Source organism: Halichoerus grypus, chromosome 2 (genome assembly GCF_964656455.1).
Source record: "Halichoerus grypus chromosome 2, mHalGry1.hap1.1, whole genome shotgun sequence".
In the NCBI taxonomy this organism is placed as follows: Eukaryota; Metazoa; Chordata; class Mammalia; order Carnivora; family Phocidae; genus Halichoerus; species Halichoerus grypus.
Window position 1 is genome coordinate 49,983,284 of NC_135713.1, and position 60,130 is coordinate 50,043,413.

Here is a 60,130-nt window from a genome sequence, read left to right on the forward strand (position 1 = left end):
GCCGTTAATTGGCTGTGGAAGCATCCTTCTGGGCCTCAGTTTAACCACTGGTACAACAGGGGGCCAGGAGGACCAATGAGGGACTGAGGAGAAATGAGAGAGTATTATATGGCAAAGGGGCCATGGGAGTGACAAGAAGGACAAAAAGGGCCTGGGACGTCTTCATTTGGACAGCGATGCCTGGGAGAAACTGTGAGGGGCTTTGGCTGGCTGGGGAAGGTGGTCGGGAGGGTCATTCTGACCTCCTAATGGGTGCCTGGAGCCGAGTCCAGGATCCTGAGGCAGCCTTTGGGTAATCCCTGTGTGATTATTTGTCTCTGCAGGGCATGGGAGTGGGCGGGGGGGGGGGGGGTGGCAGCTTGCTCCCTGGCTAGATAATCCCTAACCCAGAGCACCGAACGGTCCTTTTTTCCATTCTCCTTCCTCCTTGGCAAGGACCCCACCCTGCCTTCTTACCCCATATTTTTCTGTCTGACGATTCACTTATTTTTGCTGCAATGGAAACTTTAGACCACTTCTATATTTCAACATCATTTGCCATAAGTAGATGAAAACTATCAAAAAAGCCAAAGCTGAACAACAGCTAGATCCTATTGCCTGCCCAAAGCCCCGAGCCTGTGGCGTCCCTAAGTGAAGACAGAGATGTAACAGACACAGCAGCATTCAATGGGCCACACTGTCCTTGGCAAAACCAAAATTACTGCAAGGCTACTGAAAAGAGAACGTACTGCTATGAGAGCCGATTATCTAAATTACCTTGAATGCCCAAGTCCCAGATACGGGGCATTAGAAATAAGGTTTGCTCAGTGCCTTGCACAGGGTCTAGCACACAGCAGTGCTACCTGACCCAAGGCCCTTCCAGCCCGTGTAATGAACAACCTTTCACTGTCACAGGCCATCCTCAGCCTGAACAGGTGGCACGGCCCAGCTTACAGGCTGCTCCCTCCTGCCTCCTCCCACATTCTGCCCTGAAACTTGTTTATCTTCCCAAGAACAGCACTCAGCCTCCCCCCAACCCCCCACCAAGCCAGGACCCCGTGCATTCCATCGTTTTGCCAAGACTTATTGCTAATTAAGTGAACTAGGTAAGCATTAAATTAAACTAGCAGTGTTGCTGTTTCCCCTCCAGACTGAATAATTACTCATAATGAGCTTGGATAATAAGTCTCTAAATAACAGAGAGTTAACCATAATTAGGCTGAAAATTGAGAGATTGAGAGAAAGAGGGAGGAGGAGGAAGGGAGAGGAGAGAGAAGAGAGGAAAGGGGGAGGGGAGAGAGGGAGGCGGGGAGAGGGGAAGGAGGAGGAGGGAGAGGAGAGGAGAGGAGAGAGACTGTTTTTACTTTGGCAACTGATTCAAGGACAAATTCAAATTGTTAGCAGGGGAGAAATTCTTAAGCCAGTCTTGTTATAGAGTCACAGACGCATAGAATAGCAGGACCTCGGAGCTCAACTAGTTTGAACTCTCTATTTCACAGATATGGAAACAGCGGCTCAGAGAGGGGAAGACATTTGCCCACGGTCACACGGCAGAGAGGGTCTCTGAGAATAATGTGGGTTTGGGTATTGCCACCTGATGGAGGCCACAGCTTCTCGTCCAGCTTATGGGGGGTGGATGGAGTAAGGGGAGCTGGAGTAAAGCATCCATTTTGCTGGCATCTTGGCAGGGAGGCTTCTTCAGCTGGTAGAAGGGACAGGGGTTAAGAGCTTTGACGCTGAGGACACGTTGTTGCCAGGGTTTGAATCCCTCTTCCACTGCCTAGAAGCTGTGTCCCCTTGGGGTAAGTTCACCCATTCCTCTGAGCCAGTTTCCTCACCTGAAAGTGGGGATAATAATTGTACTTACCTAGAGAGCTGTGATGCTACAAGCTCACTAAATATTAGCAGCTGCCGCCATGACCAGCCACCATCACCTCCACCATCACCACCATCATTCTCAACCAGCGTGACGAAAGGGTTAGCTGCCTCCTTCACTGACTCAAGGCACGTGCCCAAGCTGCTGGCTTTCTGTGAGTCTTACCTTGTCCGTGTGTAAAATGGACCAAGAAGACCTTTCCTTCCTGGGTCACAAGGGAGTTGCAAGGATAAAGGGTAAAAACCCATGTCCACGGCTTCCTAGAAGTTAGAGGAGCTTCACCACTTTGCTGCATTGTTCGAGATGCTATAGTGACTCCCCACTCCACAGGCCTCAGTTCGGGGGCCCTGTCCTCCAGGCTCTTCGTGACTTTCATCCTGACCCTTGCGAGTCATCTCTTTCACTCTGCGGGGCAACTACTTGCCTCCCACCAAGCTCATCTGGCGAAAGCAGCGGCTTACCAAAGCATCTTTAAAGATCACCACTAGGTGGCGCTCCACCTCCCACCTGCCGCCCTGAGAACGCCAAAGTGGGCGTGTCTGCTGGGGGGCGGGGCGAAGGGCGGGCAGTGAGATCCTGAGTGATTGGGCTTTGGTGGCCGAGTGTATGTGTCATCTAGGGGTGACATGGCATTGGAGGCTACATGGGCTCCTCAGTCAGGCAGTTCTAAATTTGAAGCCAATTCCTACCAGTTGCCCATATTGAGACCTTGACGGAACCCCAGTGTCTTTGTCTGGAAAATGATTGAGAGAGCATGAGCAAAGTGTCAAATACGGGCCCTGGAACATCGTTAAGTGCTCATTAAACAGTTATAAGGGCCTTTCTTGGAGGTTCTACTGGGGAGAACGGGCACACACAGGGTCAGAGCATTTAGAGCAGGGAGAAGGGTCCAAACCTGGCTGTGCATGAGCATCTCCTGAGGGTCCTCTTAAAAGAATAGCCCCGGCCCTACCGCAGTCCTCCTGAACTGTACTCTTAGGGATGAAGACCAGCGACCTGTCACTGTGAAGTGCTCCCCGGCTAGCCACACATGACTTTGGAGACTATTTCGGGTCCCAATCCTCCCATTTTTGCAGAAAGCATGACTTCCTATATATCCTGCCCATTGTGTCCCTGGCCAGGGCAGCAGCCTGAAACACTGGTCAGAGCCGGCCCAGCAGAAGCCAGACCACTCGAGTTCTTCCTTAGAAGCTAGAGCTAGGTCAGAAGTGAAGCCCAGAGACTCACCTGTGTCCCACTTATTTACACTCTTTCTCATAGAACTCATTGTTGAATAATGATACTGTACATTCCATGCTTAGTTATCATAAACCCAAGCTGATAGCCTTCCTACCTTATAAATGAGGAGACAGAGGCTGAGAGAGGAGAGCTGGCTTTTTCCAAGGTCATCTAGCTAAGAGCAGACAAACTCAGACCTTCCACCTTTGAAGCCCAATGCTCTTGCCTATATACTAGAAGTTTCACGCTTCCAGCCCAAGAACTATTCTGACTTACAATGTATTTTATTGGTCATCTATTGTGTTAAGAATTTTTTAAATTTAATTTTAAATTAAATGAAGAATTAGTAGGTTTCCTAGGAAAGACAGATTTCCAGTTGTTCTGGAAATCTGAAGGTTCAGCACTGCAGAGCTTACACCCCTGAAAGGTAATAATTGACCAGAGCTGAGGAGAAGCCGTATCCTTTAGGGAGACACTGGTTTCAATGCAGTAGTCACCACGTCACGCTGTCTCAGTCACCCAGCTGGGTCCACTACGTTACCTGCCTGGTCCTGGTGGGCATCTGGACTTGAGACTCCTGTGAAATGCTATGGCCTTTCTGCTGAAATTCAAGTCACAAAGGTCTTCCCTGAGGAACAGAGAATGAGGTGAATGAGGGCTGGTAAGATTCTTTCCGAGGCTCGTGGGGCCAGGGACTGCCAGAGCCAGCCCAGAGGCAGGGTCCCTCCCAGGGGATGCTCTGGGGAAACCCCAAGCCTGGTCCCAGATCTCCACCTTCAGATGGGGTTCAGGGAACCCCTCCCACATCCGAGCCTGCTGGGGGCAGAGAGATGGAGCCGTAAATCACGTTAGCCTGGGGCAGATGTGCAAGAAGCCGTTTCTGTATTTCTGTCTGTTGGCGAGTGCGCTCCGAGAGCACGCCTGCCACGCTGTAAATCAGGAGTATGAATGCCTGGCAACCCTTTTCTTTTATGAACCCGTATCCATTATGCTGTCATGTCTTCCCCACCAGGTGAGCGAGGTGGCCAGCTGGGACCATCACAGAGCCTTTTACCCATTCAAAGCCCTTGACTGAGGTACTACAAAGCGGCGGGGCAGATTCAGACTGCCGGAGTTTGAGTTGTGGCTCCTGAGGTCCCCACTGCAAATAACCTCTCTATGCCCCCGTTCTCTGATCTGTACAAGCTAATAATAGTTCCTACATTATAGGGTTACTAGGATGATTATCAACAATAGGAGCAAATTCCTTAGCATAGCACTTTGTACACAGTAAATGCTCAATAAATGCCAACAGCTATGATTCATGCCACCCTCACCAAGTGGTAATATTCTTCATGTTCTACTGGGGGAAAGTAGCTGAGGGCACAAACATCAAAGCAAGTAAGCAAACTAACAAGATCATTTCAGATGGCTTTAACAGCTATGAAGAAAATAAAAAGAGTAATGTGTGACTAGGGTTCTTACAGAGACCTCTTTGGGAGGTAACACGTGTTGAGGCTTCTTAATCTTGCTATTTCAGTTATTTGGGGCTCGACAGTTCTTTTTGGGGGGGCGTCCTGGGCTGTAGGATGTTCAGCAGCGTCCCCGGCCTCTTCCCGCTCTATGCCTGCCATCCCCCCACCCCAGTGGTGACAGACAAAAATGTCTCCAGACATTACCAAATGTCCTCTAGGGGGCAAGAATGAGCCCGGTTGAGAAACGAAGATAGAAAGGCGGAAGGGAGAGGAGCATACGGGTGACAGAACAGGTGGCTCTGGAGGGGTGGACTTTGAACCCCAAGGGCATGAGGAAGTGGAACCTTGACCCCAACCCTAATCCAGGCACTTATGATGTTAAACCTGAGGAAGCAGGCTGTCCCTGGAAAATGGATCTGCATGTCCCAAGCCTTCACATGGCTTGGCTGAAGAAATACTGCATAGAATAAAAAACAGCTAAGTATGGAACAAGGTCTACGTCTAGAACTCAGGTGGCTCAGAAATTCAGACTGGGATGTGGTTTCCTTACTCTGTCCTTTGGGCCGGAAACCAGGTCCTGCATGAAGTCCTCTGCTGGAACGTCAAAGAAAACACGCATCTGAGTCACCCGGAAGCCAGCTAAAAATGCAGACTCCCAGGCCCCACTCCTTTTGGGGAAGACTCCAGGTCATTGTGCAGCTTGCTCATGTTTGAAAATCTCTGGACTGAAATAGCTGTCAGCCCCGGAGGGCCTTTAAAGCCATCTCTGTGCTTTTTCAAGCTTTCTGAACTACTGCCCAGCATGGGCACGAACAAAATCTAACACAGAACACCCATGTGTGGGAGAAGTATGAGCAGATCCCTTGGGTTGAAGGAAGGCAGAAGCCTAGGGCCTCTGTGGCTGTTTCCCTCTTGAGCTCAAAACCACACAACTCAACCATCTCTACATTAACAGGTGGAGAAACCGAGGCCTAAAGACAGAGGGATAGTGAAGTGGGTGTTCTTGATAAATCCATGACTTGCCTTATCATCAAATCCCCCAAATCTAGAGCCTCCTGGCCTGCACATGGCAGATGGGGAGTACTGCCCCAGCTCCGGGGGCCGGACCTCAGCTTCATGCCCTGAACGTGTTTCTCCCCACACCTCCCTGTCCTCACTAAAGGCATCCATGTTTCGCAAGAACCACTCAGCTCCACACTACACCGTGTCCCCAGCATGGTTCTCCTGAAGGAACCCGGGAGAGTGGAGGGTGGGGCTCCTTTTCCTTTCAGGAAGAGTCTGACACTTTCCGTGATAGCTGACACCATATTCCATCGATTCTATGGTACACATATTTTTACTTTTTAACCCTCCTGAAATATTAATCAGCAGTCTCTCAAACCCTGTGCCCTGGTTTAGTTGGCAGGTTTTTCTTTAATTCTTCTTACTGGTACATAAAATAATGGTGCATCCTGAAGGAGAATTTATGTTTGGTTTTGACGTGCATTATGTCGCTTAATCCTCCTGAGACCCCTACGAGGCGTTATCACCCCCATTTCAACAGGTGAGAAGACTGAGGCCCAGGGCAGTTGAGTCAACTGCCTCCCAACAGCTAGTAAGTGGTTGTGGTGAATCGTATGTGGTAGCTTGGCGAGGCTGTGGCGCACGGTGGTTTAGTCAAACACCAGTCCAGATGTTGCCATGAAGGCATTTTGTAGATGCGATTAACATTGACGATCAGTAAGCCTTAAGCACAGGAGACTACTCTGTGTGTGTGTGTTGGGGGGATGTGGCGGGGGTCCTCATGCAGTCAGGTGAGGGCTCTAAGAGCAAAAACAGGTTCCCTGGAGAAGGAATTCTCCCCAAAGGCTGTCACAGAAGTCCTGAGTTTCTGGCTTGCCCTACAGATTTTGGACTCCATTGAAACATCAACTCTTACCTGCATTTCCAGCCTGCTGGCCTGCCCTCCAAATTCCTGACCTGTCAGCCCCAACTGTGTGAGCCAATTCCTTACAATCAATCTCTCTGGCTATGTATATAATGGGTGCTGTTTCTGTGGAGAGAGAACCTTGACCAACAGTGGGTACCAAGAACTGGATGTTGAGCCTTACTCCTGCCATGGGTGTCCCCAGGGAGGCCCAGCGCCAACTTGGGGGGCAGCACCCAGCTCCACGGGGGCCAGTCTTGTGTTGCCCCCCCCCCCAACCGCAACCTCCCGGCAGGAGTGGAGACATCCCCGGGGTTGGCTGAGAGGACAAGGGCAGGAAGGGAACAGAGACCAAGAGCAGGTGATATGTTATGTTTATTGCAGGACGCCTTTTTCTGGGTGCTGGGCTGGCTGTGAGGTTCTACTGGGGGGCCCCTCACAAGCCCCAGTCCCAGAACAGACACATTAACTTGGAATCCAAACCAGTCTCACATAAATAGAAGGAGGTTGGCAAAGGAAAAAGAGAAAAGCAACAAACAAACATATAGTTTTTCCACACTCGTGGGACAAAGTGGCAGCAGCGCCTTATCCCCATCACCTCCTCTTCTGCTTCTATGCCGAAGCTTCCATTCACTCTGAAAATCACCTTCGGATCCAACTGAGCAGCACACAGCCACCTCCCTGCCAGTCCCCGAGCCAGTCTCCTGGACTGGCACATAAACCAAGAAAACCAAGATGGGTTCTTTTTAAAACGAACAAACAAAAAATGCTTCTGTGGTTCTTTGCACCTCCCAGTTCTGATGGGTGAACAATGTGTCCCCCTGACCCCGAACCAAAAAAAAAAAAAAAAAAATACAATGAGCACAAGCCACGAGTCAGAATAAAAACATATTGCACATGGTTACAAGAGTCTTCCTGAGAGCCCATTCGCTGCGGGGACCCAAATACTGGCTTTCGATCTAACCCATCGCTTGCCTGTCAGTGGTTGTGACATACCCACGTACGTGCCCCGCTCCCCAAATCCAGCTGGCATGAAGCCAATATTCCGCATGTTTAGCCTTCCCTGTGAGCCAAACTCAAAGCCAAGGCTGGGTTTAACCTCGCGCACCGTAAGCCCATGGTGGAGGGAGGTGGGGGTTGTTAGTTGTAAACCTTTGTCTACCCTTCAACCACCTTTTCCTCTGGGTGGTTGCTGAAGTTCTACAGGTGAACACAGCATCTAAGACGCAGAATCTTCTGGAACCGAGAGCCTGGAAAGTGGCTCTCCCCAACCATACGCTTTTGAATACGGAGCTCTGCTGTTATAAGCTGGGTTAGAACCTACAGCCCTTGCGTGGGATGGCAATCAACCTTTTTTTTCTCCTAAGGAATTTTCAAGTATCACAAAATCCCTGATACAGTATGTAAACAAGATATGTTACTGAACAGAAAGCTAGGTCACTTTGGGAAGCAGCAGCATGTGAAATATCTAAAAGGCCAAATAAGGTTTTAGGTCGGACAACAAAGGCATGGCAGCCACCCACCGTGCCTCGGGAGGCGGCGCCCAGGCTTAAACACACGCAGGCTCCTCTGTATGGAGCCGGGGAAGGAGCACCCGAGCCGGCCTCTGCTGGGGGTCCTGAGAAGACACCAGGCAGTCCCTTCTTGTTCAGTGTAGCTGCCACTGGCAAGGAATAAAGAAGTCTTTGATGCCAGACGCCAGACGTGCTCGCGGACTGGCGGCCTGCATCCTGTGTCCAGTCTCCTGGCCTCTCACCAGGTCTCTCTCAATCCACCGGGTCCCTCCTCCGGAGGATGGTGGCCGAGCCGTCCCCCTGAACCCCAGCTGCACATGTGGAAGACGTTTTCCAGAGGAATTCTCTCGGGGGAGGGATGTCATTGACCACTTTGCTCTGGGTCGGCTTTGTTTAAAAAGAACATGAACCCTCTGTGTTCAGAGTCCGCGAGGCTCTGCGGGGACGGCCTCCCCACTGCCTCACTCGGCTGAGCTCCCCTCGTCTGTGTCCTCTTCCTCTGCCCAGGTGAGTTTCCAAGGCCTCCCTCTGTGGCCCGAAGGTGCCCTATCTGTCGAAACAGCCTGTGGGGAACACGTGGCTTCCGCTGAAGTAGCTGCTTCCGTAGGTGGTGGCGAGGCAGTGTGTGGGCTCAGCTGTGATGGCCATCTGCATGCTGAGGGGCGTGGGGAGGGACACGGGGCACACATCCAGGGGCTGGAGGGTGGGGTACAGGGTGTGGAGGGATGAGCCAGAGCCCGCTGAGAGCAGGCTCCCAGCGCGGTGGGCCTGCAGCGAGTCTCGGTAGGCCAAGCAGAGGTCCTGCACGGGGGTCTGGAACTGGGCCAGGCCCGGCGTCGCCGGCTGGCTGAGGGTGGGGTAGGCGGGCGGCTGGAACAGCACTTGGGTGGGGGCGGGGGCTGTGCTGGGCACCATTGCCAAGGCCTGGCTCTTGACCGCGACAGCGTCCTTGAAGACGTTGTCATAAGCTCTGAAAGGAAAGGACCTGGGTGAGACTTGAGGTCAAAGTCCACAGCAGCAGACCCCTGAGTGTGCCCCTGAGTGGGATTCGAGATCTGTGTGCTGTGACCCCAGGGGCGCGCCCAGCCCATGCTCACTGTCTGTAGTGCTGCCCACCTCCCCCCCACCCCCACCGGCTCTCTTCTGACCAAACTCAGACCGCAGACCTTAGCCTGGGTCTGCTTCCTACGGAAACCCCTTCTGGCCCCTCGAGACTAGCCTCGCTGTCCCCCAGGCTGCTACACTGCCCATCTCAGCAGTCAACCCCCCAGCTGATAATTTCTGGGTTACCACCTGCCTCCTGGTGCCGAGTGCAAGCTCCAGGAGGGAGGGGTCCAGCACTTGATGAGCACAACCTCTGCTTTCGAGGCACCCCCAAACAGATCCCAAGCAAGCCGCCCCTGGGGCCTAAGTTTCACCTTCTGAAAAGGGAATCAACATGTTTATTTCCATCTAAAAAAAAAAAAAAAGAAAGCTTCCCATAAAGCTTTTTGAAATAACAAATCCATTAATCCGGTAGAGACTCAGGTTAAGACAGGAGCACAGGGAGGCTGTGGATCTGAGAAGGCGCCATCCCAGAGCCACCACCCTGGTGAAGAGGCAGGGCTGGCGGCTAAGCATCTGGGGTCACCTATCTGCATTCACACCAGACCACATGCTCTGGCTTTGGGCACCTTCAACAAACACAGATTTTAAAACAAGGTCCAGGGAGCAGGGTGGACAGTTCAGAGCAACGAGACAGAGGCAGCTAGCTACCAGCAAAGCTTCCCGCATCAGGAGGCTGAGAGGCCGCTTTCCAGGGTCCGGCCCCGTGGTGAGTAGGGCCAGCATCTAGCAGGTGCTGCCACCTGTTGGGTGGAAGAGGGAAGGGGTGCAGCCAGCCTGGGGTTCTCTGTCCTCTCTGTCTCCTCCCTGCCGTCACCACTGAACACTTCCTCCTTCAATATCAGTTTCATGGTGTTGGGTCTATGTTGCCCTTATGCATCTTCTCTGATACACTCACCATGTCCTCCCCAGTATTCCCAGGGACCCATGCAAGGAGGCTGTGGCCTCTAATGTTAAGCCACTCTGGGCTGGGCTGGCTAAGAGGTCAACTTTGTGGCCATGTCTGAGAAAAGCAGCTTATCATGAGTGTAATCACTCAGTGTAATCATCCATAAGACTGACTGATACACCGGGCTCAGAGCAAACAGCCCAGACACTCAGAAGGGTGTGCACATAGCCTCTTTTCTCCAACCCCTTGACCTTAAAATTGCAAATCCAAAGCTACCCAAAATAGGAAGGACCACCTCTGCAAACCTCAATTCTATCAGGATTCACCATGGCCCACTTTATGGGAGACACTACCTGGGGGAACCACCACAACCCTCTGACTTTGAGAAACTGCCTGGGTGGGTCTCAAGAGCAAGTGCCTCGATATTCTGGAAACACGGAAAGATCAGGGGTGGAACTTACACCAGTAGGATTTCGATGCATGTGCTGAGATGTTCCAGGGTGTAATTTGAGATCCTCTGTAGGTCTCTGGTCCAGTAGGGAGAAAGCTGAAGGCAAATCCTGGAGGCCCCAACGCAGGCTGCAGCAACCACAGAAGGCTGGAATTTGTAGAAAATATGATCTGAAAGAGAATCACAGAAGTCAGCATCATAGAGCCTCGCTCTGGGGTCCCAGTGCCCCTCCTACCTTGTGCCTCCTGAGCAATGGCAGACAAATGATTCGGTTCAAGCCTGTTCATGGCTGCCATACACACACAGGATGAAAAATTAGAAACAGCGTGAAGTTCCGCTCCTGAATCTTAAACACCTTGGCTCTCAGTCTGGGATTTCTGGTGTCAGCCTAGAGTAATGATTTTCAAAATTTCACCCAGAGCTTCCAGGGGGCTGCCAGGGGCTCACTGAACGGCTACGAAGAGCATCACAAAACACGTGTCCTTTCTTTGGCTGTGAGGGGTGAATGACACACCACTGCAAAAGCTTCTGTTTCGGGCGGGACTACAGGCTACTTGCTAATAGTAACAAGGCCTGGCCTACAGTAGGCACTCAATAAAAATCCGCTGAATGAGTGAGTGAGTGGTTATAAGCATTTGATGCTCGTAACTAAAACTAGCACTTGACTTAGGTTTACTGAAGAACCTTCCCCTCCCCCCCACTCAGCTTTACTGACATACGACTGGCAAATAAAAACTACATGTATTTGAGGTGTACATGTGATGTTTTGGTACATGTATACGGTGCGAAATGAATCTTAATGTCCTACTAAGATGTCTGGCACCGTGGGGAAACCAGCACTACTTATGTGCAAAGGCAAACTTCAGATGCCCAGGATTTTCACGAATGACACTGGTGATCAGTGCATCATTGTTCTGTCTTACATTGCTTATCATTCCTGATAACTTCAACGTTTGCCAGTTAAAGTAGGGGTCAAGCAGAGTGGCATTATGGTTACGAGCGCGGGCACAGAACCACGCTCCTCAGATTCAAATTGTAGCAATGACCTTGGGTAAGTTACCTCACCTCTTGAGCATCCGTTGAGGAAACAGATTTGTAAAACAAGAATAACAGAAGTGATTTTCACGTGGAGTCATTGTGAAATTCCAATGACATCTTATAACTCAAAGCACTAAAATAAGGTGCCTGGTACACGGTAAATGCTCAATTAATGCTCGATATAACTGTTGATCTTGTTACTCAGGACCATTTTGGTTTGTGGTGGGTTATCAGGTGGTTGTATCAACAGTACTTCTGACCTGGTAGTCTACCTAATACCTGGATTTTAAGACAATGGGAAGAGTGGGATTCAAACAAAGGCCCCAAAGAGGGTAACTTTATTGCTAAACTTCATTACTGAAACATAACATGAGGACAGCTCTTCCGGATGACCTACTTGCAAATCTATCCTATTAGATCATTTGCAACGTTCCAGGTTACCGTAAGAAAAATTAGCAGGTGATCAGTAAGTTTGTAGGGGGCCAGCTGCCAGGATCTAAGCAGCTATTTGTCATTACATAGTATTGGTAACACGCTGGGAGAATCGCTGCCCCTTCCTTGTGTATCCCCTGCGAAGTGGGGGTGCTCTGGGTGGATAGACCCCGGTCAGGAAGGACTCTGTGGGCGGACATGCATCTGTGTGGGTGGGGAAGGGGTAAGAGGTCCCGCCGTCGGGCCCCACCTTGCAGGGTGACCTCCAGGAAGTAGTGGGCGTACTCCTTGAGGCACTCTTTGGTCTTGCGGGGGCAGGCGGGGGGCCAGCTGTGGCAGTGGTGGTCCTTCTGGCTGACGGAGGCCAAGAGGTAGTAGTCCAGAAAATGGGCGGGCGTGGGCAGGCAGAGGTTCCAGCTGAAGGCCTCCAGGAGCAGCAGTTCTGTGTTGAGCAGCTCCTTCTTGGTGAGGGTGAAGTTCTGGCCACTCAGGATCCTTGTACTGTTTATCTGCTCCAGCTTGGGGACGTGGTCTTCCCTGTCCTCGAACTTACCTGCAGGAGAAGCAGAGGTTATTGGACGATGGCCCTTGCCTATACCCAGGAGGTAAAGGCCCACCTTAAAGTGCCTGGACAGTGCGGGGAGGGAGGAAAGCCAAAAAGGCCCCACTGCCAAGGGACTAACAGCACACACTCTGGGTCTGACACACCAGAGCTTGGGTCCCCCAAGCCACCACTTCCAGCTGTGTGATCGTGCACACGTGTCCTACCCTTTCTGTGCCTCAGTTCCCTCCTCTGTAAAATGGAACCTAAACCTCATCAAGTTTGTCAGAGACAATGAGAACATGCACACCCAATGTTCAGGCCAGCACATGGAACACGGGAGGCGCTCAACGGCACTTCGCCACAGCAGTGAGGGCCTGGGGAATAAGGGAGCCCTCTCTCCACCCCCGTCTGGCCCTCACTAGCTCAATCTCAGGACTGGTCAGGGGTCAGACAGCCAGAGTCAGAATGACCTTGCAAATTTGATCCTGTCCCCCCCTGCAATGGCTCCCCACTGCCCTCAGCATTGGGTTTAAACCCCGGCAATAGGTTTTTAGCTTGGATTCCCTCAGAAACGGTCTGCTTGGGAGGTGAGCCTAGGAAAGACCCGTAAGTGGGAGACGTGGGAGAAGACAGGAAAGGGAGGAAAGGCAAAAAGAGAACATTATCTTGAAGTTATCCGTACCCCTATGTTCACTGCAGTATTAATTACAATAGCCACAACAGGGAAATAACCCAAGTGTCCACTGGGGTATGAATGGGTAAAGAAAATGCGGTTATTTATATACAATAGAATAATATTCAGCCGTACGAAGAAGAAGGAAATCCTGCCATTTGTGACAACATGGATAAACCTTGAGGGTATTATGCTAAGTGAAATAAACCGGAAGAGAAAGACAAATACTGTATGATCTCACTTATATGTGGAATCTAAAAAAGCCAAACACATAGACACAAAGAACAGACTGGTGGTTACCAGAGGCAGGGGTGGGGGAAACTTGTGAAGGTGGTCAAAAAGTAAAAACTTCCAGGCGTGCATTGGTGGCTCAGTCAGCTAAGCGTCTGACTTCAGCTCAGGTCATTATCTCAGGGCCCTGGGATAGAGCCCAGCATCGGGCTCCCTGCTCAGCGGGGAGTCTGCTTCTCCCTCTCCTTCTGCCTCTCCCCCAGCCTGCGCTCTCATGCACACGTTCTCTCAAATAAATAATAAAATCTTTTTTAAAAAAAATTCTCATCACCAGAAAAAAAACTGTAACTATGTGAGGTGATGGATGTTAACTAAACTTACTGTGGTGATCATTTCACAATATGTACATATATCAAATGATTTTTATATACTTGAAACTAATACAATGATGGGCTCGCTTCGGAGGCACATATACTAAACTAATAAAACGTTGCATGTCAATTACATGTCAACGAAACTGGGTGTGTGTGTGGGTGACATTATGGACTTCCATCTTCCTCCCTTGGAGTGCCATGCTGGGACCGCCATGTAAGGAAGCAGGTCTAGCCTGTTGGTGGTGGAGAGGCCACAAGGAGGACAGAGGTACCCAGGCGACAGCCAGCACCAACTCTCAGACATGCGAATGAGACCATCCCGGACCTTCCAGCCCCGTCCCTCCAGCAGCTGGATGAATGAGCGCAGGTGAAACCAGCAGAGGAAACGCCGTGCGACCCACATCACTGCTGTTTACATCACCAAGTGTGGGCATGATTTGTTTGGCAGGAAGAGATAACTGCGATACATTCCTATCAATGGCGGTGGCGAAAAAGATGTGAAACCCCACCAACAGGTAAGTCACACGGCTCAGAAGGTACTGAAGGAACAACGAATACATACTGGAAGGTTCTGGAAATAAACAGCATGAAATAGAGCCGCACGGAGCTAGATAACAAACACAAATTAAACATGAGCCTCGATTATCCCACTCGAGGGTCAAGGGAACTGACTTACACCGCAATCCCTGGCAGTCAGCAATGGGGGAGAGCTCCAGGAGCGGCCTCCACGGTGGGAGGCTCTGCAGGTGCGGCGGCCACGGGCTTCCCAGCCTTAACCCACCTGGCCCTGTGGAAACCACACACACCTGGCTGTGGCCTCTGTCCCTGCAGTTCTCTGAAGGCCCCGCGCCCCCCTCGCCCACGAGCCTTCATCTACACAGCCCTCTGCCTGGGGCACCCTTCCCCTTCCCCTCTTCGCTCCGCCAACCTCTCCCTGTCCTTCACCCTCCAAGTCCCTGCCCCTTGGAAGCCTTCCCCGACCACAGTCCCCGTCCCGCCTGACCTGCACATCACACGGTGAGTCCTGAGGCCTGGCCTCGGCGCCCAAGCTCACTGGGGGCAGAACGCTGCTGAGTGAGTGTCAGAAGAGACAGGGCGGCCAGCCGAGCTCAGAAAGCACGCGTCTGTCTGCGCCGACTGAAAGAACGACAAAGCATCCACACACCTGTGCACAACTGCGAGCTCGTGACCCAGTTCCCATCAGACTTTCACCCTTCTTAGGAGACGGAAGAAGTAACCACTTCAGGCTGCCTTACGGCGGATGCAATGCATTCCCCAGGCAGGCCTCCAAAATTGTCCCTGAGATCTTCTCAGCCAGCCGTAAAGAACCCACTAAGCGGGCAAAGATGGTGTGACATGAAGCTCTGGTCCTTGCCGGGCAGGAGTGAGCAGGTAGAAATGTCCAGAAGAGCGAGGAGCGGAGACTGCTGGCCGAGCGGCCCCCACGCAGCTTACAGCAAGCCCAGACCCTCTCCGTCAGGACCGAAGCCTGGCGTGGCGCCACCTTCAGGGCACACACCTTCCCTTGTCTTGCGAGCAGGGCCAACTCCGGCAGGAACAGCAAGGTCAATGCTGCCCAAGGGGGAAGAGCCTCTTGTATGGCTGGAAATCCTGGGGTGGGGCCTGGCTGACGAGGCCTTGCCAGCCCCCCACACCCTCCCTGAGCAGGGGACCCCTCCTCCAGCTGGGCGTGCTCATCCCTTCACTCACCTTATCACGTGTCCTCTGGCGCTCGGTTCAGAGGCCACTGGATGTCATCAAGGCACTTCTCACGCTCAGGTCGCTTAATATCAACTATTAATATTAACGGCTAGCACCTGACCAATAGGTCATTAATAGGTCGAAGCCCGTGAGGACAAGAACCACGTCTGACCCCCCTGCAGCTGGGCCCCCAGCTCCCAGCACCCTGCCTGGTACAGAGTAACTGCCCAATGAATATTTGTTGAAAGGATGAATGGTACTCTCTTGATAGCTGAATTTTAGGCCATTTGAATTGTTCTCTGATTATCTCTGATTACCTGCATTCCCTAATTTTTTCTCCAATGATCGTATCTTTGTGCAATTTAAAAAGAAAGATATTTTTGCAAAATTGTGAAGTTTTCCCTGAACCTTGTGCTGAGCGAAGCCAACACTGTTCACAGACACTCAGTGGATACAAGTGCTCTTTTCTTCCCCCAGAGCAGAGGGTGCCGTGGCGAAGGTCACAGCCCCGGGGGTGGCACTAAGACCCTAGCACAGCAATCTGTTCTGACCGGCAGATGGGCTCAATGCGATTAGTTTTCTCTCTGCCCTCAGAGCTTTTCAAACCTTTCAGACCTCTGCCTCTTCCCTAGTCACCAGGCCCAAGGGGATTACCCCCCAGTGGAAGGGGCCACGGGTTACTAAGCAATCTGAATTCACCTGCTCCCCAGGCTGGAGAAGCTTCTGTAGGCCAGGGCCAGGCAGGGTGGGGTCTGAATCCTCAAGGACTTTGCTCTGGACCTAACGGCTCTAAACGCCACAGGCCGCTTGTTTCCTATTTAGGAAGATGCCCCCGTGGAGATGAAAGGGCCACGAAGGATGGAAAATGTTTCTGGAGTGCCCAGCGCACAGAAAGGGACAGAGTCCTCCTGCTGGGCCGGGCACTGGGTCCTCCCAGGCAGGTTCTGTTCAGATCCCCCAAGGCTCGGAGAACTTCGCTCCACATCTAGGAGCGACCTTATAGCCCCAGCTCTTGGTTGCTGGCCGGCAGACCCCAGCTCAGCAACTATACCCCAGCACAATACAGTTCGCAGCCAGAAAAGATTTTATGAGTTTCCTGGTGTTGCACGTGCCTGGCAGACACTTCCTCCCCTCCTCCCATGGCTGTGAGCGGCCAGCCCTTTGTCCTTTGTCCCCGGTGCCGCCACCACCAAGTGCCGCCACTCAGCTGCTTACTCCTTATCGACAAACTGCATTGACACCAGATGCCTGGAAGTCTTCAGGTGGGTCCCCCGGGATGTGTGGGGGACAGAAGTCTGAGTCTTTCCAAAGCAGACCAGAGCCACAGACGCACAGACTCTGACTCCTTCAATGTACGTTTTATTTGGAAAACGTTCAAATCCACAGAAAAGATGAAATGATGTAAACAATGAACACAGATGATCCTTCGGCCAGATTCACCAACTGCTGACTTTGAGCCACATTTGTTGTGTGTGTGCATGTGTGTGTGTGTATACATACTGGTTTTGCGGGACCATTTCTAATTAAGCTGCAGACGTGACATGCCACCCCTAGACAGCGTCCATCCCTGAAGTCATTTTCCTACATAATCATAATGCTATTACCAATCCTAAGAACAACAGCATTAATGCAATAACATTTTCTTTTCTTTCCTTCCTTTTTTTTTTTGTAAGTAGGCTCCACACCCAACATGGAGCTTAAACACATGACCCTGAGATCAAGAGCTGCTCACTCCACCCATTGAGCCAGCTAGGCGCCCCTGCATTTTCTAATATTCAATCCACATTTGACTTTCCCCCAGGAGTCCCCAAAATGTCTTTTATTTTTTTATTTTTTTTTTAAAGATTTTATTTATTTATTTGACAGTCCAAATGTCTTTTATAACTTTTGTTTTTTTGGATCCAGATTCGACAAGGCTCACACACGGTGTCTGTTCTATCTCTCTAGTCCCATTCTTTGTTTTTCGAGACACTGACTCTGGATGAATCCACGCCCGTTTTCTTCTAAAATGTCCGATATTCTGGGGTTGCCTGGCTGGCTCAGTTGGTAAGGCATGCAATTCTTGATCTCAGGGTCTTGAGTTCAAGCTCCACGTTGGGCGTAGAGCTTACTTAAAATATATATATCTATATGCCCCATATTCTGGATTGTCTCCTCAGGATCAAACAGTTTGGGTAAGAAAACCACAGAAGCGATGTTTTGTCCTTCTTACCGGATCACATCAGGAGTTATATAACGTCAGTTTGTCCCGGCAAAAGCGATGCTACGTTTGATCGCTTGGTTAAGGTGGTGGTGACACTAGATCTCTCCATTCTAAAGGTACCATTTTCCTGTGAAATTAATAAGTAATCTGTGAGGTGACACTTTCAGACTCTGAATATCCTGTCTCCCAACAACCTTTAACTCAATGCTTTAGCATCCACGAATGAATCTTTCCTGAATAAACAAAACTACATTGGGGTTGAAATGAATTTTTAATAATTCTATCATTCTATCTACATTTTTCTTTCTGGATGTTCACACTGTCCCAAATTTGAGCAGGGGGAACCATATGGATCTACTTATAAGATTTAAGAAAAAAAATCCTAAAATTACTAAAGCACTCACCCCGGGTCTGGAGCTCAGGGAGAGGCGCGTGGGCCCTCAGTGCAGGGGGCAGTGGTGGGACCTCCAAATAATGCCCTTGAGGACCCTCTGCACGCCCTCTGCACACTCCTGCTCCTCCCGGGGGCTGGTGCACAGACAACCTGGAGGGCCCCGGCCATTCCCAGCAGGTCACACAGTTATTGGACCGACGACCATAAGTCCAGCCAAGTGGCCTAACTCAACCACAGAGGCAAGACGCTGTCAATCCAGCAAGCCTCAGGAGGGACTCTCACAGGCCGGCTTTTTTTTTTTTTTCCCCATTTCTTTTTTTAATAGCATTTTTGTTTGTTGTGGTAAAATGCACATGACATAAAATTTAACATTTTAACCGTACAGTTCGGCGGCCTTCAGTACATTCACACGGTTGTGCAACCAATCACCAGCACTCCTTTCATCTTGCAAAACTGAAACTGTATCCGCATGAAACAGTAACTCACTGTCCCTGCTTCCCCCCTCTCCTGGTAACCACCATTCTATTTTCTGTCTCTATGAACTGACTCCTTCTAAAGCCTGGCTTTTCTTCTCCCACCCAAGGTCCTAGCGAACAAGCTTCAAGCAGGCCAAATAGGATTCCTGACTTTTCTGAATGAGGGCCAAGAGAAATAATATTTTTAATTGCTGAAAGAATGTTTTATTTTGGAAAAAGAGAGAAATGTTATAATGAACCCCCAAGAAGACATTACCCATCTCCAACAATCATCAACATTTAGATGACCTTTAGAAAAATTCCGAAACGAAAAGGTGCACATGCAGAGTAGAATTCTGTAAAAAGTCAGTGCGGCCCCGTCTGTGATGTCCAGGTCCACGGCTGCTCACGCGCTACTAAGCAGGCTGCTTTACACCCTGCTCCCTGTGAAAACTCCCCCACCCTCAGTCCTCAGGCCCAGCAAGACGCCTGTCTATGGACTCATTCAGGGTTACCTGCTGCCCATTCAGGAGCTAGACCTAGGCTCTGATCTGAGGCCACAGATTCCTGGCCAAGGAGAACCAGGTTTTTTTTTTTTTTTTTTAAGATTTTATTTATTTATTTGACAGAGAGAGAGAGAGAGCACAAGCAGGGGGAGGGGCAGAGGGAGAAGGAGAAGCAGGCTTCCCGCTGAGCAAGGTGCCCGATGTGGATGTGGGGCTGGATCCCAGGACCCTGGGATCATGACCTGAGTGGAAGGCAGACGCTTAACCAACTGAGCTACCCAGGCGCCCCAAGAAATGCAATGCTTTAAAAAAAAATTTTAAGTAGGCTCCACACCCAGCATGGAGCCCAAAGCAGGGCTTAAACTCAGGAGCCTGAGATCAAGACCTGAGCTGAGATCAAGATTCAGACGCTTAACGGACTAAAGCACCCAGGCGCCCTGAAATGCAATGCTTTTAAAAAAACAGGCAAAGCTACTGTTCCCCAAGAAGGGCCACTCTCCTCTATTTTTAAAGTTTTCCCCCCTCTTGTCATCTGAGAACAAGAACAAAATCAGATTAGGAACTGAGACCCCCATGGCTGCCCCACACCCCTCAGAAGCCCCTCTGTCCTGCTCTGTAAGGTGCTGATGTTAAGGGAGAGGGAGGGAAGCAGGTCTGGGGGATAACTCCAGCGGCTTCACAGTCTTGCCTGGCCCTCTGGGTGGGCCGGACAGCTTCGGAGGTGATTGTGGGAAGGGCTAGGCAGCAGAGGTAGCGAGCGGGAGCCCAAGGGGAATGAGGAAGCTCTGGTGGGGAGCTTTCCCCTGTACCCAGGGGTGGAAGCACGGGCCCATGAGTTCCAGGCAGGGCCAGGCTGAATGCAGACCTTTCCGATGCTAATTCTTTCTTCCACAGATTCTTCCTTCTTCCGAAGACAGAGAAGTGGCCATCAGGAGGGGCAAATATTTAATGTGAGCTGAGTGTGTCTACTGAGGGCTGAGCATTCTGTGACCTGGGGAGCCCAGATTCTGGGGGAGGTCCTGACTGGAAACAGGTTTGGAATGCCCTTTCCAAAAGCCTCAATCAAGTTCAGGCTCAGGCTCCAGTTTTCCATCCTCGCCCCAGTAATATATATATATATAACTTGTGGGATTTCGGGCCATCACCCGGAAACCCAGACCTCCAATGGTGGTAGGGAGGCTCAGGAGACAGCACCGGGCCTCGGGCACAGACAGCACCCCATAAACGGCAGCAGCTGCTGCTCTATGAGTTACGGAACACGGTATTTATCCTTTGCACCCAAACCTGGGATCTTCTAGAGTCCTGTTAGTTAGGTACAGATGAACCAAAGCTGGTAGCCAGCGCTGCCACACATTTTCTTACAGGCTCTGAAAAAGGGGTAGAAATAAGCTCAATAAAAGGTTCCCCTACCCCCTGCCGGGCTGCGCTGGACGCTAGAGTGGCTCTAGCTTCCTTCCCCTGGACTGTGACCTTGAACACCACGCTGGGGCTGGAGGTCCCAAGGTTCACGTAGAGGGAGGCAAAGGGGAGTTTGGGGTCCACAGCCTTTCCCGGATGGGTCCTCCCCACAGGGGTGGGACTTCCCCGGTCACCGAGCTGGTCAGCAAGAGGCAGAACGTGCGCGCACCAGGATGTGAGCTCCAGGGGCACCGGGACTCCCACGCTCGGGTCTGTGCTGCATGCTGGCTTCCGCCACAGCACCACGGGCATCAAGAAACACAGGCAGCCCCGGGGGGCGGGGGGTCTCCCTGTCGCCACATTCTCAGTGGTTCTGGTAACAAGCCTGGAGGCTGGGAGTGTCTCCCACTTGGAATCAGAAGCTCAGAAGGATTGAGTGAGTTGCTCCCATCACCCAGCTGGTCAGGGACAAAGGAAAATTGGAAATCTGGTTATCTGCTCCAGGAGGGCAGGGCTCACGTGTGTTTTGAGTCACAGAGCCCCTTCACCCAGCACGGCATTTGGCATAAACTCAATACAGATTTATTTGCTAAAATGATGAATAAATGGCTCCAAAGTCCAGAGCCTCTCAGAGTCACCAGGGTCCCTGCAATCCCAGAAAGTCTCCACAGCTGCCTGGGCGCATGGATTCCCACCAATGTGGGTACGAGCCCAGCTATGCCCCCTGCCCACCTAATGGCTCTGTTCTGCACACATACTCTCGTCGTCATCCTCCCCTCTGCTTATACTAGTTAGCACTTTAATCCCAGAGCCTTTCCAACAAAGATCTGTACGACAGCAGGACCTACTTTTTTTCTTCCAATGACAGGACTGAAGTGGAAGAGCATATCTCTAAGGGAATACTTTCTGTAATAAAGGACCACACCCCCACCCACCCACCCACACCAGCTTTTCCATTAAAAAATTTCTTTGGCTTTTTGTAGTTACTGGAGGCCAGAAGGGGGCTTCCTACTTGTCTCCCTAGGGGACACTGTTCGTACGTCCGGCAAGGAGTGTCTTTCTGAGGAGCCATGGGAGACAGATTTTGAGCAATGTGACGGAGAAGCCAGGAAAACTGCTCTGAGGACAACACCCTCTCAAAGGCCGTTTTACTTGGCGATGCAGCACAGAGGGCAGGATGATGACTGATGATGACACCCCCCGGGGTTCTACAAAGGCCCAGCCACTTGCTGGCTGTGAGGGCGAAGTCTCAACATCTTGGCCCCTGCGACTGGGACAACAGAAGTAGACCTGTGGCAAAGGGGGCGCGAGAGCTCAGCGTTCTGGAATGGTGCCCGGCGCCCCACCAACACTGGACCTTGCTCTTGCAGGTGCACTCCTGTCGATTCAGGGCCAACTGTGCAATTTCTGTCACAAGCACAATGGCAGCTTAGTTTCTGGACAGGATGTGATACGGGGAGAGAGACAGCCGGGGACGGGGACGAAACCCCTCCAGCTAAAGGCAGTGTGCTGGCACTCTTCCAGGAAGGGAGGAAGCTGGGAGGCCCACAGTGCAGGGGGAGGGGGTGCAGCAGGGAGCGCCCCTCCCTCTCTGCCTTTGACCTGCTGCAGGGGTCTGGAGGTTGGGAAATGTCCTGGAGAAAAAGCCTCTGATCTCAGGGGCCAGCTGGGGAGACCTGGCATGAAGGGGGACCTGGGACCTTCCCTGGGTGACTTTCATCCTTCCTCAGGACACAAAGAAAGGTCCTTACAGTGGCTGACAACCCCAGGGAGACGGCAGGAGGGGCAGCAATGTCGACAGTCCCTGTCCCCGAAGAGGACTCATCCCACACAGATATACCCCCTAGGCGCCGGGCCTCGGACACAGTGGAGCACAAAACAGATCAAGTCCCCGTCCACACACTGCCTTACAGTGCGTCCCTCCTCCCAGCGCCTGTCCCCTTCCTCCCTTAAAGCGGGCGGCTCCACCCATGGCGGCATCCCCAGTCTGGCCCAGAGTAGAGCTCAATGAATACTGGAAGAATGAAGGAATGAACGAACGAAGGAATGAATGAAAGCACATTTCCGGCAGGCTGAGCCAATTCCTGAGTCCAAGTTTGGAAACAGAGACAAGAGGTGAGGTTTCGGGTGGTTGTTTTCTTCAGGAAGAAATTGTAAAAAGGCCTCCCAGGTCAGAGGTGGCATCTGGCCAGCTGGGTCACACAGCGGCTTCCCCTCTGGCTGCGAGGACTTCCCCGTCTCAGAATGGAGCCGCTGGTGCAAGGACGTCACACGCCGGCCCCGGCAAATCCTGGGCTCCTTTGTGCTCCACTTTACAAACTATTTCACTGACTACCTAAAAGCAGGGGCGGTGGGGGGGGGGCCTTGTCAGGTGCACGGCTGGCATCTGGGGCCAGGGCTGAGCAAGGGCTCCCTGCGGGGGAAACAGAGTTCTCTCCGGTAACAGAGGTCACTGCTCTGCAGAATGCTCACTCCCAGCTCGCCAGGGGCTGCTCGGGACCAGGCCTGATGGGGCCTCGGCTGCAGGGAGAGCAGGGAGCCAGTCCTTCTGGACTGCAGGGCTAGAGGTGTGGACATCAGGGGTCCCGGCACCTCCGCTGGAGCAGGGGAAAGGAGGGGGAGAGGCCGCTTTGGCCACTCCTCTCAAAGTTAGAAGGGGAGCGGGCTTCCAGACACGAGACCTGGTCCTGCAGACCTGGTCCTCCCTGGGCCCCATCCACGTACCCTTGGGCAAGTCACCTAACTTAGTGGGCCTCGGCTTCCTCCTCTATCAAGTGGGGAAAATAATACTGCCTATTTTATAGGATTGTTCTGAGGATCAAATGAGTAAATCCATGCAAAGAACTCAAAGAACTGCCTGGCGTATAAACAACATATTAGCCATTCCCTGATCACTGGGGCCAGGATTTGCCCTCTACCCCCAAATTTTGATTACAGAAAAAAATAATGTAGTGAATTTATAAGTAATTTTTATTTTATTCTTTATTATTATTATTTTTTAAATTAAGTAGGCTCCACACCCAACGTGGGGCTCAGACTCACGACTCTGAGATCAATAGTTGTGTGTTCTACTGACTTAGCCAGCTAGGTGCTCCTTGTTTTATTCTTTATAGTTTTCTCTATTTTCTAATTTTCTACAAGGAAGAAATATCACTCTCCCACTGAAGAAAAACAGTTTAAAAATCTCAGAAAATGACACTGAGGGGACCCTAGGAGCCAGAACCAGCAGAGTAACTGCCAAAGAAGGTTCCAGAACACGGGTCTGCCTTAGTCCAAGACTATCTCAGTGTGAATCTGCTTTACAAATGCCCACAAATCAGACTTTCCTAGAGGATTTCCAGGAACCCCAACATGTCAGTGACAAAGACGACACTTTTCCTGTCTAGACACTGAAATGCTTATAATTAAAATGAAGACTCAGGAGGCAGGGAGAGGCAACAGATACTCCCTTAAGACAATCTTGAAAATCCAGGCAAACACACCTAACATAAAAATCATCTCTAATCTCCCCACGCAAGGGTGTAACAGGCTGGGTCTGAAAGTCATTTTAAAACCAACCGAAGTTGCCCTGTTGGTAGTATCCCGAGTCGCGCTGATTAGGTGGGGTGTGCCCAGCGAAGGGCAGGCTGCTGGGACCAGGGCAGCAAACGTTCTCCACCACTTAGAACCTGAGTCTCTGAGGCAAGACAAGGAAGAGGTATAATCTGATAAACTCGGCGGTGGCTCTCCCGGGGGGAAGGGGTCCAATGAATAAGAACTCGCTAGCTCTGCCCTCTTCCCTTCAGCATTAACAGGAGAATGTGCATAACGCAATCCTGGATGTAACAGAGGACAGGGTACGGTAAGACACAATTCTTCACTCCAGAGAGGGTTCAAGGTTAAAGTAAATAAAAAGAAAGATGAACGCCTAGCTCCCAGCAGCCAAGCTGCAGATAAGTGTGAAGATCAGACAGGGTGCCTGATATCAATGTCTTGGTCATCCTCCCACTAAGATGTGGGCCAGCCTATTCTCCTGACAGTAAAGACACTTAGATTTTCTTAGAAGGGCCACTAGCTTACGCTGGGCAGGTGCCCGGAGCCCTGCTGGTAATCCCTGGCTTGAAGGCTGCTTCTTTGGGAGATGCCTCCAGACCATAAGCAACATGAGGACGGGGACTTGATCTGTTTTGTGCCCACCCCCCATCTCCCAGGCTCAGCGCATGTAGGTACGTGTGTGTGGAATGAATTATCTTCAGTGACAAGGACTGTAGATGTTCCTTCTGTTTGCCACCGCCTCCCCAGGTGTCCAGTAGAGGTCAAATGAATGTTTTTTTTGAGTGACTCACCCGTGGGGGTCAAGGACTCCTGAACACTGCATCTCCAACTAACCCATGCATCTTAAGATTCCTCCCTTATTCTCCCCAGCCACACACACACACACACACACACACACACACACAACCCCCAAAACCCCACTTGGATCCCAGAACCCCAGGCCCTGGACCAACAGGCTTGAGCACTAGACTTGCTATAGAGCAAACTACACTTCTGAGTTTCCGGCCCAGCCAGCTTCCTGACCGACACGTCACCCAAAATCCTTTCCCTGAAAATAGCTCTAAGCCTGCCATTCTGCACAGATGGGAACAGGAAATGGAAAATCACCATGGCCTCGCTCACTGCACTACAACATCAGAGCCCCGAGCCCGGATGTACTTGGTGTGGCCCTCATGAGACAGACCACTTTTTCCAGTCCGCCCCGTGCTGTGTGGCCACCACCAAAATGCCACTGATTAGAAGAGGCACCATTGATGTTGCAGCAGCTTTCTGGAGAAAATAATCAACGACTGTCATGTGAAGTGCACACATCGAACGCAAGACCCATCCCGATTTCTGAAATGGAAGGCCACGGCAGGGAGGAAATGGTAGTACTCCTCCTAGCCACCTTTTTTTAAGTTGTTTTTTTTTTTATTTTTAAATTTATTTTGTATTTTTTAAAAGATTTTATTTATTTATTTGAGAGAGAGAGCACAAGCAGGGGGAGCGGCAGAGGGAGAGGGAGAAGCAGGCTCTTTGCTGAGCAGGGAGCCCGATGCAGGGCTCGATCCCAGGACCCCGAGATCATGACCTGAGCCGAAGGCAGACGCTTAGCCCACTGAGCCACCCAGGAGCCCCTCTCCTAGCCCCCCTTACACAAATTACCTCCTGCATGGGGGCAGCCATATTTCTGTCCTTGCAGATCTGGGTTTAATCCTGTAAATAAATCTCATGCTTTGTCCAAAGTACACCCCTAAAAAAAGGCCACCTGGGAAAATGCCCCCTTCGCATCTGCTGGCTAAATTAGTGCCCTAGAGGCATCTCAAGCATTCTCAGTTTGGGGGATAGCTGGTGTGCTTAACTTCCCCAGGCCTTCCTTCACTCCTGTCTACCAGGAGGGATTAAGACTGCTTTCAAGTTTCCAGATCTCCAACAGACAGACCCCATCCTACCCCCTGCCCTGCTGTCAGAGAAGCTGCTTCTCAGAAGCAGCAGTTGCTAAGTAATCAAAGCAGGGGGTTGCGGAAAGGAAGGGATGCAGGGGTGACTGAAGGGGAGTGAAGGTGTTTTACTGGGAAAGAGATGGGCTGGGCCTCTCCTAGAATTTCCTGAGGTCCAGAGCTAAGCTCTAGACAGACAACGGCTTCTACCTGTACCTTCACTAAGAGACGAGGCTATTGATTTCTGACTTAAAGAGTCTTCAAATCAATTGGGTCTGGGAAACTCATTTCTCATCTGGGCATCCTGGACAGGACAAGTCAGAAAGGTGGGATGCAAATGCACTCCGGGCTGGGAGCACAGAAGAAAAGTCACAAGGAGACACCCATGGGGAGCCGGCATGGGGGAGGGACACTGCTCCTCGTTTATTTAGGTAGAGAAGCGTGGTTCCAAAGGCTCCCACAAATTAAGCTCAATTTAAGAAAAAAAGGGATCTCGTCATCTGTTGGTTAAAGCCTCTGCAAAGAAATTTAATGCTATCTATCAAAATCTTAAATGCACACAATGCACACACCTTTGACCAAAGCAATTGCATGGCGGGGCATTTTTCTCACAGACACACGTACATGGGCAAAGTTATAGGGAAAATGATAGTTGTTGTCATACTGTTTATTTACAGTAGTGAAAAAAATGGATGGCAATCTAAATGAGTCATCACAGAGACGGCAGTGTTTATGATACGGAGAACTCTGTAATCGATAAAGCGTAAGGCAAACCCTGCAGACAGGAAAGATGTTCCCTGATGCACTATGAAGAAAGCATTTTTGGTATTAACCCACTTGTATAAACACACAGTTGATTCTGGTTATTCACAGAAGCTGTGTTGGATAAAGTCACTGGGGACACTGCCCTAGTAATCACAGAACCACGCTCCTAGGGGAAGTTCAGGGTTAGGTTCCTGTGAGCCTCTGGTCACGTTTTCATCAATCGATCAATACAGAACCTGTGTATTTCTGGTCAATATACTGTTGGATTCAATATCACCGAACTCAACAGCCAGCACGTTACAACTCACACCTGCACAAACCTTATCTAGCACACAGATTTCCTTTGTTTGGCACGTCACAGCCTTGTGTTCAGGAACGCTAGACAGCATGATGCTTGAGGGCCCTTTTATTTATTTATTTATTTATTTATTTATTTATTTTAAAAAGATCTACTTATTTATTTTAGAGGGGGGCAGGGAGGGGGAGAGAGGGAGAGCACATGAGCACTCGTGCAGGGGGAGGGCAGAGGAAGAGAGAGGAGAGAAGCAGACTCCTCGCTAAGGATGGAGCCAAGGGGGGCTCGATCCCACAACCCTGAGATCATGACCTGAGCTGAAATCAACAGTCGTACACTCAACTGACTGAGCCACCCAGGAGCCCCTTGAGGGCCGTTTTATTTTTTTTTATTTTTTAAAGATTTATTTATTTGACAGGGAGCACACAAGTAGGCAAAGCGGCAGGCAGATGGAGAGGGAGAAGCAGGCTCCCCACTGAGCAGGGAGCCCGACGGGGGACTCGATCCCAGAACCCTGGGATCATGACCTGAGCCGAAGGCAGATGCTCAACCCACTGAGCCACCCAGGTGCCCCTTGAGGGCCGTTTTAAACAGTAAAACCACCAACAAGCAGAAAAACGAGAAAATGTGGCACTAAACAGACTGAGAAAAAGACCCTTGTTTGTAAGTATGAGAGCTGAAAACAAGAAGGCAGACCGTTGCCTTGTTCGACCTCAGCTGGGAATGTGCACATGGGGTGACTGCACGTGTCCGCGAATGACCACCAGAGTTCTGTGAACACCGATTTTGAGGTTACAAATAAATTTTAGTGGATAGGAAAATTTGCAAGTACAGAATCTTTTAATCGTGAGGGTTAACCCTATATCTCTATATGCACAGAACATTTCTAGAAAATACACCAGCTCAATTTTGGGAAAAGAAGAAAGTACTGCCAGAAGCTATCTTTGGCGAGTGGGATGGGCAACAGGTTTTTTACTTTATTCTTTGAATCTCACTGTTAAAATATCTGTAGGGGAGGGGCACCTGGGTGGCTCAGAAGGTTAAGCGTCTGACTCTTGGTTTCTGCTCGGGTCATGATCTCAGGGTCGTGGGAATAGAGCCCCGTGCTGAGTTCTGCGCTCAGTGTGTGGGGTCTGCTGGAGATTCTCTCTCCCTCTCCCTCTGCTCCTCCCTCTGCTCGTGTGCACGCTTTCTCTCTCTCTCAAATAATAAAGTCTTCAAAAAATAAAATAAAATAAAATAAAAACGTACAGTAGGAAAAGGAGCCTTTCTCCAGGTACGCGCAGCACTGCATGGCAGATTCAGTCTGGGCTAAAGGATCCAGCCCTGCATGGGGACCAGTGCCTTGCAGAAAGGCCACGTGACCACCCTCCTGCTTGATGCTTCCCTCTCCTGGGGAGGAGGATGAAAGCTGAGATGAAGGGTAGCAGAAGACTTGGCCTCACCTACAAAAACCTGAAAGTCAGAACTCTACCCCAAGAAACAGACTTGTCATCCTTAGCTTTTCCTGCCTTTCATGTACCAGAAGCAGTCAGCGAGGGGCAGGATGGGGCTCACGGTCCAGAAGAGAAACTATGATGGAATTGGGGTTATATATAGAGAGAGAAAAAAATGAAAAAGGGGGGAAAAGAGGGGAATCCTGCAATTTTGTTTACTGGGCAGTTCATATGGGTGTAATCTAGGATTCATTTTTTTCTCCCTTGTAAATAAAAATAGATTTATTTTCCCAATTATGAAAACACATAAATAAGTCTGGGTCTGGAAGTATACACACTAAACTGTGGCAACAGGACTACAGGTTTTGGGAAACCAATTTTTTTTATATACAAATTTTTTTTTAGCAATAAAAATGTATCTTATACTTTTTTTTTTTTTTTTAATCGTCATAGTAATGTCTTACGTTGAAGGCCACGCTGCCCTAGCAAAAAGACCACCCTGGTCATGCCTCTGGCCTTTCTGGTTTTCTTTCCCACCCTCTCTCCTTTTTAAAATTTTTTAGAGAGAGAGAGCACACATGGGAGGGGGAGGGGAGCAGAGGGAGAGAGAGAATCCCAAGCAGGCTCCACGCTCAGCGCGTAGCCCTGGCAGGGCTCCATCCCACGACCCTGAGATCATGACCTGGGCCGAAATCAAGAGTCAGACGCTTAACCGACTTAACCCAGGCGCCCCTCCCTCCCTATCCCCTGCCTCCGGCCGCTCCAGGCCCCGGGGCCAAGGACTCAACACCCGGTCATCTCTGAGCAGCAATAGCTGGGCTAAAGCAAAACTCTATAGAGTTTCCTTCAACAGTTCAGCACCAAAGAGCCCATTCCAACCAGCCATTCCACTCTTAGGTTTATACCTAAAAGAACTGAGAGCAGATGCTCTCACGAAGCCAGCAGTGAATGTTCACAGCAGCACCAATCCTCATGGCCAAAAGGCGGAAACCACCTGAATGTCCAACAACCGATAAAAGGACCAACAACTTGTGGCGTATCCACACAACAGCCGTAACAAGGAATGCCCTACTGACGTGTGCCACCACGTGGATGATCCTTGAAAACGGTAAGGGAAAGAAACCAGACACAAAAGCTCACATGCTGTGTCTCTTTCATACGAAATATCCGGAATAGGCAAATCCATAGAGACGGGAAACAGACGAGTGGTTGCCAGGGGCTGGGAGTGGGAAGGAGCGGGAAGCGGTTGCTTAATGGATACAAGAGTGCCTTTTGGGGTGATGAAAATGTTCTGGAACTAGAGGGAGGGGACGGTTGCACAACAGTGTGAATGTATTAAACACCATGAAGCTGTACGCTGTACATTGGTTAAAGTGGTAAATTTCACGTTGTGATATGAATTTTACCCCAATTAAAAATAAACAAAACCGTGAGCTGTGTGACCCTAGGCCAGTTGCTCAGCCTCTCTGAGCCTCTGGACTGGGCAGATGACAGCACAACCATGTAAGCTGGTTGGGAGGATTCCGCGTGATGTGACTGTTAAGTGCTCGGCGCAGGGCTGGGCGCACAGAGAGGGACCGGTCAGCAGCAAAGCTGCCCCCGCTGGGACGTCAGTAAAGGCATGCTGTCACAGCATGCTCACCTGGAAGGGGTGCGGTCTCCATGTTGTCAAGTTACCCTTTTAATTAAGCACCTACAGCAACAACCACAAAAAGACAGGGGGAGGGAAGCTGTAGAAGACGAAGAAGAGAGCGGAGAGCGCGGCCCTACTATACTCCTATCTAGACTATATTTAGATTAGGATGCTCTCCTGTATGTATAGGAAATGCAGGTAACCCCGTCACAGGAAGCCCACGGGGTGGCTTTGCGCACGTCCGCCACGGAACAACCTCTAAGCTCCTGCTCTTTCCACCTCCTTCCACTGGCCTGTAGCCGAGGAGCCCCCGACCGACCCCTGATTTACGCATGGGGGCGTGGCGGCTGTATGGGGCTGAGAAGGTCCCATCTGTACCAAGGCCCTTATCTGGAAGCAGCTCTAAAACCTGAAGAACCAGAAGGTGGGGCAAGAACTGTAGCTCTTACTGAGGAATTACTTGGTACTGAATTCGCAGAACTCAAAGCTTCCTGAGGCAAGGTGACCCCCCCTTGTGGCCGACAGTCAGCCTGGGGAGAGGGGAAGGAACAATGGATAGGATTTCAGGCTGTCATGGAAACTTTTCTTTCCTGAGGCCTCTGAGCATATGGCAGGTGTCCTGAAAACTCCGTTCCTGCCCCCCAGGCTGGTTGCTGCCCTCAGACTTGTGGGTGGGGGCGTCTGCCTCTCCATCTGAAATGCCCCCTTCCCTTCCCTCCACCATGGCGGCAGCAGCACAAAGGAGTCTCCAGTGTGCGCCTCACGTCCCAGCTCCCCAGACAGACGCTGGGGGACAGCCTCCATGGCCCCATGGAAATCTAAGTCCCCTGCCCCCATGCGGCCTCAATGCAGCCCACAGATCACAGACAGCTGCGGGCCAAAGGCCACGGCGCAGACTCCTCCTGGGCTGCCTGAAACGCGATGCCCATTCTGCCCTCGGCTGAGGCTGATGGGGATGTCTTGTAAGCCCAAGATGGAAGAGAGCGGCATGTCGCTTTGGGACTTTGAAGTCACAGGCAGGCGGGATTCCCACCCAGCAAGACTGCCTTCTCTGTAGAACACGGCAAATCCAGCTGGCCCAAGGTAGAGCAAATCACAAACTGGGAGGCTGTAAACTCAAAGCCCTGAAAGGGATTACAAATAACAGCAGGTGGATGGTGCCATGGCGGAAAACAATACAGAGTGTTTAAAACTCGAAAGCCATGCTTCTAGAACTGGGTGATTGTTCTAGAAGGGTTCACGGCAGCATGCCAAGAGCAGACAAAGCCACAGGAGAAAATGGGTACTATCTTCTTGAGGCACCCGTGGGACTCAAGGACTGGGGAGGGGCCGACATAATAAAACAGGACGATAACATATTGTGGAGGGGAATGTCAAATCTGACTGAATTCTAAGGAGAAAACACTAGATGTCAAGGAAAGGTCATGACCCCAGCTGACCACTTTGCATATCACCCCTCTTTGGCAGGGCACCTTGGAGAAGCGCAGGGCCCAGCGCGGAAGGAACCCCTAGCTCCATTCATTCCTTTACTTCTCCAATATATATATATATATTTTTGATGTCTTATGATGTACTGGGCTCCCTACCCTCCTGAAACTCACTGTTTCGTAGGGGAGGTGGGTGTTAATTAAAAGTACACAATGCCATGGAAACGTGTATCAGGGATATCTCACCTGCCCAGGGCAGTGGGGGAAGGTTTCTCAGGGATGCAGGGCCCGAGTGACATTTAACGAGGACCACACAGGCGGGGTGGGGTAGGGAAGCTCGCCAGGCAGAAAAGACAGCATGTGCGAAGTTCTATGACAGCAGGGGGCTTGGCCGAAGATGCTTGAGGTCAGAGAGACAGGACCTTGACAGCTGATCCCTATCCTCAGACTGCTGGTAAACCAGGGCGCGATTCTAAGAGGCAGGATGGCAGGACAGAACCGTATTTTAAGCGCACGACTCGAGCAACATAGTCATGCGGTCGTCTCTACCAAGGCAGACGGACGGATGGTCAAAGCCACGCTGCGTGTTTTGTGAGGCCTCGCTGGAAGATGCAAACCCTAGGAGGCCAGTGCTCAGGACTGGTGACCACACAGTGGGTCCTGCTAGGCCCCAATCAAGCAGTCCCATTTCTAAACAGCTCTAAGAACAGTGGTTGCTCAGGTTTCCCTTCTAGCACACTCTCAGAGGCCCAATGCCAGGAAGTAGGTGACATGGACTTCAGAGCACAGGTTTTGGCACCATGCCTTGCTGGGCTCAAATCTTGGCTGCTATCTACTAAGCTAGACGACCCAAGGCAAGCTTCTTAATCTCTGTGCGTCGGTAAAATGGGGGGGGACTACGGTATCCAACTCCTGGGGTCACTGTGTGGATTAAGATCAAGCCGCGAAAATCCTTATCGCTTAGCCTGGTACATTACAGATGCTAAAGAAAATGTTGATTATTATTACTACAGTTCGCTCTCAGCAAAGGACGGACACAGAAGACGTGCAAAGACCTCGGAAACATGAAATGACTCGGGAGCACCCGGGCTCCAGGGAGGGGGCGGCGTGAAGCGGTGAGTGCACATACTTGCGAGCAGGAGGCAGGAGACCGCCACGGTGTACAGCTGCTTGGAGGCGGTGATGTTATAGCGATCGAGGAAGTGGTCCAGCAGGTAGACGGCCAGGTGCCGGGCCGCGGGACAGAGCTGGCAGTGGCCGCTCAGCAGGCTCAGGATGTCAACAAAGAACCGGCGGCTCTTCAAGAGCGGGGAGTGGGCTCGGAAGGCCGGCAGCTTCAGCTCCTGGAGGACAGGCAGGACAGAAGGGGGTTGGGGGTCAGGGCCGCCTCCTGAGAGCCTCGGATCCCCCAGGAAAGCCGAGACACAGGGGCCCGCCTGCTGGCTGGTTAGGGGCAGCGATTCCCTCCATACCCTGGCCGTTTTCCTTCAAGTCCCAGGATGGCAGCCCCCCCCACCCCGCCCACCGCCCCATTCCAGAAACTCCTGCACTGTCCTCCGTCTGCCCTCGGTGAGCACAGGCTCGTGATGTGCCAAGGATATGATGACAGAGGCAGGTGATGGAGATAACAGGCCCCCAAGATGCCAGTCCTTCCCTGGGGAAAGGATGAATATGTACAGGCCTGGAGGGTGGGGACCAGCGTCCAAATTCTGGTTGTACTACTCCACCAAGTTGTGCCGGCCTGGTCACCTGCCTTCACTTTTGTCACCTCCTCAACAGCTGAGGATTAGACGGAAAATGAATGTAAACGCCCAGCACACAGGCACCTCTCAGGGTCCCTGGCTTAATTCCCTCTGTGGGTGGGACGGTGAGAGATGACTTTAAAAAATACTTAATGTACAAAAAGCTGTTTAAAATAATAGTACAAAGAACTCCTAAAATACCCTTCCCCAGATTCCTTAGTTTTCATTTTTATCTGCTTGCACATACACATTTTTCTTCTAGAAGTAAATTCCAAACATACTTCCCCGCCAGGAGGCAACTTTTACTTTGTCATTCGGACACTGCCATGTTATCTGAATGTATTTCTCTGACACAAGAAAAGCCCACAAGAGAAATATCAAACCCACCAAGACTTTTATGACAGGAAAAATTTTCTTATATACCTACCCTATTGGCAATTTAACCAAAGTAGGCCAGACACGATTTATTTAGGAAATGCCGTAGCTACATTTTGTCAAGTGGAGAAACTAAAGAGAAGCAAAACTGAGGGAAAACGGGCAAGAAGGAGATGGCAGAAAAGGAACTGTGGGAGCTCACTCCTGGCAGGTTCACTGGGGGTGAGATTCAAACAAACTGGAGCCCCTGGGCGGTATACTGCCACTTTCTTAGCCCTGGGGCTCTACGCAGGTAGCAACAGTCCTGGGACAAGAGATATCTGTTCATTCATTCATTCAAGAGATACTTCTTTAAATGTTTATTTTTTAAAAGATTTTATTTATTTGACAGAGAGTGAGCAGGACAGAGTGTGTGTGTGAGCCAGAGGAGGGGCAGAGAAGCAGAATCCCCGCTGAGCGGAGAGCCCGGGGAGACGTGAGACCCTGGGATCATGACCTAAGCCAAAGGGAAGACACTTAACTGACTAAGCCACCTCGGCACCCTCATTCAAGATATATTAATTCATTCATTTGACTCAGTAAGTATCGAGTACCTTCTATATATCAGACATTATTCCAGGCACTGGAGATATAATCTAGAGTAAGATAGACACGGACCTAAAGGTAAAATTTTAAGACTCTTAGAAGAAAACAGAAGCAAATCTTTATGACGTAGGCAATGGTTTCTTTGATATGACACCAAAAGCAGAAGCAACAAAAGAAAAAAATACCTAAATTGGACTTCAAAATTTAAAACTTTCATGCTTCAAAAGACAACATTGAGAAAGTGAAAAGACAACCCACAGACTAGGAGAAAATGTTTGGAAATCATGCATCAGTAAGAGGCTGTATCCAGAATATATAAAGAACTCTTACAACTCAACAATAAAAAGACAACCCAATTTAAAAATGGGCAAAGGACTGAACAGATATTTCTGCAAAGATGACAGAAATGGCCAATAAGCACATGAAAAGATGTGCAACACTTAATCACTAGGGAAATGCAAATCAGAACCACCTTGAGATACCACCTCACACCCGTACAATGGCCATTATATAAACAAAAATCAGAAAATAAACCAGTGTTGGTGAGGATGTGAAGAAACTAAAACATACGGCCACATAAAAACATGTATAGGAATGTTTCTCGCAGCATTATCCAACACGAGATAGGGAAACTGAAGGGACCCTAAGAAAAACTACTTTTTTTTCTTGCCTCTCTTCTTGCTAGGACCTATCCCCCACCCCACACCTTATGGTACAGTAACGTCCTCCTTGTAAAGGTAAAGGAGTTAATGATTTCTTTGGAGTCTTTCAGCACAACAGATAACATCTCAGGAGTGATGGGGCAGGATCATCATGAACGTTTTCCAAGACCAATGAGTCACCAAGACCCCTGGCTCTGGGCATAAGTGACTTACGGAGGGAACCTAAACACTCCTCTTTGTTCCTGGATGCCTGAGAAGACACTGTATGAGACCACCATCCTCAATAAAAACCCCAGGCCCCAAGCAAAGAGGAGACTCACTCTTCTTTCCTTTCTGAGTCTTCCAGATGCTCTGTATCTGCTCTGTCTTCAACAAACTGCTCTCACTTCCTCTTGGCTCATGTTTGATTTCTATCCTGCGAGAAGCCCAGGACCCTCTTGGCTGGCCCTGCGGGACCTCCTCTGGGTCCTCGGACCCAGCTAGCTTGAATCAATAATAGCCTCCAAATGGAAACAACCCAAATGTGCATCAGCTGATGAATGGATAAAGAAAATGTAGTATATCCATACCACGCAATATTATTTGGCCATAAAGAAGAAAGAACAGGAACATGACCCTTAAAAACATGCTATGCAAAGAAAAGCCAGTCATAAAAGGCCACATATTGTGAGGGTCCTATTTATATGAAATGTCCAGTATAGGCAAATCCATACAAACACATGAAGTACATTAGTGGCTGCTGGGAGCTAGGGGTGGGTGGAGGTTAACGGGGGGTAACTGCTAATGGATATGGGCTTTCTCTTTGGGATCATGAAAATATTCTGAAATTAGATAGTGTTGATGGTTGCACAACTCTGCATGCACTAAAGGCAACTGAATTGTATACTTGAAAAGGGTGAATTTTATGGCATATGAATTAGATCTCAATAAAGCTGTTGTAGGGGCGCCTGGGTGGCTCAGTTGGTTAAGCGACTGTCTTCGGCCCAGGTCATGATCCTGGAGTCCCAGGATCGAGCCCCGCATCGGGCTCCCTGCTCGGCAGGGAGTCTGCTTCTCCCTCTGACCCTCCTCCCTCTCATTCTCTCTGTCTCTCATTCTCTCTCTCAAATAAATAAATAAAATCTTTAAAAAAAAAAAAAAAAAAGCTGTTGTAAAAAGAGTAAGATGGACACATCACCCATTCTCACGGAGTTTATGGCCCAGTAAGAGAGAGCTAGAAATCAAATGATAAGGCAATCACACAAGTCCAAACTGTGATCAACACTACAAAGGAAAGCCAGGGGATCTCTTCCCGTCTGGCTCCTTCCCTCATAGAGACCCGAGGCCGGGACAGCTCTCTTGGTAACCCTAGAGTTTGGCTCATGGAAGGTGCTCCTAGGTGAGTAAGTTATTGCCTCTCCCTTATGTTTAGAAACTGAGAAAAGAAAAGAAACTGAGTTTGAAAAAGTCCTGAGACCCCAGGCTTTACTTAACCTGCAACAGACCTGAGACCACAAGACTTTCAACGTATCTTTTTTTTCAACCCTTCATTTTAAGTAATCTCTATGCCCAATGTGGGGCTCAAACTCACAACCCGGACATCAAGAGTCGAAAGGTCCACCAACCGAACCAGCCAGGCTCCCTAATTTTTTTGTTTGTTTAAATCATGGAAAAGATTTACCATTAGTTTAATTTCCTTAAAAAAAAGACTTGACTTCTTTGTGTATTATTCATCTTCGTTGATGAATTTATGTGGCCAACATGGGATTTCAAACTCCTTGAGGGCAGGGTTTGGGTCTGCTTTGGCTCCTCACTGTTTTGTCACCACCCTAGGATGATAGGGAACATCATCAGGTGCCCAATAACCAGTTGTGGAAGGAATGAAGGCAGGGAGGGGGAGAACCAGGGCAGAAGGAGGGACTGAACTGTAGTGGTGAGTAGCAAATGCCCTGAGCCCATCGGCATTAAGGAGCAGTCAGTGGGGACTTCAAGGAGGAGAGATGTATCCAGCCAAGATTTGGAAGGACATCTAGGAATTGACCTGTTGAAGATGCAGGAAGGAAGGAAGCTCAGCAGCAAAAACAGCACTTAGAAAGCTACACGTGTTCTGCCCAGGGAATCTGCAGCACTTGGAACAGACAGACAGGTAGGGTGTGCCTGGACAGAGCAGGTGGGGATGGGTGGGCACAGTCCCATCCTGTGTGCCATGCTAAGATATCTAGCCTGCCCTGAGGGCACCAGAGAACCACGGAAGGGCTCGGAGCTGGGCATCAAGATGGGCAGGATGGCCACACGTGAAGACCTCTCAGCCAGGCTCCTCCAGGACTGTGGCCAGACAGCTCCAACAGCAGCCTCCCTCTCACCCCCCAGCAGCCCCCACAAGCTTGCAGGCTACTTGGGTATTTCCTCTCAACCGAGGGCTAGGAGGCTCTTGACAAGAAGCAACGACAATCACAGATCTTTGCTTCCGTCGGCAGCCGCTGCTGGAAATCAGACAACTGACCCTTGGCAGCACGGCCCTCCTCGAGGCAGTTCAAAGTCCCAAAACACAACAAGGAAGAGATGCAAAGTCCTGACTTCCCTCCCTGCTCAACTCAGCCAAACTTAACGGCTTCTGGAATTTTCTCTTGGGTGAACTGGGAGAAGAGAGCTCAGAGCAACATACTGTAGGTCCTCCCTTGTATACTTTCCTGGGAAAAGGGTCCAGCGGCTTGAGCAGATTCTCAAAGGAAGCCATTCGTGCATAAAAGAGAAAAAGAAAAGAAAGAAAAAGCTATGGACCTTTGGAACAGGCAACAATACACGCCAAGGAGGAATTAGCAGATAGGGCTTCCCAGAAGAGGCTGGTGCCAAAAGCGGGCAGGATTCTGAAAGCTAGGCCTGTGAGGCTCTTTATCCCCACTTGTGCTCATTCCTCACATCCTGCTTTAAATGTCCTTTCCTGGGGCGCCCGGGTGGCTCCTTCGGTTAAACGTCTGCCTTCGGCTCGGGTCATGATCCTGGGGTCCTGGGATCGAGTCCTGAGTCGGGCTCCCTGCTCAGTGGGGAGCCCGCTTCTCCCTCTGCCTGCCGCTCCCCCTGCTTGTGCTCGCTCTCTGACAGATAAAATAAATAAAATCTTTTAAACTAACTAAATAAATAAATGTCCTTTCCTAAGAGAGGTTCCCTCTGACCCCTCACCATTCCAAATCAGGTCCCCCCTGGTTCTCAGAGCATGCTATTCTTCGTGGCCAAATATTTACTTATTTATGTGTCTTCCTGCTAAGCTCTTGCTCCTGAGGGTGGGGGTCAGGTCTGTCGGGCCTGTACCATTTGCCGGCGTCCAGGGCGTCCCTGGCCCAGAGGCAGCTGCTCTGCAACTATGGGCATGAGTTCAGAAGAACGAACAGTCAGGAAGAGGCAGGCGAAAACTTAAATGCACATTACTGTGGGGAAGACGCCGATCCGAAAAGGCTGTATATCATAGGATTCCAACTATATGACATTCTGGAAAAGGCAAAACTATGGAGAGGGTAAGAAGAGCAGTGGTTGCTGGGGGCTGGGGGGGTGAGGGACAGAACAGGCCAAGCACAGAGGGTTTTCAGGGCAACGAAACTACTCTGTATCATATTATGATGGTGGATACATGTCATTATACATTTGTCCAAACCCACAGGATGTACAACACCAAGACGGAACCCGAATGTGGACCATAAACTTTAAGTGACAATGGTGTGTCACTGAGGTTCACCGACTATAACAAATGTACCCCTCTGGTGGGGCCTGTGGGTATGGGGGAGGCTGTGCCTGTCTGGGGGCAGGTGGTACATGGAACACCTCTGCACCTTCTGCTCAATACTGCTGTGAACCTGACACTGCTCTGACCAATAGTCTTAAAAAAAAAGAATGAATACAGTAATACGCTTCCCTGCACCAAATACACTTCTCTCCCCACATATTGGGGAGCAGCCTGGCACAGACTACAGTCAGCAGCTCTGGGGTGGAATCCCAACTCCACTACTTATTAACCTTGGGCATGTGAGTTCTGAACCCCAGTGCCCTCATCCTAAAAAATGGGGGGGGGCGGGCACACTGCCACAACTGTGAAGTATGTGGCACTTAACAGCAATCCGCAAGCTTTAGTGGCCTCTTCCTCAAGCTAGGCAATCAAACTTCAGATAAACGGAGCTTATCTGCCTCTGTGAAAAGCTCTTTGGACTCTCCAAGGAACCTGCTCTGTCGGGTGGAATGCAGCTTTCGACCTGAGGGTTTACAGCTGGGCCTGAGGGCCTCTGCAGGAAAGGAAACCAACCCGCCCATCCCAGGTCTTCCAGAGAACCCCCAAGCCAAGTGGAATCAGGGCTCTCAGCCTCAGCTTCTGGTGCCGAGAAGGGCGATTCCTTGGCAGATGAACAACAGTGTGGGACGCCAGCATGCCTCCCCTGTTTAGTTTGAGAGCCCAGCTGATTCCTTCCCTAACCCAATTAGGGGGGGAAGGCCTTCATTCCAAGGGCTTTGCTCTAAAGATCCGCATTCCTCCCCAAGCACTTTTGACCTAAGTCAGCTTAAAGGCCACGGCAGCCGGCAGCAGGGGTGCCTGAAGCCAGCCCCTCCTATCGAGGGGCCTGGATTCCAGAAACAAAAGAGCAGCCTGTGAGGGGCGGCCTGTAAAGCCCTCCCGGATTAGGCAGGCACTCGGCTGCCAGTGTAGGAGGAAAGGGGCAGGAACCGGGCCAGGCAGAGTGACCTTGCGCTCAGGAGGGCAGGGGCAACATCACTGTGGCCAGCAGATAGGGTGGGGGCAGGGCACAGATGAAGAGGGGCATCGGGACAGGCAGAGGCTTCCAGAAACTCTCCCTCCCAAGCCGCGGGCCCTCTATCCCCTGAGCCCAATAGGAGAGCACGCGTTCCTCAGCTACACCTAGAAATGAGCAGGCTGGGGCCAGGGACAGGTGGCCGTGAGGAGTTCAGGTGCGGGGGTGGAATCCACCTTACAAAAAACTGCCTCTGTTACCAAAATACTTTATTTTGGTTTTTAAAAATAGTAATAATGAAAAAAATAAAAATAGTAACAAAGAACAAGAAAAAACTTAGATATACAACAAAATGTTCACAGCGGTATCTTGGACGGCTCAGATCTTGTGTGATTTTTATTTTCATGCTTTCAACACTGGATTTTTAAAAAACACTCGAAGTAAAAAAAAAAAACCCAAACTCAGAATAGATTGGTGGTTGCCACAGGCGAGGGGGTGGGAGATGGGCGAAATGGGTGAAGACGGTCAAAAGGTACAAACTTAGTATAAAGTAAATAAATCCTGGAGATGTAATGTACAGCATGGTGACTACAGTTAGTAATTCTGTCTTGTACATTTGAAAGTTGCTAAGAGAGTCAATCTTAAAAGTCCTCATCACAAGAAAAAAAGTAACTATGTTAAGTGACAAATGCTAACGACACTTATTGTGGTGATCATTTCCCAATATATACAAATATTCGATCCTTATGTTGTACACCTGAAACTAATATAATGTTACGTCAATAAAAGAAGATTGTAGGCGCCTGGGTGGCTTATTCGTTAAGCGTCTGCCTTCGGCTCGGGTCATGATCCCAGAGTCCTGGGATCAGCCCCGCATCGGGCTCCCTGCTCAGCTGGGAGTCTGCTTCTCCCTCTCCCACTCCCCCTGCTTGTGTTCCCTCTCTCGCCGTGTCTCTGTCAAATAAATAAAATCTTAAAAAAAAAAAAAAAAGATTGTTTCGAGGCTGAAAAGTACAGCATGGGGAATATAGTCAATATACTATAATAACGTTGTATGGTGACAGATGGTAACTATCATGGTGAGCATAGCTTAATGTATAGAACTGTCGAGTGACCATGTTGTACACCTGAAACCTAACATAACATATTGTATGTCCAACAACCTTTAAAAACAAATTAAAAAATAACTTCCAAAAAAAAGACTGAAATTAAAAAAAAACATTCAATGTGTAATCAGTTTGAATTCCAATTACTGTATTTCCAGTTTGAAAAGAAAAAGAGGGAGGGACTAGATACCCACTGTATTAAGGCCCAGCTCAAAATGTATCCCCAAGGATTCTCTGGCAATCCCACATCATGACTGTGAGAAAATCAGCCCTTTCATAAGAACATGCCCCATGCCAGCACTATGCTAAATATCCCACTTCGTCCTCACAAGATGCAACATCCCACCCAAGTCCAACCCACAAGTAGTGATCTTTTTCTTTTTCTTTCCTTTTTACTAGTTATAAATTATATATTCACTGACAAATTTTCAAAAGTAGAAAAAAATAACAAATATCACTTCTGATCCCTCGCGCAGAGAAGTCGTGTTAAGTTTTACATGGATTCTTCAGATGTTTTTCTCTGTGCAAACCTCCACAACAGGGGACCATAATCTGCAATTGTACCCCACTTCCCCTTCAAGATGGCACTGGAAACCATGTTTTCAATGGTCGCCGAGCGTTTCGTCATTGTGCGGTTGTGTCGTGACTCCATCAGACCCCCATTCTGGATGTTTGGGCCGTTTCTCTTCCTTGCGGTGTCCGTGCCGGTCCTTCCCTGGCCGCCCTCCCTGCCACAGCAGCCTGTCCCACACTGTGCAGTGGCTGTCGAATAAAGGGTTTGCTTCCTTATTAACTGTCCTCCTCCTTCCATCCTGCAGAATGTGACCTCTGTCAGAGAGAGGGAGTCCTCTTCCCTCCAGGTCTTAGATGTACCCCTGGTACCTGGCACACAGCAAGGGCTAATGAGTATCTGCTGAATGAGTGAATGAATGTTTGAATGAATGGAGTGTTTTTCGTGATGAACACAGATGTGACCTCAGCCAACACCAGCTGGGGGAATGCTTTCTCTGCCCGTGGCCATCCCTGCCTCACCCCAGTCTCCTTATCCAGCCCTGCATCCTTCCTTGGTAACCAATGGGGGTGTGGGGACTGCCCCCTGAGCGGGAAACTCTGCTATGACATGGGACACTTCTGTGACTAGAGGCACCATTCTGGGGAAAAGGAAGGTGGTACACGTTCGGAAAAGGCTGAGTCCTTTAATAACCACTCTGCTTGCTGACCAAGAGCTCTGTCTGGGGGTTCCAAAGCAGAAAGAGGATTATCTGAGAGGGACAGTGCTCCGAGAAAGGCCACGGACAAGTGAATCACAACGCATACAGGACCCAAACTGGGATGCATGCAGAGGGAGCAGGGCTGCCTGGACAGGCTTCTGAAGATTCCAGGCACGTGGCTCGCCGCCACTGCTCTCCCCTCCCCCAAAGGCACTGACCTCGGCAGAGGTGGCAAACACTCTACACCTGTGCTGGGCTCAGATGTGCCTGGGAGAATGGGTGAGGCCAGGCTGAAGTGCAGCTAAACAGGCCCGAGCCCACAGCCAGGACAGCTGGGCAGGGACCCTGGCCTGTCACTGCTGCAGGACAGATGGGGGAGAAAATTCAGCCTGTGTTCTTCACACACAGGTTCTGCCGGCATTTTGAGGCTAACCTCAGAGAAGTTTGAAGGTCACATGCGCTGTAAAAGTTCAGCCAGTCACCCCTGGTTTCTCCTATTAAGGGAGGAAGGGAAGTCTTCATTTTAACCCTTGGTGTCCTGCACTGAGTTGTTTTCTAATTGCCTTATGGTTTTACTTCTCAACATTAACCTACTCTTCCTTCAGATCTTAGCTTAAAAGTCACTTCTGAAAAGTGTTTCCTGGTCATGCCTCTATCAGATATTCCCCAAGCATCTAGAACTTTTCTCCATCCATCCATCCATCCATCTGTCCATCCGTCCTTCCACCCATTTACTTTTAGTGTCTTTCTTCACTCCTCGACTGTAAACATCACGAGGAAAGGGATGGGTTCATCTTGTTCAGCTCTGTGACCTCAATTCTTGACACAAAAAAGATACTTAATAATTAACAAAACATTCAAACTTGGACAAAAGCAAATACTTGAAATGAAAAGGTAAGTAAAAATGATCTGCTCCTGATCTTAGATTGAATGAAACGATCATAATGTGCAATTCCAAATGCTCTTGAAGACCAGAGAGGTGGTGTAAGATCCTAAGGATGCTGAATTCTAGGAGAAAGAGAAAGCTCTGTCCTTGCCTTAGGGTGGCACGTGCCTCAGTCTACCCAATAGCAGCAGAGGGTGAACACAAAGGAAGCAGGCAGTGTTTTACAGGGGACTGGGAACTTCAAGAATGATAAATTATGCACACTCCACACTCAGTCATTTCCAAGGCAGTGTTTCCCAATGTGTGTTCCGTGACATCCCAGACCCAAGGTTCACTCCCTGAAGAAGAGGGATCTGTGGGCCATACTATATACTGCATACTACTTTGTTCCTTCCTAAAAGCTCACTGGAAGCCCTGAAACATTTGTTCAGGGAAAAACTTAACATAGTTTTAGGAAACTCTAGGTTCAATCTGTTTATCCACAGATCACCATTACCACCATCCCTTTCAGGGCGGGGGCGGGGGTGGGGGGTGGCGGGCAGAGTAACAACATCCCAGAGAGCTGGTTCTGGGAGATGGTGCTTTAGGGTGCTGGCAGCTGCGCATGGGTGTGCTGGGGAAATTAAACCCCAACGCATCTGCAAGGTGAGACTCCGGAGAAAATTCCTGGCTCAACTCCCAATAAGTTGATGATGCTAAGCCGAGAGATTTACTGAAAAGCTCGCTGAGATCAAAAACCATTGCTTTCACGTGCAGAATTGCCCTGGTAAGAATTTCCCCACAGCCATGCCATTAGGAGCCTAGGAGCAGCACAAGAGGCTCCAGATGCCAGCTCACCCAGGCGGCCCTGGGTGCCCTGCCCTGTGGGGTCTAGGGACTCGGCTCCAAATTAAATCCCCCCCCACCAACGCTCCAACTGCCCCACCTCAGATATTATATACACATATCTTTTCTATATATTCTATAGAAACTCAACTCCTGATCCTCTGCAAACACCTGATTCCTCCTTGGAAGCCATCTACTGCTACTGAGTAGACTGAGGCACGTGCCACCCCAAGGCAAGGACAGAGCTTTCTCTTTCCCCCAGAATTCAGCATCCCCAGGCTTTTACACCTCCTCTCTGGTCTTCACAAGTATCTGGAATCACCCATTGTGATGAAGAGTTCTATACAACCTTCCATTTTATATACATGTGTTACATACATAATTTCAAATACATATGTATCTCATTTGCCAGATACTGTGTCCCATGCATTCTGTCCTCTCATCCTCCAATAAGCCCACAAGGTGGGGATTATCAGCATCCCAGTATTCCAGACGAGGACAGCTCAGAGAGGCGATGGAATTTGCTTAAGGTCACCTAGCTAATAAGTGATAGATCTGAATCTGGCCTTTCTGACTCCATGCTCATAACACGGTTTTGTGGCTTCCATGGGATAGTTTAGGTTTGTGTTTTCCTTCCAAAGTGATGTTATCTTTAACCGATTATAAGATATCTTATTACTATAGAAATTTTAGAAAACACAGATATGAATACAAAGAAAATTAAATTCACTAGCAATCCCACCACTGAGAGAGAAGTGTGAGCATGTACACAGTGTTGATTCTCTGCACACATGCCCCCCCCCACTTCTGTCTCTCATTGTGCTATCGCCCTACGGACAACTGTTAACTCCATCTGGGCTCTCCATCCCAGCCCTCACCCTGCCAAGGTGGGCCCAGTCAGTGGTACCACCCCAGGACTGGCCGGTACCCAGAAAACCGAGGCCACACTGCAGGTTAGTGGCAAATCCTGGACCTGGACATCAGAGGAACTGGCTGGGCCTGGGGTGTGATGCTGCGTTGAGTGTGACAACCACTTCATAAATGGCCAAGGTCAGAGCGGGGCTGAGGGGTTCTCCCACACCGGCCACTGACTGAAAACCACACTGGTCTCCTCTGTGCTGCCCGCCATGCTCATCCTCAGTGCTGCCAACCACTGCCTCCCTAGGGAGGCTGGGCCTCCAGGCACTGGGCCAGCTGGTTGAGAAACAGCTTGAGGGATCGTGTCTGCCTGAGAACAAAGGGTAGCAAGACAGGAAGAAACACCATGTGTAACCAAGGTGACCAACAGGAAGTGGAGACTTGCAAATTGAAAGGGAAAAAGAAAGGGGAGGGGGGTAGGCTGGTTCTTCAGAGGCCTCAGGAGTGCACACCACTGACCTAGGAGGACCTAGGAGGCCCTGTGAGGCCCGAGGATCACCCTCCTTCCCCTCTCTGCCCCAATTGCTTCATAAAGCCCTGGGAGGTATTTTCGGTAAAGAACCAACATCTCTGCAAGAAAACTATTTCAACACCCTCGAGAGGGTGGCTTGCGGCACACAGAGCCGGTGACATCCCCTCCTGCTGACCTCCGGCCTGTAGCTTCCTGCCAGCAGACAGAAAGGTCATGCCAAGCCACCGCATCTCTCACGGGCCCTCTGAACTCAGGAAAGGGTCAGCTCCGGACACACCACCTCATTCCCAGGAGCCAGAGCCTCTGCCCTCCAGAGCAGACTGTGACAGGCCCGGCCACGGCTGCTGGGCACCCAGCTGTGGCCAAAGACATGTGTGCCCACCTCTCCATGGTCCCTCTCCCACTCCAGCCCCCGGGACCTCCCAACACCCCCACAACACTCGTGGCCTTTTTATAAAATGTCCCCTAGGTTCGTTCTTCATTTCGGCAGCTTCCGGATATGACCACATCCCTCACACCTTCTCAACTGGGGGTGCCCCTCATTCTCCCACACCCTCCATTATCTAGGTGCAGGGGCAGTTCTCTGTAACAGGTCCAACCCTTGGATCTCTCTACCTTCCCTCCTGGGTCACCATTCCTAAGCGGTGGCCTCAACAGCTCTTCATGTGACACTTCCAGATCCTGTCCCCGATTTCCAGATTCCTTCTGATGGATCCTCCTGGGCACCCTGGCCCTACCAGCCTGAAACAGGTGAGCAGGGTGAGCACTACCACTAGTCCTGAGTCGCTCTGCTGGGACGCCATTCCCCCGTTGATCTACTGTCCAGGGTTTCTGCCACTGTGGTCAGCTGATCACAGGCATTGGGATCTTCTGAGAATTCACAGAAAAATGGAGGCTTCCCCCTGCACTGACTTGGATAACGTCTCCCCAAAATCCCTATCTACCCACAACCTCAGAATGTGACCTTTTTTGGGAAATAGGGTCTTTACAGATGTGATCAAGTGAGGACAGGTTGTACTGGATTGGGGGGGCTCATAACCAATGACTGGTGTCCCCATGAGGACAGAAAACAGAGACACACAGACATACAGAGGAAAGACTAGGCAGAGACGGATACAGGAGGAAGACCAGGTGAATATGGAGACTGAGAAAGGACCAATGCAGCTACAAGCCAAGGAGCACCAAGGAAGAGGCAAGGAAGGATCCTCCCTGAGAACCTCTGGAAGGAGCACAGAGCTGCAGACACCTTGATTCTGAACTTCTAGCCTCCAGAACTGTGAGAGAATAAAATTCTACTGTTTCCAGTCTGAGGCAGCCCTCGTGGTCTACTGCATTCCCCATTTCCAGCCTTACTCTCTGAGACTTCCTGGGGACGCAGCTGGGCGCCCATCTGGGCTTTACGTGCGCTTCGTTTGAGCCTGACGCTTGACCACATGCTCCATGAAGGTAGAGAACTTGGTTGTGTTCACCACTTCTACTCCCAGCAGCTCGTAGTGCTTGGCTTGTGGCGGGCTTTAAAAAATATACGTTGAACGCTAAGAATGAACGCGCACCGATGTTTAAGAACTGCCAGTGTCTTGGTCAGGACAATTAACTTGTCTTTTTTAAATTTTATTTATTCATGTTTCAGAGAGAGAGAGAGAGCACAAGCAGGGGGAGCGGCAGCAGAGGGAGAAGCAGGCTCCCTGATGCGGGGCTCAATCCCAGGACCCTGGGATCATGACCTGAGCTGAAGGCAGACGCTTAACCGACTGAGCCACCCAGGTGCCCCAACTTGTCTTTTTTTAAAGCAACAATAATAATCAATGAGATAATAATGAGATAATGTGCGCCAAGCATTTAACAGCGTCTGGCCTATTGTAGGCGCCCAATACACATCAACTCCCTTAAGTGAATGGAAGTATTTAAAGAGGAAACAGAAACTAGCACATGCTAGGAGGAGCTTTCTAAGAACCATGTTCACTGTGAAAAAAGCCAATCGTGCTCAGCAATGGAAAATTACTTTGTTCCAACTAGTAAGAAACTTGAAACCCTTCCCTCCTTTTGTTAACTGGTCCTTTGACTCTATTTCCTAAAACTCTCAAGTCTCCCCACTTTCTGCCCTAGTTCAGATGCCATTTCTTTGGATCACCACCAACGCTGAAGGCAGAGGTCTCCAAGGCCAAGGCCACTTCCCAGTGATCCAGCATTCCCTCCTCCTAGTACTCCGCGTGCTCGCGGGACACGCGCACACCTCTGGGAGCCCCGCATCCCCAGAGCCAGTGCTCCTGGTCCCTCTCCTCCCCTCCCCTACTCACCAGACCGCCCTTGGCAGGTCCCCGAGTGGCCATCACGCACTGCCCTGGGCCCTGGGAGATGAACTTCGTCCACACCTCTCTCTGCCTAGCAAGCTTCTGCTTATCCTCTGAACCCAGCCCAAACCGCACCTCCTCTTTGAAGCTGTTCACACATCTCTAGGCAACGAGGTATCACCATCTGCACAGTAGTTAACAATGTGAGCTTTGGAGCCAGGTTGCCGCCTTCAAATCCTGGCTTTGCCGTCTTCTTAGCAGTATGGCCTTAGGTAAGTCATTTAACTACCTAAACTTAAGGATGTCTCACCTGTAAAATGGGGATAATTATAGTACACGCTAGAGGGGGTTGCCTGAGGACTTGGATCGTCAAGGGAAGGTTTGTCAAGCAAACACCCATTAATGTACAGTAATGTGGACTATCGTGCTTGAGTGCACACTCCCTGGCAGAGCCCCCCATAGGTCTACAGGTTATACTTGGGGCTCAGTGAGTGCTGGATAAAGAGGCTGTCTGCCAATGAGGCCACGGAGATGGTCCAAGGAAATAAGCCAGAATTCTGCCTTCCCCAGACTCACGGTGTAGAAAGGTTGCCTGTGGCCCCTAGGCTTCCTCCTTTCTCACCAGAATGCTAAAATCCCTTCCTCCCCAAACAGGCCTCCAGGGAAGTTCCCGACACCTGGGAAGATGTTCCTAGTGGTCTGACAAAAGTGCCCCCCAAAACCACTTCATGGCCAATCTCAAAAGTAACCATGCAAAATAAACCCTGAAGTGTTAAGGGATAATGGGGTATGATGCCTGCAACTCGGTTCCAGAGAAAAAACGAATAAAGATGGAAGAAGAGAACGATAAGGTGCATGTGTTAAAATGTTCCCGATTGCTGTACCGTGCTGGCAACTCTTCTGTAAGTTTGGTATTATTTCAAAACAGAAAGTGAGCACAAAAGGAGAGACTACCAAGAGATATGAACTCAGAGCCAACAGCTTTATACCACTAGCCCCCGCATTCTCACGTCGCTCAAGGGCAAGTTCGTGTTGCACCATCACTGACTTCAAGGCTGGCTGCAATTCTCCTGCCTGTCCTAAGTCAGACTCTGGCCAGCAGATCGCATGGTTTTAAAGCCCAGCTCTCTCACTTAAGAGGGAAGCCCTGGCTGAGCATTTAAGCTCTCAGAGGCCCTTTCTCTACCAGCAGGATGGATTCCTGGGAGCCATGCTTACCTACCCCATAAGCCTGTTTCAACAGCGAAGTCCAGGAAGGCAACGTGTGGGCTGTAGGGCACGGACTCCAGATAAGGTGTCCGTGATGTGCAGCAGTCACTCTGCTGGAACTGAAGAGACACAGCCCCAGCCTGCCCTCACGGGCCTGCCCTTTACAGGGGTTAAGCCAGTTCTAAATCGAATATTCCCTTTAAGAACTGTATAATTACAAATCGTGCTAAGCGCTGAAGGAATAACATGGGGTGGTCTGAGAAGGTAACAAGGGGCCCAGGCCTGACCTTGTCTGGGAGTCAGGGAAGGCTTCTCTGAGGAGGTGATGTCTGAGCTGACAGCTCAACAGCAGGTTACAGCATATTAAAATCCCACAAGAGCAGGGAAGTATAGAAAACAAATTGTGAACCATGTACTCAAGTTAAATGATCCCATGAGGAAGTAACAGGCCAAATCAAGGGTAGGGGACATTTATCAGAACAAATGACCTGGTTTCTCCAAAAGGCAACATTATGGGAAAAAAAATGTTTTTAAGGGAACGGGGGCGGGCAGGGAGACCATCATGGAATAAAAAACTTAAGAGTAATTTTTTAAAAAAAGATTATTTTTGGGGGGTGGGTTGGGAGAGGGAGAGAGAATCCCAAGCAGACTCACCATTGAGTGCAGAGCCCAATGCGGGGGTTGATCCCACAACCCCAAGATCATGACCTGAGCCAAAATCAAGAGTCAGACGCTCAATCGACTGAGCCACCCAGGCGCCCCCAAGAGTAATTTTTTAAGAAATGTAATATGTGGACTTTATCTGGATAATGTTTTGAATAAACCAACTATTTTTGAAGCACATGGACAAACTAAACATGGACTGGACAACAATAAATATTAATGAATTGTTGTTAATTTTGTTAGGTGTGATAATGGCATAGTTGTTACATTAAAAAACAGTCTGTTAGCAGATATTTATAGGTAAAATGATACGCTGTCTGGGGAACAGATGAAATTGGTACTAAGCTCGGTGGAGGGTACATGGGATTCATTTTACTATTCTCTCTACTTTTGTGTATCTTTAAAAATCTCTATCATAAAAAGTTAAAACAAACTGAGGTACACTCCAGAGTCAGACATGCTCTGAGTTGTCTGGGTTTTTCACAATGACCAGAAAAATCGGCAGTCATTATGTGCCAAGCTGTCTTCCACAACATCACATCTAATGGGTCCCCCACAGCAAAACCAATTCCCTTCTGATGGGCATTTAGGTTCTTTCCAACTTTTCCTTACAGTCATTGAATCTAGTTCCTGGTGCTTCTCTTCTAATGACCCTCCCCTCCCATTCTTGTTCCCCCAGCCCACCCACCCAAGTCACTGGATGGTCATTTCTGGACTGAGTAGCTCGTGGTACCAGTGTGGTTGTCTGTAACCCAAAGAACGCCCAGGCTCTTGCCTCGCCTGCCCCTGTGACCTCCAAGGGAGCCAATGCCTCCGGACAATGCAAATCTGGAAGGATTCAGTTTCTAAGGAAGTGCCACCTGGGGTCGGGAGCAACACACCGAGGGGGCACTGGGAGTTTTCTGGCCAGGGCGGGAGATTACCTCAACAGCACTCTCCCAGCCTGACATGCGTCCCAGGCCGGTTCCCTGCTGCAGATGGGGCTCCCCAGGTCCTGGGAGATATTCAGAGTTCCCTTCCCATTCCCCTCCAGCCTCCAGTGCTTTTCCCACCCTGGGTTCCCATCCCTTTCAAACACAGCCAGGAGACACCACTTTGACCTATCCAAAGGGCACTGATTTTTTTTAAAAAAAGCAATACCTTGGTCTTGCAAAGCTGTTGGGAAGCAGGCACTCTCCCACACCACTGGTGGAAGTGCAAACAGATGCAACCTTTTGGGAATTTATTAACTGGTGATAGGCAAAATTCTCAAAATTTTACCCTATGACCGACAATTTTATTTTAGGAATTTATTCTCACGGCCATATGCACAGACAAACTAGGATCACCACCATGGTGCAATTTATAATCAAACGGTCCACTAGAAATGCCTCAAAGGACAAGCGAGAAATGGATGAAAGAGTTGTGTTGTATACATAAACAAATGGAGTATTACTCAGCAGGAAAAAAATAAACTCCTCATAGACACAACAACACAGATGAATCTCACATTATGCTAAATAGAAAAAGGCAGACAGAAAACAGTACGTGCAGGTGACTCCATTTATATGAAACTCCAAGAAAGATAAATACAATCCACAAATAGCAGATCACTGCCTGGGGCTGGGAGCAGGACAGAGTGAGTGACTGAGGAGGGGCACAGGGGAGCTTTCTAGGTTGATGGCAGTGTTCTATATCTTTTTTTTTTTTTTAAGATTTTTTTTTCAAGCTTATTTATTTAAACAATCTCTGTACCTAATGTGGGGCTCGAACTCATGACTCGGAGATCAAGAGCCATGTGCTCTACCAACTGAGCTAGCTAGGTGCTCTGGCAATGTTCTGTATCTGGAATATGGTGGTAGTTACATGAGTGCATACATTTATCAAAACTCACTGTGCACTGTAAACTGAATGCACACTTAAGATCTGTACATTGCACTATAGATTACAACTCAATTTTAAAAAATGAATAAGCAGCTCCACCTAAATATCCAACAAGGAGATGAGCCAACCAAATCCTGGTGTATCCACACAATAAAACATGATGCATGGCATTGTAGAAAAATAGTTAATGACATAGTTATTTTGTATATAGGGTTATGAAAGAAAAAAATTAAGTTACAGAACTATAGTATACTACAATGGCATTTTATAAGATAAAATATATATTTTTAGATAAAAAATGGCCAAAAAGAAATATCCCATCCATTTATTCAATAAAAATTTATCCAGCATCTACTATATTCCTTCATAGTTACAATGAGCAGAAAAGACAAAAAAACCCCAAACCCTTCTGGTCACAGAACCCTTCTGTTCACTGGTTTCACAGAAAATATTTAAATTATTAAAAATACACATTAAAAAAATCAAATGGTACAAGAAAGTGTAAATTTTACTACACTTGTGTTAGAACACACACACATACGTGTGTTTGTTTATGCATAGAATAACTCTGGAAATATTGACAAGAAGCTGGGATCAGTGGTACCTTTTAGAAAGGGTAAATGGAATGGAACTAGGGGAATGGAACAGGGTGGAAGGAGGCCTATTCACTATCTACCACCTCCCCTTTTTAAAGATTTTATTTATTTGAGACAGAGAGTGTGACAGCGAGAGAGAGAATATGAGCAGGGGGATGGGAAGAGGGAGAGAGAAGCAGACTCCCTGCTGAGTAGGGCTCGATCCCAGGACCCCAGGATCATGACCTGAGCTGAAGACAGATGCTCAACCGACTGAGCCACCCAGGCGCCCCACTATCTACCCCTTTATATAGCTTAGTTTTTGTTACCATGTTCTCATATTACTTATACTAAATTAGCACAATCGCTTGTTTCTAATTTTTTTTTGCTAGTGTCCAATAACCAGGAATTGGGTGCAGAAGAATGATACAGAAATGTGTGCATGATAAACTATGAAATGAACAGAGTGTTTCGACTCAAGATATTTTCCTTTTTTACTAAAAAAACAAAACACAGAAGACAAAATAAAAATGTATCATGATGACATGCACACAAAGGAAGAGAAGAACCTAACCCAAAATATCATTACTTCCAAGTGCTGGGACTGTAGGAGGAATTTTACTTTCTTCTGTTTGCTTGTATTTATTTTTGTAGTCTCCTAAACAAACACACAAGCAAAAAAAAAAAAACCCAAAAACCCTACCCCACCCTGTGTGTGTGTGTGTTTGTGTGTGTGTGTACGTTTAATAACTTAAAAAAAACAAAAAGAGAGAAAACAGCAGACCCACAGTGTCACCTCTTTCTGCCAGGTGCTCAGATACACCAGAGAATCGTTGGCTACACTCCCTTTACCCAAGGGGCTGTGTGGTTTAGGAAGACAAAGAACAAGTCAAGGGTAGAGGCACGGGGCCAGATCAAAGCTTTAAACATCCTCCCCTCACTTGGCACAGGCTTCCCCAGTCAACTGGGGTACCCGCCAGCCCCCTGCCCTCCCCCAAAATCCAGAGGCCCCAAAAGCTGACCGAGTACATCCATACCCATGTATTTTCTCCTGGGACACCCGGGAGGCAGGTGGTGGCGGGGATCACACCATCCTAATGTGCAGACGAAAGGAAGGCTCTAAGGCAATTTGCTTCGTCCACAGGTAAGGTGCATGAGACCAAGTCTCAGGTGAGTGTTGTGGGCACACTGAGAGCTTCTGTTGTCTAAGACCAGAGGGGCTCATGAGAAAACACCCAATTCTGATTCAGTTTTGTCCCCAGCTCCCTTCAGAATACAGGTAGGGGTCCTGGAGTCAAGGAGTCTCAAAGCTGGATGCCACCATGATGACGTCTCATCCAGGTCCCCCACCCCATTTCTCAATCCGTCTTCCATCCTCTCTATACAACCCCAGGGGGCAGCCCCATCATCTGTGCCAACAGGACTGCAGGAAACCCTGCTTATACTAAAAGCCTCACCTTCCCCTCCAGGAAGGGCCCTGAGGGCCCGCAACTTAGGGTCTCCCTTGAAGACCACAACCATAAGGCAGCCCTGTCGGTGGATAAGGGTTTGTCAAAACCAGCCATTGGGGTCTGATAGGCTTAAATGACAGATTTCTGGAACTAAGCTGGGCAGACACGTCCTGTGGCCAGTATCTAGAACATTTTCTTATTGGTAGATCCAGTTTGGTCTCATGATTTGGGAAGAACTGTCCCCTGGGTGTGCAGAAACCCAAAAGGGGAGGAGAACAGAAAAACCAGTTAGGGCTCGATCCAGGCAAACTGGGAGCATGGACTTGGATCAACACTTTCTATAAAGAGTCAAATGGTCAGCCTTGCAGTGAGGAAGTTTAAGGAATTTAGGGAGAAGAGTGAGACGAAAAAAACACTGATATTGGAAGAGACAAATAAAAGGACGTGAAAGCTTTGGAAGCCACTAGAAAATGATGTGGCTTTAACCCAGGGGCAGGGGACCGAGCTGGGGTGAGATTCTACCACCTCCAGCTGTCAGAGTTCGGGTAAGAGAAGGCCTGGAGGTGTCCCTCCCCTGCCCTGACAGGTTAGAACACCATCACGTCCACCCCAGGGACACACGACAGCGGAGGCCAAATCGCTTCAGGGTGAGAAGCACCACACACAGCTGAGGTGCCAGGACCAAATAAGGAAGGCCCTTCCAAAGCCCAGAGCAAGGCCAGAGCCTGGGACTGCTAGCTGCTCAGGGTGGTGTAAAGAAAACCCAACTTGGAGAGTCATCGTAACACGGACTGAAACCCAGAGCCTACAGTACCACGATGGTACAGCCTTGATGGTCCCCTGCCACAGATCTCCAATCCTCGTTAAAATGGGTGTTTTTGCAAATGAATTTATGTTCAAGCTCTGATACAATGATCTGTTTGCTCTCAACAGTTACACCCTCTGAGTCTTGTAGTCTCCCATCTGTGTAACAAGGTCAATGCCAGCATTAGGGGTCAATGCATGGGGCGGGGGGCATGCTCGGCACACCGCCTGAAACAGTAAGTGCTCAATCAACAGTACCTGCCAACGTTATCATCACTAAATGTCATTTTTGTTGATGGTGTGTAGGAAGATCTTTGTATAAATTCAGTCACAAATCAGTAAAATGTCCTCTATCAGTCTACTGGTTCAAGAAACGTGGTCTCACACAGGTAAAGTTCTCTGAGTGTGCAAAGAAAGGAAGCTTCAGGAAGGAGGCTGATTGCCCTGCAGATCTCGGCAGGCCAAGAAGACCTCCGAGATATCACATGACCCCGATCCTAGGATGAGGTGAACAGGATGAAGGAGGGAGCCTCTGACACGCAGGCTCCCCAGGGCCCCGGAAGATAGAGCTACCAGATCATGCCAAGTAGGGCTTATCAACATGGCTTTGGGAGGGTGGGGTCTTAAATTTTAAACTTATTTTAAAGCTAATTTTTTTTTTAAAGATTTTGTTTATTTATTTGACAGAGAGAGACACAGCGAGAAAGGGAACACAGGCAGGGGGAGTGGGAGAGGGAGAAGCAGGCTTCCCTTGGAGCAGGGAGCCCGATGCGGGGCTCGATCCCAGGACCCTGGGATCATGACCTGAGCCGAAGGCAGACGCTTAATGACTGAGCCACCCAGGCGCCCCATTTAAAGCTAATTTTAAACTTAAGGTGGGTTCCTCTTTTGGGGGAAAAAGAAAAGGTGGCTCTCAGTTTGTTTTTTTTTAAAGATTTTATTTATTTATTTGAGAGTGAGAGAGAGAGCACAAGCAGGGAGCCCAACGCGGGACTCGATCCCAGGACCTCAAGATCATGACCTGAGCCAAAGGCAGACGCTTAACCAACTGAGCCACCCAGGCACCCCAGGTTTTAATGGGCTCTCAGCTTTAATCTGGATACTCATGGGGACATACACCTGGTAATGGGGAAATATCACCAACAGCCTCACTGTCGCCACTGGCCTGGTGAGGATCTGCTCCCCGCCTCATGTGCACTGAAGAAGTTCAAGGGCACAGGTGTTACAAACCTGACTCCCCCGTACTGGCTGGCAGCCCCACCCCCGGGAGGAAGTAGTTGAGAGAAAGGGATTCTAGGTCAGTTCCAGCAGAGGCAAGGCCAGGAAGGATGATGAAGGCAGCAATTTAAGGCTGAGCATGGGATAAAAGTAGCCCGAGAGAGAGACATTCCTCCAGAGCGATGTGGGCGGGAGGAAGGTTCCATTCTCCCCATCACAGTCAGGATGCTTTAGGCTAGCTGCTTAGAATTTGCTGACAGTGTCTAGCTGCTGGGTCCCAGGGACGTGACTTTTGGCAAACTGATGCCTTTCTCAGCCTCAACCCCCTACCATCCAATAGCCCAATGGGATAATGATGCCTTTCTTAATAAGGATTACCTGTCAGACTTAATGAAGCCTTCCGAGGGTAGTCACAAACCCCAAGCCTTACTCTGACCACACACTACATGAAAGTGACTGTTGGTTTCACATTCGGCCTCATATTTAACAATCATTAAGTGGAAAGGCACAATGCCTGTCACGTGACATGTCTCCCACAGTTCTCAGGTCCTCAGTCACTCCTAACATTCCTATAAAATCCCCCCCCGGTTACAGAAGAAGAAACTAAAGGAGATCATTCTTCTCACAACTCCGCTCAGATCGGAGAGGCTCTATTCTGGACACTCACACCTGGCACTGAATAAGACTGACACTGGCCGATTCTTGCAGAGCATACGTTCTAGCAGAGGGGAAAAGATCATCAACAGGAAATAAATCCAGATACTGGTGAATACTATAAAGAAAACAAAACAGGATGATATGATGGAGAGACACAGAGGAATAGTAACAGAGGAATGCAGACTTCAAATAGAGGGAGCAGCCAGTGCAAAGGCCCTGAGACACAAAATAAGCTTGACTCATTCAAGGAAGAGAAAGGAGTCGGGAGCCTGCTTCTCCCTCTGACCCTATCCCCTCTCATGCTGTTTCTCTCTCTCTCTCAAATAAATAAATAAATAAAATCTTAAAAAAAAAAAAAAAAAAAGGAAGAGAAAGGAGGTCAGTGTGGGAAGGAGTGGGAGAAAAGGTAGGAGAGCAGGCCCGGGCCCACTGTGTCAGGTCCTACAGGCAGAGGTAATTGTGAGTGCAGTGGGAGGACACTGGAGGTCGTTAGGCAGGGAACTGACACGATCTAAGTTCTGGTGCTAGTGGGAAGAATGGACAACGGCGGCCAGGTTCAAAGTTTAGAGAGATTAAACACGCGGCTTGGAGTCTGACCGCCGTAACTAGTCTGCATCCAACACCACAGTTCACTTCCAGTGTCACATTTTACACACGAATAGTATAACACTATTCTGGAATCACACATCTGACAAAGTGGGGCTCCCGTTATCTCTGTGGCTCCAGCCTTGCTTCCTGCATCAATCCAGGGAGCAGAACCACTCCTGGTTCAATGACTGACAATTCAACAGCACACATGCAAACATGCTCTGTGTTCATCTGGCAACATTTGACAAACAAGGAGGGTCGACTGTGTGCCAGACACTTGCAAAGTTGTCCTACAGGGTTAGAAATGTATTACTGGAATAGATGTTTACTAGAAAATTACTCTGGGGAAAATGAAAGGCCAGCCCTCATTCCTTAAGAAAGGTGAGGCTGGGCTGGATTCCCCCTAGTCCTCACTTTTCTCTGCACACTCTCCATAAAGCCAACTTGTCTTGAGGGGCATCTGCTTCTTTGAACAGAAAGAGGAAATAAAGCAGAAAAATAGTTAATATATTGGGAAGGCAGGACACTATAGCCAAAGGAACCTGAGATAAGACGCCGGGCATCACAGGGGACCCCGGGCATCAACCGCCGGGCGAGGTCTCTACTTCTAACCTGTAAAACCTGGGCCAACCTCCTCCCCCTGAGGTGGGCAGCCCGTAAGAAACTACCACGGATGGCACTGTGGTGTGGCTGAGGCACAGTCAGTGGGGGACTGCCTGCCCCTGCTGCCCTGAGTGGCTGGAACGCTTGGATAAAAGATGGGGGATTCTCAGGTACCTGAGCTCGTTCAGTTTCTACTGCTCTCAGAGAGCCTTCCCGCATGAAAGGGACAAATCAGGTCATAGTCATTGCTCCCGAGCTCTGAGCAGAACGGACAACACTCAAGCCTATGAGAACCAAGGAAGCCAAGTTTCCATGGCAGTTCTCTCTACTTCATTTAGCCACCACCCAAAAAAGAACCAAGCCTAGACTGCCTGGTCTGCTTTCTAACTGAACACCAAGACCTAGATTCCTTCTCTAGATGACCAGAACGGGCTGCATGTTGGCCATTCTGCTCCCCCGGGAGAGGACCAAAGGAAGCAGAAAAGAGCTATGGCCTGAGAAACCAATGCAAGACAGAGGTAGACTAGTAGGTACAGGAAAATAACAATAATAATACGGTTGGAAGACAGCTACTACCTGATGAGGGGAAAAAAACCCTGAAAAGCTGGTGACTTTTTAAGCAGAACTCCACAGACACTAGGTACAAATGCACTGGATGTGGGACCTGTCTGTGCAGGGACCCAAGTACCCCTTTAGGAAGGCCTCTCCCTCCCTGCATTGGGCTGAATAGTATCCACCCACGCCCCCAAATTCATGTCTACCTAGAATCTCTGAAGGTGACCCTATTTGGAAATAGGGTCTTTTCAGATGTAATTAGTTAAGATGAGACCATACTGGATTGAAGTAGAACTGGTGTTCTTATAAGGAGAGAAAACAAGACAGACACACAGATAGAACGCCCTGTGACAACCAACTCAAGAGTATGCAATGATGCATCTACAAGCCAAGGAACGCTAAGGATTAGGATGGCCCTGCCAACACCTTGATTTTAGACTTCTAGCCTCCAGAATTGTGAGAGAACACATTTCTTGTTTTAAGTCCCCTTGTCACAGCAGCCCTAGAAAACCAATACACAAGGGGCGCCTGGGTGGCTCAGTCGGTTAAGTGTCTGCCTTCTGCTCGGGTCATGATCATATGGTCCTCGGATCCAGCCCCGCATCAGGCTCCCTGTTCACATGGGAGCCTGCCTCTCCCTCTCCTCCTCCCCCTGCTCTCTCTCTCTCTCAAATAAATAAATAAATAAAATCTAAAAAAAAAAAAAAGGAAGGAAAACCAATACACTCTATTTCACACCTGTTTCCCAAACCACCCTTCCCAGTCTCAGCCCAGAAGCAGGAGGCAAGACACACAGGCCATGCCACCAACCTTCTTGGAGGTTCTACCTTCTCAGTGCCCATCAGCACTTCTCTCTTTAAGGTGAGCAGAGTGAGTGTAGGGATCACATATCAGCCGCCCCCAGAGGCAAACTGGCAGGGGACAGGGGAGTGTTTGTTTTTCCCCACATCCTCCCAGTTTTGTAGCCTCTCACTTAGACTAGTTAAATTTTATTCAGTCCCATCCCAGAGATTTTTTTTTGAGGGGAGCATAACTATATATTCCGTGTACTTTCATTTACCTAACATTTCTTTATATCGAGTCACAACTTTTTCTATCTTAAACTGCTACATCGTTACAGTCAATGAGAATCAGCATCATTTATCCTATGCAGAACTTGCTAGATATACATTTTTAAATTTCACATTAAAATAAATGCACAATCTTTTCTTTAATGTACTATTTAAAATCATCTCAGGTATCAATACTATGGGAAATACAGCTTTAAGTAGTACAGTGACTATCTCCGTTTAGCTGTCTGGGTTCCTAATAAGTAAAACCAGTTAAAGCTCTCCCAACCTCCAGTGTCTCCCCCACGACACTCCGGGAGAAGGGTAAGGGCAAGAAGAAGGCAAAGCGCCGGGAGTTTCGAGTACCTACGCGGGACGACCAGAGGACATCGAATCGAGACCCAATTAAATGCCCAGCCCCACGACCGCGGCCGGGGAGGAACTGACCTTCTCGCGAAGGGTGCAGTGGACGTCCGAGGCGACGCGCCCTTCCCACCACGGCTCATCCATCATCGGGTATGCAGCGCAGCGATCCGACGCTACCGGGCTCTCAGAGCGCACCCTGCGTGGACACCGCAACTTGAGCAGCCGCAGCACGCCCCCCGGCTCCGACCCCCGGCACCCTTACCCTCGCTCGTCCCCGGTTGGGGCCCGAACGGGCGCCCCTTCCTGCCCTGCTCGGCGGAGCTGATGGTCGTCTCCGGTCCCGGCAAGGGTGCGGTGCCCCTCTGCCCTCTGCTCGCGGGAGCCGGGGCGACCTGGAGCTGTGCAACAGCTTGCCGAATTTTTATCTTTCTTTTTGCAAAAGTTGCAGAGAAAGTTGTCCACTCCGCTAGGTCGCCCGAGGCTGGGGCTCCGGCAGCGGCCACCGGCTCGCCGTCCCCAACTCCTCCCCCGCCGCCCAGCCTTTGTCCTGCTCCCACATCCTGCCCTAGAGCCGGGGCCAAACTCACGCATCCCTCTTCGGGCGTGGGGGGCTGCGGGCGCCAGGCCCCTATCAGAGCCGAGCCGGCGGTGCCCTCGGGTGCCTGCACGCGTCTGGGCGAACGAGCGGGGCGCTCCACGCTCTCGACGGCCGCTTCCGCAGCCCCGCTCGCCCCCGCCGCCGCCGCCGCAGCGCCCTGTGTGCGCTCGGGTCCCGCCGCGGCTCGCAGCCTCCCGGCCGCCGGGGGCCTCCCTCCCTCGCTGGGGGAATTGGGGCCCGGGCGTCGCGCATGCGCCGCCGGCCCGCACCCCGCGGGGCGGGGGGCTGGGAATTGGAGTCTTTTCTTTCACCAGTGCTGGCTCCGCTTCCTGCCCGCCCTCCTCCCCCGCCTGGGTGGAAAAGCTTCCTCTCACCTTCGCGGAGACTCTGGGTGGCCTCCTGGGCGCCTCGCGGGCTTGCGCCGGGAGCGCAGGGACCGCAGCGCCACCTGCGCGCACCACGCGTGAAACGCGCGGGCAGGATGCCCCCAGAAAGTTCTGTCTCCCGCGTGCGCTGCTGTAGCCAATCTTACGTAGGTTTCACCTGTTTTTCCTTTCTTTCTTTCTTTTTTTTAAACTTGTCCTGCTATGGGGAGGTAGATTTCCAAACGGACAGTTCCCACGAAAGCTCGAGAAAAGCCACTCTTGGTTATCCACGAGTCCTTCATTCTAAAGGAGGATCAGTAAGTGAACTGGTATTTATTGTGTTCCCGCAGAGTGTAGATCTCCTCTTAGGTTAGAGGAAAACCCGTCTTTTGGAAGGGTCCGGTGGCTGGAAAGTATTGTCATTTTAATTCA

The 60,130-nt window shown here is 49.8% G+C and overlaps 1 protein-coding gene across 2 annotated transcripts; it reads right to left on the bottom strand.

Moving 5' to 3' along the window:
• Positions 1–6,790: 6,790 nt before the first annotated feature.
• CCNJL (cyclin J like) lies at positions 6,791–59,737 on the bottom strand. Of its 2 annotated transcripts, none has more exons than XM_036103624.2 (6): positions 59,708–59,737; positions 58,817–58,931; positions 32,479–32,692; positions 12,112–12,414; positions 10,402–10,561; positions 6,791–8,917 (listed from the first exon to the last, which is right to left on the bottom strand). In XM_036103624.2, exons 2-6 carry the CDS (start codon positions 58,880–58,882, stop codon positions 8,494–8,496), a joined length of 1,167 nt encoding a protein of 388 aa, XP_035959517.1. In that variant the 5' UTR covers positions 58,883–58,931; positions 59,708–59,737; the 3' UTR covers positions 6,791–8,493. The 2 variants fall into 2 exon arrangements, with proteins under 2 accessions (XP_035959517.1, XP_035959516.1); XM_036103623.2 differs by lacking the exon at positions 59,708–59,737 and adding an exon at positions 59,323–59,484.
• Between the last annotated feature and the right edge of the window lie 393 nt (positions 59,738–60,130).

Bases quoted from the DNA above. Each gene is read 5' to 3' on its own strand.
- CCNJL (XM_036103624.2), bottom strand. From the start codon at position 58,882: ATGATGGATGAGCCGTGGTGGGAAGGGCGCGTCGCCTCGGACGTCCAC. The intron at 10,562-12,111 runs GTGGGGCCCGAC...ATTCTCTTTCAG, and splicing joins CCTGGAGGTCACCCTGCAAG to ATCATATTTTCTACAAATTC. The intron at 8,918-10,401 runs GTAAGTTCCACC...CTTTCCTTTCAG, and splicing joins TGCATCGAAATCCTACTGGT to AGCTTATGACAACGTCTTCA.